General features: G+C 39.1%; 2 long non-coding RNA genes across 2 annotated transcripts; both read right to left on the minus strand.

The window, feature by feature from the left end:
- Positions 1 to 29,123: 29,123 nt before the first annotated feature.
- LOC148006771 (uncharacterized) lies at positions 29,124 to 41,495 on the minus strand. Its single transcript, XR_015672595.1, has 2 exons — positions 40,910 to 41,495; positions 29,124 to 30,128 (listed from the first exon to the last, which is right to left on the minus strand). It is a non-coding gene; the product is annotated as an uncharacterized LOC148006771 (long non-coding RNA).
- On the minus strand, positions 33,838 to 36,061 carry LOC147996585 (uncharacterized). The gene is made up of 2 exons (XR_015672594.1): positions 35,190 to 36,061; positions 33,838 to 34,844 (listed from the first exon to the last, which is right to left on the minus strand). It is a non-coding gene; the product is annotated as an uncharacterized LOC147996585 (long non-coding RNA).
- Positions 41,496 to 72,089: the final 30,594 nt, after the last annotated feature.

Below are 72,089 nucleotides of genomic sequence, written 5' to 3' on the forward strand. Positions count from 1 at the left end.
AGGAAATCCAGTACACAATGAGAAGACCAAACCTAGGGATAACAGGTATAGAAGTGAATGAAAACTCCCAACGTAAAAGGTCAGTAAATATTTTCAACGGATCGTAGAAGAAAACTTCCCAAGCGTAAAGAAAGAGATACCCATAAACATAAAAGAAACCTACAGAACTCCAAATAGATTGGACCAGAAAAGAAATTCCTCCCATCACATAATAGTCAAAACACCAAATGCACAAAACAAAGAAAGAATATTAAAAGCAGTAAGGGAAAAAGGTCAAGTAACATATTAAGGCAGACCTATCAGAATTACACCAGACTTGTCACCAGAGACTATGAAAGCCAGAAGATACTGGAGAGATGTCATCCAGACCCTAAGAGAACACAAAGGCCAGCCCAGGCTACTATACCTTGCAAAACTATCAATTAGCATTGAAGGAGAAACCAAGATATTCCATGACAAAACCAAATTTACACAATATCTTTCTACAAATCCATCCCTACAAAGGATAATAAATGGAAAAGCCCAACACAAGGAGGGAAACTACACCATAGAAAAAGCAAGAAAGTAATATCCTTACAACAAAACCAAAGAAGAGAAGCACACAAACATAATCCCACCTTTAAATATGAGAAGAAATGGGAAGCAAAAATCACTATTCCTTAATATCTCTCAACATCAATGTACTCAGTTCCCCAATAAAAGGCATAGATTAACAGACTGGATGTGTAAAGAGGACCTGGCATTTTGCTGCCTACAGGAAACACACTCAGAGACAAAGACAGACACTACCTCAGAGTCAAAGGCTGGAAAATAAGCAAGCTGGAGTAGCCATTCTAATATCAAATAAAATCGACTTTCAACCAAAAGTCATCAAAAAGATAAGGGAGGACACTTCATATTCATCAAAAGAAAATCCACCAAGATGAACTCACAATCTTAAATATCTATGCTCCAAATAAAGGGGCACCTACATTCATAAAAGACACCTTACTAAAGGTCAAAGCACACATTGCACCTCACACAAAAATAGTAGGAGATTTCAACACCCCACTCTCATCACTGGACAGATCATGGAAACAGAAATTAAACAGAGACATAGAGGGAACAACAGAAGTTATGAACCAAATGGACTTAACAGTTATTTTTAAAATATTCCATCCTAAAACAAAAGGATATACCTTCTTCTCGCCACCTCATGCTACCTTCTCCAAAATTGAGCACATAATCTGTCACAAAACAGGCCTCAACAGAAACAGAAAGATAAGAATAATCCCATGCATCCTATCAGTTCACCACCAACTAAGCCTGGACTTCAATAACAACAATAATGACGAAAAGGCCACATATACATGGAAGTTGAACAATGCTCTACTCAGTGATAAGTTGGTCAAGGAAGAAATAAAGAAAGAAATTAAAGACTTCTTAGAATTTAATGAAAATGAAGGTACAACATACCCAGACTTATGGGACACGATGAAAGCTGTGCTAAGAGGAAAACTCATAGCTCTGAGTGCCTGCAGAAACAAACAGGAGAGAACATACAACAGCTGCTTGACAGGACACCTAAAAGCTGTAGAACAAAAAGAAGCCGATAAGCCAAAGAGGAGTAAAAGGCAGGAAATAATCAAACTCAGAGCTGAAATTATCCAAGTAGAAACAAAAAGGACCATAGAAAGAATGAACAGAACCCAAAGCTGGTTCTTTGCGAAAATCAACAAGATAGATAAACCCCTTAGCCAGACTAATCAGGGCACACAAAGTGTATCCAAATTAACAAAATCAGAAATGAAAAGGGAAACATAACAACAGAGTCTGGGGAAATTAAAAAAAATCATCAGATCCTACTACAAAAACCCATATTCAAGAAAAATTGAAAATCTGGAGGAAGGAAATGGACAATTTTTGTAGACAAATATCAGGTAACAAAGCTAAATGAGGAACAGATAAACCATTTAAACAATCCCATAACTCCTAAAGAAATAGAAGCAGTCATTAAAAGTCTCCCAACCGAAAGGAGCTCAGGACCAGATGGGTTTAGTGCAGAATTCTATCAGACCTTCATAGAAGACCTCATACCAATACTATCCAAACTAATCCACAAAACTGAAACAGATGGAGCACCAACGAATTCCTTCTATGAAGCCACAATTACTCTTATTCTTAAACCACACAAAGACCCAACAAAGAAAGAGAAATTCAGACCATTTCCATTATGAATATTGATGCAAAAATACTCAATAAAATTCTTCCAAACAGAATGAAAGAACACATCAAAACAATCATCCATCATGATCAAGTAGGCTTCATCCCTGGTGTGCAGGGATTGTTCAATATATGGAAAACAATCAATGTAATCCACCATATAAACAAACTCAAAGATAAAAACCATATGATCATTTCATTAGATGTTGAGAAAGCATTTGACAAAATTCAACATCCCTTCATGATAAAAGTCCTGGAAAGAACAGGAATTCAAGGAACATACCTCAACATAGTAAAAGCCATATTCAGCAAACCAATAACTAATATCAAACTAAATGGAGAGAACCTGAAGCAATCCCACTAAAATCATGGACTAGACAAGGCTGACCACTCTCTCCCTACTTATTCAATATAGTTCTTGAATTCCTAGCCAGAGCAATCAAACAACAAGAGGAAGTGAAAGGGATACAAATTGAAATGGAAGAAGTTAGAATATCCCCCATTTACAGATGATATGATAGTGATAGTATACTTAAGTGACCACAAAAGTCCCATCAAAGAACTACTAAGCCTGGTAAACAACTTCAGCAAAGTGGCTGGGTATAAAATTAACTCAAACAAATCAGTAGACTTCCTCTACTGAAAGGATAAACAGGTTGAGAAAGAAATTAGGGAAATGACACCCTTCATAATAGTTCCAAATAATATAAAATATGCTGGTGTGACTTTAGCCAAGCAAGTGAAAGATCTGTATGATAAGAACTTACTCTCTGAAGAAAGAAATTGAAGAAGATCTCAGAAGATGGAAAGATCTCCCATGCTCATGGATTGGCAGAATTAATATAGTAAAAAATGGCCATTTTGCCGAAAACAATCTACAGATTCAATGCAATCCTCATCAAAATTCCAATTCAATTCTTCATATAGTTAGAAAGAACAACAAGAAATGCAAATTCATTTGGAATAACAAAAATACCGGGACAGCTATAACTATCCTCAACAATAAAAGGATTTCTGGGGGAATCACCATACCTGACCTCAAACAGTATTACAGAGCAATAGTGATAAAAACTGTATGCTATTGGTAGAGAGACAGGCAGATAGATCAAAGGAATAGAATTGAAGACACAGAAAGTAACCCACATACCTATGGCCACTTGATCTTTGACAAAGGAGCCATAACCATCCAATTGAAAAAAGATAGCATTTTCAACAAATGGTGATGGTTCAACTGGAGGTCAGCATGTAGAAGAATGCAGATCGATCCATGCTTATCACCCTGTACAAAGCTTAAGTCCAAGTGGATCAAGGACCTCCACATCAAAGCAGACACACTCAAACTAATAGAAGAAAAAGTGGGGAAGATTCTTGAACACATAGGCACTGGGGAAAATTTTCTGAACAGCATACCAATGGCTTATGCTCTAAAATCAAGAATCGACAAAACCTCATAAAACTACAAAGATTCTGTAAGACAAAGGACACTATCATTAGGATAAAATATCAACTCACCAATTGGAAAAAGATCTTTATCAACCCTACATCCAATAGATGGCTAATATCCTAAATATACAAAGAACTCACAAAGTTAGACTCCAGAGAGACAAATAACCCTGTCAAAAAATGGCGTTCAGAGCTAAACAAAGAATTCACAGCTGAGGAATATCGAATGGCTGAGAAGGACCTAATGAAATGTTCAACATCCTTAGTCATCAGGGAAATGCAAATCAAAACAACCCTGAGATTCCACCTCATACCAGTCAGAATGGCTAAGATCAAACTCAGGTGACAGCAGATGCTGGCAGGGATGTGGAGAAAGAGGAACACTCCTCCATTGTTGGTGGGATTGCAAACTGGTACAACCATTCTGGAAATCAGTCTGGAGGTTCTTCAGAAAATTGGACATTGTACTACCTGAGGACTCAGCTATACCTCTCCTGGGTATATACCCAAAAGATTATCCAACATACAACAAAGGCACATGCTCTACTATGTTCATAACAGCCTTATTTATAATATTCAGAAGCTGGAAAGAACCCAGTTTCCCTTCAACAGAGAAATTGATACAGAAAATGTAGTACATCTTCACAATGGAGTGCTACTCAGCTATCAAAAACAATGACTTCATGAAATTCATAGGCAAATTGATTGAATTAGAAAATAACATCCTGAAAGTGGTAACCCAATCACAGAAAAACACACATGGTATGCACTCATTGATAAGTGGATATAAGCCCAAATGCTTTAATTACCCAAGATGCAGTGTATGGACCACATGGAACTCAAGAAGGATGACCAAAGTGTGGTTGTTTCACTCCTTCTTTAAAATGGGAACAAAAATATCCATAGGAGGGGATAGGGAGACAAAGTTTAGGGTAGAGACTAAAGGAACGGCCATTCAGAGCCTGCCCCACATGTGGCCCATATATATATATATATATCCTCCAAAACTAGATAAGATGGATGAAGCGAAGAAGTACATGCTGGCAGGAACCTGATATAAATCTCTCTCAAACACAGAGGTGAATGCTAGCAGCAAACAATTGAATTGAGAATAGAACCCCTGTTGCAGGAATTAGAGAATGGTCTGAAAGAGCTGAAGGAGCTTGCAACTTCATAAGAACAACAATGCCAACCAACCAGAGCTTACAGGAACTAAAACACTACCCAACGACTATACTTGGACTGACTCTGGTATCCAACTGCATATGTAGCAGTGAATATCCTTGTTTGGGCACCAGTGGAAGGGGAAACCCTTGGTCCTGCCAAAGTTGAACCCCCAGTGTAGGGGATTGTTGGGAGGGGCGGTAATGAGTGGTGGATTGGGAGTGGAACACCCATATAGATGAGGAGGGGTTAGAGGGCTGATGGACAAGAAACCAGGAAAGGGAATAACATTTGAAATGTAAATAAGAAATACCCAATTTAATAAAAACAGAAAAATAAAATTAAAAAAAGGAAGAGAAAAAGGTATGGTGTGGCAGATGGTTTAATAGGCCGTGGATTAGAGTAGTTTAGAAAATGTTAAAAAACAACAGCAAAGACGTCAAATAGGTCTCATGGACTCTCTTCCTTCTTCCAATCAAACGGATCATTCTTTATCCTTTGCTACAATAATATATATATATTCATTTTTGTTTATATTAAATTTATGTTAATTAAAGTATAATCACATCATAAAATTTTTTCTAGAATTGATTTACCTCCATTACACACACACACACACACACACACACACACACACACACACACACGCACACAATGTTTACTTAAAATAAATATATAATTTCATCATAGTTATGTACTTAAGATTAAAAAATGGCAAAGAGCGAAGAACCAAACTGCAGAAGACTGCTTCAGGTTCTTCTCGTTCTATTTCCAAGGAGGTTGTTCTAAATTTCAGTGTGTGCTCCAATTTCATCCTCAATTCTCCTTAACTGTGGCACTCAAAATCACAGAAAAGCCACCCAACGATCAAGAACACAGAGGAAAAACTGCTAACATAGTGAGCATAGGAACACAAGCAATTATCCTGGACCATCCCACAGAGCAATCAATGAAATTATGCCTGAGATCAGAGATAATCTAAAGCAATTTAACAGGAGTGATAAACAGGTTTGATCTCTGAAAGTCTGATGGCAAATCATGTTTCTAAGGGAGCTTCTGTGCAAGGGGAAGGTTTGGTTTGATTCAGGTGACTATCCTTGTGCTATTAGAGGCGTGCTTGCTACATTCAGACAAAACCTGTAAAAGTTTAATTCTGAAACCCTTAAAACCTCCAAGCACATGGGTTTGTGAAGCTCAAGTCCTTAAAGATTTCCAAGATAAAGATCAATTTCACAGTGCAACAGGTACACAGTTCCAAGTACTCATTGTTTATAGTAAAGTGAATATTGTCATCAAGTTGCAAAGCAGGTCTAATAAGCTTCAGACAGGTTTTGAAACCAATCTGTGACTGCAAAACTTGCTACACGTTATTACCAAAATAAAATAGAATGTTCTTAGCATTATAATCTCTCTTGATAAATATAGTAATAAGTATGTTGATAATGAACCTTTACAACTCATCAAATTTAAACTGAATAAAAGAATGCTTAGCTTGAATACTGCAAAGAAGTCTATCTACTAGCACGCCAAACTGTGGGACACTGCTTCATGTGCATTTCATCAAGACCCGTGGTTGACTGAATTAGACAGTAATGAAGAAATAATTGGAAAGCACACCACAGAAAGTGACTTTTTTCCAATAAGGGATTCTACTAGATTAATTGATAGTCATTTATGCCATTGCTGCTATAATTTTCATATGGAATCATAATGAAATGCTTCATGTGTATATAATGGGTACATTAAAATGTAAATACATACATTTTCTCTTTAACTCATTTTATTTTGAAAATTTAATGGTCCAATGGAGAATTTTTTTCTTGAGATTTGTGTTTCCAGAAAAACATTTTAAGAATTTTTTTTTTTTTTAGGAAAACATGTTCTCTTTCCTTGTTTTGTTTTTACTTTAATAGATCTAAACCCTTTTCACAACAGTTCGCGTGAGTTATTTCCTTTAAAATTGTGTCATCTTCCACTTGTAGTTCTTTTTAAAAAATTAAAAAATAAGCAAATACTGCTAACGATTGCAATTTGTTCTTTAAAAGTTAATAGACAGAAATTCAAAATCCCACACTGAGGTAAATAAAAGTATTAATATGAGAAAGAAATCATATGAAGCTTTGTGTTGGACTTGCTTCACTGAGTAGTGCTGCTGATCTATGCCAATGCTCAGTTCTGCGCACAACATGCTCTCCTTTGGACGTTGGCTCCAGGGTCTCCTCTCTCCATCTTCTTGTATTTTAACTCAAACTCTCTTCCTTTCTTGGATCCAGGGTGCCAGGGATGACTTAATTAACAGAGATAGTAGCACGAACTCCTCTTATCTATGTCAATAACGAGTTCACCTTCAGCTCAACAATGAGGTCTAACTCTTTAAAAGTTAAAATAAATGACCTAAAAAGTCAACTTTATTTAACTTTATACTTGTCTACAAAACTCAACAATTACAGCCCAATTAAGTCTGTGACAACAGTGGTTTGCCAGTTCTATGGAGAACCATAGAAGTCAGAAATATTGTGAGGTGTATAGGTCATCTGTGGTAACTATCTGCTGTATTAATTTGTTGACCAAATAATAAAGTAACTATAAATTTATGTAAAAGGATTTTTGTAAAAAATGTATAGATCCTTAAGATACGTGTGTTGGTAAGTTTAATAATTACAAATAATTAAATAATAATCAAATAATTAAATTAATAACAATAACAATAAATAATTGATGTGTTTATTATTATTATTGTAGTCCTTGCGAGAGCTCATCATGAGCTAGCTTTAATACCCAAATCCATGGAAAATGTTTCTTTTCTTCCAAATCAAACATAAGTAAAAGCCAAGTTTATTTCTTGACTTCAGAGGGTTTAGAATAAAAAAATAAAGCATTCTTCATTAGGAAAATACCTCACTTATTCTTTTAAGCAATCAAGGTCAGTTCCATTTTAACACCGGGGTCCTTATGTAATAACTCTCAACAATCAACCACTGAGGTTAATGTTTCTAATCACTTAAGAATAATCAATCATGTATGATCACATACTAATCAGGGACTTTTTGTCCTTCATGCTTAGGGAGATATCTACAAACTAGTTTTGTCACCTTGTATCTTAGTACATACCAATCCAGGAAATGAGCAAGTGTTTTAGACACTGAAGATGTCTTCTCTCCCACCCCATGTTTGGCCAAGGAATTTAACTGGCATTTCTACAGCAATGATGGAAAGAGCTAAGGTTTTGCTTTGTAGAGCCTCTTGCTCCTTTGAACTAAGGTGTCTAGAGACACACTAAATGGGAGCATTGTAACTCAGACATTCTCACCCTAAGTACTAACTACAGGACAAATGAGAGGAGTGGGGAGTGCAACCAAGTAAGGCTCAGAGGAGGAAGAAGACAGCACTGTTAGCTACCATTCATAACATTTATACAGCTAAGTTCTATACACCCCAAACTCCATGCAAATAAACAGTGGGTTTTGTCTAGGAGGGGTTCAGGAAATGATAGCTAATTTACTTCGTGAACTCTTGCATTCTGTCCACCTAGAAATCAGTGTGGGCAAGATAGATAGATGCTTCATAATTACTTGATAAAAATGATTACCTCACAGGCGTTATGATAGACGCAACTTAAAGGTGGTATATTCCCTGCAAGAACTAGTGAGAGCATTTACTAAGGCATATTATGAATGATTCTTTCCAATGTTTGACTACAATCATTTTTCTATAAAATATTGAAAATCAGCCATCATTATCTCTAATTGTATATTTCACACATTGCTATAAAGCATGATTGAGGTCATTTTTGTTTTCTTATAGCTTTCTTATTGCAAGTCTAAGAATGCCTACACATCAAAAATAGAGATGATCTGAAAAAGGACGAGCCTGAAAATACACACTTAAAAGCCTGTAAAACAAAACCGAATAGTTATTTATAGAACTGACTCGGCATGTTGGATTCACCCACCTCCGTACGTTTTCATTTGGACCATCTGTAATTCTATTTCTAGAGGACTTAATTGAATTTTTATTCGCAAAACCTGGGGGAAATTATTCAGTTATAAAACCTGGGATTGTAATAATCCCTGAAGTACATGCTTGATTTATTTACTTTATAGTAAGGCCTATCTCCATGTTAAGACCACCTTTAATCCTGAAGACATTAACCTTTTCCTGTTATCATTTTGCATAACACCAAACTGCTGAGAATAGAGAAGAGAATTGATCAGCTGAGAATCTCAGTCAATCCTTCAGAATCTTTTTACCCAATGCCATTTATCTACTAGTGACATTTGATCGTTCCCAGGTACAATAGCATTGAACATTCTCACATCAGGCTCTCCCAGGTTAGAACTTCAATGTACTTGCATGCTTTCTTTGAACGTCAGGAACGTCAAATGACTAATTTCACCAAAAAAAAAAGGGGGGGGAATAAAAGTAAGGTAAGCTACCTTGGCCTTTGCATAAAATCTCACCTACAGAGCTTTCCATATGGTCCTAGGCCAGCTGACTGGGGTGAGGATCACAGTCCACAGCCCACAGAACCTACTAAAGATGTCATGTAACTTTCCACTGGATTCTCTGGTGTTTATGAGGACAGAAAGAAGATATTCATCCCAATCCTCCTGCTATGACATTGCCTGAGAAGCAACAAAGGCTTCCTTCTGTTGAGCCTTAGTGTTTGTAAACAGATTAATTTTCACAGCTTTCCAATGTGTAGCCCTAAATGAGGAGAATTTACCTTTGCTTTTAAGATGTTTGTGTTCCCTTAATTTTCTCTTAAAATGTTTATTTTTCATCAATTTCTATCAATTGCTTGAGGATTTATCATAAAACCATTAGGATGTATCTGGCTGAATTCCCCATGCAATGGGATAAATTACCAAAGACCCCATCTTGTTCATACTCTGATATGAATCATCTCATTCAGTCCAAAGGCATGACTCCCACAGCCGATTACAGACAGTGGGGATGGCTGATTTTCTAGGTCTCTAGCTTACAGATGGCAGCACATGGGAAGACTCAATCTTCATAATTATGTGAACTGATGCTACTTTGTATTATATTTCTACACTCATACAGAGAGAGAGAGAGAGAGAGAGAGAGAGAGAGAGAGAGCACTATTGGTCCAGAATAGGCTGGACTATGGAAACAGTTCTTTTCTATAGGCCAGATATTTTCTCCCTTACCAAACTACAATCACCACACAAGTGTGAATGCTGACTACAGTATGAATACAAGTATTGAGTTCCCGGGAGTCACAAATGATCGGCTCCAGCAGAGGTGCAACTGTCAGAGGCTTTGTGGGTTAATTATGATACTGGCTACAGAGTCAGAGCAGGAATCTTGCTACTCTTAACTCATGGACATATGCTATTGGCTAGAAGTGAACCAGAGCAGGGGCCTCTTACATCTAACTGGATGGGCACCAATAGAAACATTCAGGGTCAAATGGTCACAGGTCTAACCTGGACCATAATAAGCAGGAAACCATAGTCCTGCAGTAAAGTCCCAGTTTGAGCTGCCTGATGAGGACAAATTGTTTTGAATTTAGGAAGATTGAATGCACTATATATGATTTTGGATTCTCAGTCTTTTGAATCATTTGCTCCAACAAGGCCTCTGATGATTTTGCCCTTTTCCTAGAACCTCAGTACTAAGCAAAAGGAAATAACAAGAGTGGTGTTATTTAACTGCAGTTCCAAAATTAATTCAAGGCCAATATGTGAGATACATAATAAAATTTTATCTCAAAAATAAATGAAGAAACAAAATCCGAGCATTCCATAGAACACTGGAATGTGTTCTGAATTCACAAAAAGTTTTCACAAAGATCAAAATGTTGTTATGATATATTAATCAGTTTAGCAGCTTATGAACCTATGACAGTCAGGTAATGCAGTGTTAATTCAGGCCCAACTCACAGTGTGTTCTTGTATCCTAAACACATCCTTGGGTTATTTTATATCTCTAAAAACCAAAATAGGAACAAATATACTTATTATCTGGCAAAATCCTCATACTGGGGAAAATCATGGAGTCCAGGAAAGCTGTCACAACCCAGAGAAACTGTACACCAACATCAACAGCAAAGTCTCAGAATGCCAGTAATTAATGCTACCATCAAGAACATGAAAGGGAAGGGATGGGGTCTGGGGAAGCTCAGTCCTGTGTAGAACTACAGGCAACTAAAACCTGCTGAAAGCAGGAGAAATAGTCTTCTTGGAGAACTGCATTCCTACTTGTTGACACCTAATGGTCAGCACTTACATGTAAATATATGAAACATATATACATATGTATATATTTATATATATTATATATGTGTGTGTATATATATATATAGAGAGAGAGAGAGAAAACAATCACATCACACAGACTAAAGAACACATAGATGTATGTATGCAACAATTACTATAAAGGGGGCTGTGAATTTGAAAGAGAGCTAGAGGGGTATATGGAAGGATTTGGAAAGAGAAAGGTGAGAGAAAATCATTTTGCTATATTATCATCTCAAAAGTAGAAGAAATAAAGAAAAAAGAATGAATAAAATTCCAATTTAGAAAGGGAAATGAAATACTACAGGCCCCTGATTTCTCACAGCATCTCAATGCAATGTTCTGACTGAGCTAGTGTAGGCTAATTACATAGATCTCTTCTGGCCAAAAAGGTACTACTTGTTTTTTACTGAAAAAAAAAACTCATTCTAGATAATAAATTTTCGCACTACACCCTTTGTTTTTGCCAAAACTATCATCCATGGTGTAAATTATTTACCCGCCATAACCGTATCTTATGCACCATTATTCATACCAGAAAACCAGTAAATATATATCATAGTAAAAATGCAGCAGTGCACCTGGTCCACAGAATTCTGTCACTTCTATTGTCTCAATATCCTTGGCCCTCAAGCTTTTACGTTAAACCTAACTACAGACTGATGGTTTTAGGACTTAGAGACTTGTGGAGTGAAAGTAGAACCTTGACAAATGGACGTAGTGGCTACTTTAGTTATGTTACCTTTTTGTGGTAAAACATGATGTTTTCAGTGACAACCGTTAGGCATCAGATAAGGAAAGGGTTATTCCCCAAGGAATACTATTTCTTCTGCTCTCAGCATTCCTTAATGCTGAAAATCAAGAATAAAATATTTATTCTGGTTCATAGTTTGAGGTCACAGTCCAGCATGGCAGAGATTCCTAGAGATTGCAACTTGAATCTATGGATCACATTTCATCAGCCACCTGGAGGCAGAGAGAGATGACCCTTAGTCCTTCACTGGCTTTCCCCTTGCAAAATTCAAGACCCACACCTAGAGGATGCTGCCACCCATAGTTAAAGTGGGTCTTCCCAGTTCAATCAACTTAATCAAAATACTCATAGGTATGTTCGGATTGCTATCTACCTGAAAACATTCTCAAAGATGAACCTGGATGCTTTGCTCATAGCTGATTTCAGACACTGTTAAGAGCAACAACCAGCAAAACTTTACCCTTGTCAGCCTGGTGTGTAAGTGCACCAATTTGACCACCTAACCATTTATACCAATGCTTTCTCAGTCACTTTTTTCAAAGCAATTTTTGTACTCAATTGAATTCCATAAGTCTCCATAATCATACCAACTCCCACACTGTTTAAAAGTTTAAATTTCATCTGAAATTCAAGGGTATCCCTTGACTCTGAGCTATTAACAAATCAAGTTCCATATTTTCAACATATAATGGTATGGAATAAACATTCCTCTTACAAACATATACAATGGGTGCAACAAAAGATTGCTAAAAGCCAGCAGGGCCGCCATCAGATTCTGTATCTCCATGCATAGCATTTCAGACTCACAGTGGAATCACCTTTGCAACAAAAGAATTAAGTAGACTTGACCCTCCAGGTCTGTTGCCTGAAGTGCGCACATTGACTGTGTCATTACCACATTGTGCATGTCCTCTATGGCCATCCCATGGTTCTGGCACCTCCAGCATCCTGGCGTCCCCTTTGCCTCTGAGGCTTCATCTTCAGTTTCATGCAGTGGCCTTTTAGTGATCCCTGGCAGAGAATCCAACCCCCGCACCCCAGCCCCCCCCACACACACATAAGCACTATCCTCAGTGGTTCTCAGAATTCATAGTGAAGAAAACCCCATGGTCTCCCTCCATTTTACTATTAGGAAATCACACAGTGTGGATGATGCTGTCAACTGTGCTACCCACTGAGAATGAATCCTCTCTCCCTTAGAAGACAATTGCTTCAGTTTCTATGGGCTGACGCTGGGGAAGCACTTTTCTGGACATTTCTTTTGAAGGAACTGAAATCTCTTAAGCTTCGTTCTCAGTTCAGGCTCTCCTCTCTTCAGATGAGTTCCTATTTTCACAAACTGGAGGTTCCCGTAGGGTAGGTGAGGTCTTCTTGTCTTTGTAGCATATGTTCTGTTTTGCCTATGCAAAGCAGATTGTTTCTCATTACCAGTTACAGCCTCTTTTACAACATTCGCCTCTGTTATTGGGCCAGGTGTTACCAGGTACTTGGCTTCCTATTCAAAGAATGAAAATAAAGGCTTTAGGCAGGCAAGCATCAGAGATAGTTTGGCTTGGAACCTAATTTGGTTGGGGGTTATGCATAACCTTTTTGTAATAATGTACTTGAAAACCAACTTTCTTCAACCATACAAAATATAGACATATACTCCCCTCCAAAATATTCACCTAGCAATCTCAGAAATCCTTTGGCTTTCTACCCCACTAGACTACACATACTCCTATGACTAAGCACTGCACTCTGATAACAATTAAATTTAGTCAGTTTATATTCATTTCTGCTTTCCAAGTATCCTGGTATAAAGAGTAGAGGGAAGAGTGTTTGACCTGACCTAGGATTTAGTGCTTGGGCGTCAAGGCAAAATTCTGTTCTCTATTAACCTTTAAGTGCAAATCTCCTGATAACCATCTTAGACCTGTGTAAAATTGAGTGTGAATATAGTTAAAATCAGGTGCATTATAGAAAGAAAAATACACAGTGAGAAAAGAATTACATAGCCTAAGCTAATAATAAACATAGAGAACCACCCAAACTATGCCTCGCCTGTGGTAACCAGCAACTACTCTTCTTCCTTTAGACTTCATCAAAGGAAAGCTGTACTCTAGGACTCCAGGAATCTTGGACTCTCTCTCTCTCTCTCAATCTCTCTCTCTCTCTCTCTCTCTCTCTCTCTCTCTCTCTCTCTCTCTCTATCTCTCTCTCTCAATCTCTCTCTCTCTCTCTCTCTCTCTCTCTCTCTCTCTCTCTCTTTCTCTCTCCTGTCGATCTTATAAGTGTATTCCTGTAGAATCTGTACTATGTATAGCTTTGCTCCAAATATTATTTTCTTGTTTCTTTTGTGAGTAGGTATGAGTTTCATTTTCAAATCTTTAAATAAGAAGCTAAAAATCTGGCAACCTCAACTACCAGTAACAGGTTTTTATGTGTTGAGAAATAACAAAAGAACTTTATTTAAAGTTTATTTTAAAATATACTGTCAAGATTGACAGTGTACCAAGTGAACGAGAGCCCTCGAGCCTTCTGTTTTATTTTGAGCTTCGTGTCATGGAGTTCAAGAGAAAGATGTGTTTGGTTACTAAAGGTATAATTTGGGTGGATTCTATTTTGATTCACAGATTTCAAATTATGCAATCTTTTCTCTCCTTTGCATTTTACTTCAAGCAATGCATGTGATTTTTAACCATAAGCATGCCTAGTTATGGACAAGAATGAAATGATAAACAGGGGATATTTCTCTAAATGCTCACTTAAAAAAAAGATTTTTTACATATTGTACGTGCACCCAAAACCTGTCCAGACTAGATTGGCCCATTGTGCATAGTTCCCAAACGTGTTCCAGATTTGTCTGAAGAACACTGGGCATTGTAAAGGGATAGCTAAGAAGGGCAACTGATTTTTTCCTTTGAAAGAAGTTACTGATGGAGGTTCATGCAAGTAGGGGTCCTGGGTCACTTGGCACATTGTATGCAGAGGGATATGTGTGTAGTACTCACAAGGAGAAGTTTCTGGCTGCCATATGCCTTATTAGAAGATAGGTGCATAGTGTAAAGCAATGGGGGGGGGGCAGGTATCTCAAATTGTTAAGCTACTTCTTATGCTTATCTGCCTCAGTGTTACCATACCTTGTCATTATGGTCAGTGAGATTATCAGTGAAATGTTTCCAGTCCATTACAATGTCCTAAACAGTACATAAGAGCTTTCAAGACTGAGAACTTGTCACATCCATCAAGTCAGCAGGCAAAACTATATGATGTGATTTCAAAGGGGAAATTATATGTAGTTTGGCTCATGGAAGAAGCTTTTTATGAATATTGGTTATAGTCATGTGACTAGTTATAGAGATGACTATAAAGGATTGTAATGATAGTCAGTAGCTTTAGTTCTGAGATTATGTTCATTTCTTTAGGAAATCCTAACACAAGCTCTTGACATTTAAACTTATGATCAAGCCTCTTTTATCTCAATCATCAATAAAATGCACCATGCATTTTAAATGTTTGCTGTCCCCTGAATATGTTACAGATACAGAAAATTAGAATAAAGGTCATAAAATTTGCAAAACTAATCCTTGCTCTGAAGAAGTTCAAAGCTGTTCAAGACAGATGAAGAAATCAACAATAGAAACAGTTATAAAAGCTTCAAACTGATAAATTACCATATCACAAGGATATGGTAATTTAGAATAAAGTTCCACAGCTTTGGGAATAATATTATTTTTAAAATATTGCTTTGGTGGGTAAATTGTAAACAACTTCAGCAAACAGTAAGTGCACAGCTTTGTAAGTGTCAGTGAACCAAAGAAGGATGGAGAACAGGCCCATTATTTCTAGAGATGATAAAATTTTCTTACATATAGAAGAAAAGAAAATGGAGCAAGAAGAACGAGAGAAAAAGAAAGAAAGGATGGGGGAGAGAAGGAGGCTATAACAAGTGGAAACCTGGCACAACTATGAAAGAGAAATTAATTTGGACTATGCAGAAAGACCTAGGCTTAATCATAAAGGCTTTATTTACTCTGATGAACTATTCTATTTGAACTGTTAAGGAAGCAGAAGGGTATGGATGACTTTGAGGCCATAAAATAACAATATTATTTTTCATAAATTTCTCAGCTGATATAATCACAATGTTTAGGAGAGAGAGAGACAGACAGACACAGAGAGAGAGAGAGAGAGAGAGAGAGAGAGAGAGAGAGAGACTGAGAGGAGGGGCCAAGACCGTGGTCAGAAAAGGAAAATAAAGATATCAGACTATTAAAATATAGGATTTGTCTGGACTCATTGAGAAAAGATTGGACTAACCCTGCAGAGACTTGATGCACCAGGTGCAGAGATACCCAAAGTGCAACCACACTCTCAGAGGAGAAGGGGACAGGAATTGGAGAGGAACTCTGAGAGGGGGATTGGCAGGGACTCTGGGAGGGATAACTGAGATGTGGAAGTGATCACATATAAAATGAATAAATAATTTCATTAGTTTCATTAAATTTATTAAAAAGAAAGTAGTTAATGAAAAATATATGGGGTTCACTGGTGTTGATTGCTTATTGGAAAAATGTGAAGTTGATGGAGAAAAAGATGGTTTGGAATTTTAACATGGAGAAATGGATAACTTATGGGGTATCTAGTATAACATGTCAGAACACATGTCTCCATAATGAAATGATTTTTTTATGTCAGTTCCATTCAATTTCAGCATTATTTTTATCCATGCACATAAAATAGGCTATCTATTCCAACTGGATATCTCATAACCATTACTTTCTATGTTTTTGCCACTAGGAAAACAGAAGCCATGATTATTTCACAGTGTTGGTGTGTTAGTATAAGTAGGAAACCAGTGTTTGTATGAAGAATGTTAAAATCGCTAAAAGACACCTGAGCTCTCTGTTTTGATTGAACTTTCTCAATGTAAATTTGACACACAAGCTTGCTCAAACACACATTTTTCATCTATCCCAATATTTCCCACAGAAATTATTAAACATGCCTAAAATGCTATAAAAGTAGAATCAAATTGCATGATAATTTCTCACTAACTGCGTTTTTTTCTTTGACAGTTAAGCACTTTTTTTTCCCCTGGCAAAAGTGATTGAGGCAAATATCTCAATTGTGAAACCCAGAAAATCTACTGGCACATTCGATCTAGTCAATCTAATTCTCAACAGAGAGTAGTTCTTTCAAAGCCCCATGGAGGGAGTGAGGGAAAAGATAGTGGGAGGCATAAGATAGGGAGGGAAGAGAGAGAGAGAGAGAGAGAGAGAGAGAGAGAGAGACAGAGACAGAGACAGAGACACAGAGACACAGAGACAGAGAGACAGAGAGACAGAGGAGAGAGACAGAGACAGAGACAGAGGCAGTAATCAGAGAGATAGGGAGAGGGAGAGGGAGAGAGAGAGGCAGAGGGAGAGGGCCAGTGGGAAGCCAGAGGAGGAACAAGGAGAGAACTGGTGAGGACAAAGGAAGAGCATCAACTATGACTAAACCACAAAACACATTAAAATACAGTATAAAATATAGTGATATCTATTCCTAAGTACTTTAAGCGGAGGGACTAAAAACAACTGATATACTAGTTTTTATCACTAACCAAAAGTTTAGCATAAAACCCTCATAATTGTATAGAGCAATAAAATATCCTAAGAGTATTAAAAAAAAGACAACCCTCAAACTGTGCCATCTGCTGAGGGTGATTTAGCCTAAGGCAATCATTGCTTTGTGCTAATCTGAATGGATGCACAGCGACTTTTAAAAGCACTACGTACTTAGCACAGGTAAAATAGCACATTTCCCTCTAGAGAGTAGTTCTACACAGGCTGAGTGTGCTCATGGTAACTCAGAGTCTAAATGATGTCTCCTCAGTTGTTTTCACATTGCCCCTCTATGACTAACATGGGCTTCTCATAAGTCTGGGAAAAGCAGGGAGAGCTACTGAATCATATAGCCTTAATTATTGTATGTAAGGAGAAAAGAAAAATACGTTCAATGTATGTGAACATTCTACCATCATCAAAGCCTGTGCCTGAAAGAGGTAAGCAAACAAGATTTGAGATACCGGGATACATCATAAAGTAAAGGTTCCTGAGTGAATGCTACCTACTGAATTTGCAGTAACAGTGTTCCAGCACTGGGGAACAATTGGAAGTTACTGGGCTCTGCTCCAAAGAAACATGTTTGTCCTTCTAAGTACTTTGCCTTGGTTGAGAAGGATGTTTTCTAGTGGATATGTTTACTTTCACGGGGTGTTTTCAAATAAGAAACATTGATGTTGTGGAGTTGTTCACACACTCATACAAAGACAACACAGTTTGTGTCACAACAACACATTACCAGAAACTGCCCTTACGCATCCAACTTGGGACTGTATCCTTAATAAAAATTAGTACAATTTTTGTTTACTATTCCTTATCTGGAAGAACGAAGTAAAATGTGTGTACTTTTGAGAGTTTCGGTGACTAAGTACTTTTATTTCTCAATGGGACTTCAAAACCTCTATTCTCTTGGCATTTGGGACTTGCTTGCCACAGAGCCTGACTGGACACAATTGCAATCTCAAAGTTCCCTTATATCTCTGTGTCAAGGGAATAAATTGGAGAGTACTAGATCAAAGAACCCAATTCCCTTCTGAGGAATTTGGATGCATTCACTGTGACTGTGAGGATATACAACTGAGACCATATACAGATATTCTATGAGAACTGCTGGGTTCCTAGAATAGCTGCAAAAATGATTCATCATTATACAGTAATAATTTGCATTTATAAAATACTCAATACAACTCAACATTAAATCTATAAAATAATTTATATGCTATGTATTCTGGGTATGACATGGTACACATGGTACACATGTTGCACTCTTGAGTTTACAGCAGCTGTAATTACCCACCTCTGGTCTGGGCAGTATTGAGTCTGTCAATAGCCTCTACAGGAAATAGAGGAACTCATGCTCTCTGCCGGTGTTTATAAGCAGAGGATAGTTGATGGGAGAGGTAAAGACATCTTCTTTAGTGGTAAACAACTAAAAAGAAGTATATATTCCTTTAAGCAAACACCTCCATGCTCTAATAAAGAACCATGATGAAATTCTTTGGGACACACACACACATACACACACACACACACACACACACACACACACAAATCATGAAAGAAAAAAAACAAAATTTGCATTATCAGAAGAAGAAAGTGATGAAAGGAGTGGGTTAACAAAAGGAAAAGGGGTGAATATAATCTTAAATGAAATGTCCAACAGTGGGAAGAAGCAACTTGTAGAGCCTACCTCCACTAGGAAGACAGGGCATCAAGTGGAAGGATAGGGTTGCCTTCCCACACTCAAAAATTCTGACCCAGAAGTTTTTCCAGTCTAAAAGAACTGTAGGGACAAAAATGGAGATAAGACTGAGGGAAAGGAGGTCCAGTGACAGGCCCAAATCGGTATCCAGCTCAAGGGAAGGCTCCAATGCTTGACACCATTACTGATACTGTGGTGTGTTTACAGAGAGGAACCTAGCATGGCTGCCCTCTGAGAGGCCCAACAAGCGGCTGATCAAACCAGATATAAATACCCAACCAATGGACAGAAGCCAGGGACCCCTGTGGTTAAATTAGGAAAAGGCTGGACGAAGCTGAGGAGGAGGGTGACCCCAAAGAAAGAAGAGGAATCTAACTAACCTGAACCCCAAATTCTCTCAGGCATTGAGCCACCGGCCAGTCAGCATACATGAGCTGATATGAAGGCCCTGACACATAAATAGCAGAGCACTACCTGATCTGGCCTCAGTGAGAGAAGGAGCATCTAACTCTCCAGAGACTTGAGGCCACAGGAAGGGGAGATGGTATGGTGGGGTGAGACTGTGGGTGTGTATATCCTCTTGGAGATGGAGGAGGAGGAATGAGATGAGGAAATGTTAGAGGGTGGTCCAGAATGGGGATAATGACTAGACTGTAAAAAAAAAATTAAGTAATGATGATGATGATGATGATGATGATGATGATGATGATGATGATAGTGGTGGTGGTGGTGGTGATGATGATAGAAAGATCAAAAGGAAACTTATTTTGTTTATTTAAAATATAAAACATCTATTTTATGAAGTATCAAAAAGAGACAAAATTTAGCAGAAGAAATGAATGAATTAAATTGAAAACTGCAAACACTTCTGAAAAGAAAGCTCTAAATGAGTAGAAAATCACAACTGGTTCATACATTGGAACCCTAAAACCTGGTAAGATAGCAATGTATATAAATTGCTTTGTAGATGTAATGCAATTCTCTAAAATATCCACCTGGCCTCATTATGTAAATCAAAAACATACAGTTCACATGTAAGTTCATGAGCCAATCATGACCAAAAAAGAAAACTAAATAACTCAATATCTTGGACTTCAAACCTCACCTACAAGATTATAGTAGTGAAGACAGAATGGTTCAGGTACTGAGCAAACACTTACCTTAAATGAATAGGTTGCCAATCCCAAAAGGAGCCCTCATAATTTATGATTGTCTGACAAAGGCAACATTGCAAGAAAGAATGTATTATCTTCACAATAAATGATGAGGGTGTCACTGATTACTCAACACTAGAGGATAACTTTGTCTCTCTTAGCCTATAAATAAATATGAGTCAAACAGCAATAGATCCTAGTCCAAGAAAACATACAAGAGTAAGTTACAAATTTTGGGAAAGAAAATTACCCATCTCCATGTGTAAGTGCCAGTTTCTAATACCAAGAAACACATTCTAACTGGAACCCTCAGTAGCCATATCCCGCAGGATCCCAGAAGCATCCCCTACAAGGTAACTGACAGCTAACACACTCTCCTGAGAACCAAGAAGGGAACGAGAAACCAAGGAAAGGGACACTAACACAACAAAAAGAAGGCCAGATACCAACACCTAGAGTATATAGATGCCTAGATATCAGTATAGAAACAGAGTCAATAAGGACCAGGACAATGTGTCTCCACTAAAGTCCAACAACCCTACCACAGTAGGCTCTGAGAAATGCAATATAGTTGAAAACACTACTATTGCATTAGAGTTTCGATCTATGAACTAGAAATGGCTTTCCATTTATTTAGATACATTGATACACAGGAGAAGAACTTCAGCAGAATTATTATGAATATGTTAGAGGTGCTTAAAGAGGAAATGTTTAAATCTATTAAAGTAATCTATGAAGATACAAACAGTGAAATAGTGAAATGGAAAAAAATGTTCAATATTTGTAAGTAGAAACATAATCAATACAAAAAAAAAAAAAGAAACCCAAATGAAGATAAAGCTAGAAGTGAGAAATTTAGGAACTTGAATTGGAAATTCAGAAACAAACCTCACCAACAAAATACAAGAGGTGGAAGAAAGAATCTCAGGTGCTGAAGATAAGACAGAAGAATAGGTAACAATGAATAGCCTAGTAAGAGCACCAGTAGAAGGGGAAGCCCTTGGTCCTGCTAAGACTGAATCCCCAGTAAACATGATTGTTGGGGGGAGGGCGGTAATGGGGGGAGGATGGGGAGGGGAACACCCATATACAAGGGGAGAGGGAGGGGCTAGAGGGATGTTGGCCTGGAAACCCGGAAAGGGAATAACAATCGAAATGTAAATAAGAAATACTCAAGTTAATAATGAAAAAAAGAAAAAAGAAAAAAATAAAGAAAAGAAAAAGAAATTGATAATTGCCAATACAATGTTAAATCCAAATATTCTAGGTATCCAGGAAAACTGAGATATTATATAAAGATCCAATCTAAGAATGCACATGGAGGAAGGAAAAGACCCATAATAAACTTTGAACAAAATAAAAGAAAGTGTCTTTAACCTAGACGAGGAGATACTTACCAAGGTACAAAAAGTTAAAGAACATGAAGACCAGACTGGAAAGAAGTTACCCATGTCTCAAAATAATCAAAACACTAAATTTACAGGAAAAAAGAAGACTATAAAAAGCTGGATGGAATAAGGACCAAGTACTACATAAAGGCCTATTTATTAGAGTACTTTGTGACTTTTTAATTGATACTCTAAAGGACAGATGTGCTACAGATTCTAAGGGCTCACAGAAGCCAGCCAATACTATTATACCCAGCAAAACTTTCAATTATACAATACATGGAACAATAGGACACCTCATGATAAAACCAAATTTAAGCAGACTCTATCTACAAATTTAATACAGAAGTAATTATAAGAAAGGAAACTTCAATCCAAAGAGGCTAACCACACCCAAGAAAACAAAATGAATAAATGATATCAAAACAGAAAATCAAAAGACAAACACTTCTTGTTGATAACTCTCAACATCAATGGTTTAGAATAACTGATAAAAGGACACAGACTTATAGAATCAATTTGAAAACAGAACTGAGACATCCCGAGGCCACAGGACAAACTTCCACCTCTGCACACCTCGGCCCAAATCCCTGGTACAAGGGGAAACTTCAAAGTGCCTCTGGACAGAGACATATAGGAAAAGACAGCCAATAGAACGGTTCTGGTCTATGCCCAGGACCTAACTGATCCAGCCAAAATTTCCCTGCACCCAAATCACATGGGGGAGAGAGCTGGAACCTCAGAAGTATGGAGACTCATGAGAAGTCAGAGGAGAATAACCTCTGCCCACAGTTTGGACTCAAGAGGGAATTGCATAGTGCCAACTATGCCCACTGGGTGCAAGGACCTACACAAGCAGTCAAGGACAGGACACTTTCATTCCTGCCCACACCTAAAGCTGGAAGACAAGTCTTCAGGAATGCCTCCACAGCTGAGATCAGAGCACTCGTTCTCAGGAAAGGCTGAAAGAAAACAGGAAAAGAGTTCTACAGGAATGTTGACACCGAGACCTACAGCAGGGCCAAGTCACTCCCAGAAACAGCAAGACAAGCAAACACTAGAGACAACCTTATGGGTAGAGGCAAGCACAGGAACCTAATCAACAGAAACCAAGACTACTTGGCATCATCAGAACCCAGTACTCCTACAAAAGAAAATACTGGATATCCAAACACACAAGAAAAGCAAGCTTTGGATTTAAAAATCACATTTTTTGATAAGGATGGAGGACTTTAGTAAAGACATAAAGAACTCTCTTAGAGAAATACAGGAAAGCACAAGTAAACAAGTAGAAGCCCTTAGAGAGGAAACACAGAAATCACTGAAAGAATTACTGGAAAACACAACCAAACAGGTGAAGGAATTTAAAATGAAAATAGAAACAATAAAGAAAGCACAAGGGTAGACAAACCTGGATATAGAAAAACAAAGGAAGAGACAAGGAGCCATAGACACAAGCATCACCAACAGAATACAAGAGATAGAAGAGACAATCTCAGGGCAGAAGATACCATAGAAAACATCGACACAACTGTCAAAGATAATGTAAACACAAGAATCTCCTAGCCCAAAACATACAGTAAATCCAGGACACAATGAGAAGATCAAATCTAAGGATAATAGGTATAGAAGAAAGTGAAGACTCCCAACTTAAGGGGGCAGTAAATATATTCAACAAAATTATAGAAGAAAACTTCCCTAAACTAAAGAAAGAGATGACCATAAACATACAAGAAGCCTACAGAACTCCAAATAGATTGGACCAGAAAAGAGACTCCTCCTGTCACATATTAGTCAAAACACCAAATGCACAAAACAAAGAAAGAATATTAAAAGCAGTAAGGGAAAAGAAGTCAAGTGCCATATAAAGGCAGACCTATAAGAATTATACCAGACTTCTCACCAGATACTATAAAAGCCAGAAGATTCTGGACAGATGTCATACAGACCTAAAGAGAACACAAATGCCAGCCCAAGTTACTGTATCCTGCAAAATTCTCAATTAACATAGATGGAGAAACCAAGAAATTCCATGACAAAACCAAATTTACGCAATATTTTTCTATAAATCCACCCCTACAAAGGATAATAGATTGAAAACTCCAACACAAGGAGAGAAACAACACCGTACAGAGAGCAAAAATATAATTTCCCTGCAATGAAACCAAAAGAGAGACAAACAAACATAATTCTACCTCTAACAATGAAAATAACAGGAAGTGACAATCATTATTCCTTAATATGTCTCAACATCAACGGACTCGATTCCCCAATAAAAAGATATAGAATAATAGACTGGATACATAAGGAGGGCTCAGCATTTTGCTGCAAGCAGGAAACACACCTCGGAGACAAAGACAGACACTAACTCAGAGTAAATTGCTGGAAAAAATTTTCCAAGCAAATGGCCTAAAGAAACAAGCTGGAGTTGCCATTCTAATATCAAATAGAAGGACGCTTAATATTCATCAATGGAAAAATTCACCAAGATGAACTCTCAATCATAAATAACTATGGTCCAAATGCAAAGACACCTATATTCATAAAAGATAACTTACTAAAGCTCAAAGCACACACTGCACCTCACATGATAATAGTAGGAGATTTCAACACCCCACTGTCATCACGGGACAGATCATGGAAGCAGAAATTAAACAGAGACGTAGAGAAACTAACAGAAGTTATGAACCAATTGGATTTAAGAAATATTTATAGAACATTCCATCCAAAAACAAAAGGATATAGCTTCTTCTCAGCACCTCATGGAAACTTCTCCAAAATTGACAATAAAACAAAACAGTCCTCAACAGATACAGGAACATAGAAATAATCCCATGCATCCTATCAGATCACCACACACTAAGACTGGTCTTCAATAACAATAATGACAGAAAAGCCACATATAACGGAAGTTGAACAAGGCTCTACTCAATGACAACTTGGTCAGGGAAAAAAATAAAGAAAGAAATTAAAGAATTCTTAGAATTTAATGAAAATGAAGATAGAACATTCCCAAACTTATGGGATACAATGAAAGCTGTGCTAAGAGGAAAACTCATAGCTCTGAGTGCCTGCAGAAAGAAACAGGAGAAAGCACATGTCAGCAGCTTGACAGCACACCTTAAAGCTGTAGAACAAAAAGAAATAAATAAACCCAAAAGGAGTAGAAGACAGGAAATAATCAAACTCAGACCTGAAATCAACCAAGTAGAAATGAAAAGTACTATACAAAGAATCAAAAGCAGGATCTGGTTCATTGAGAAAATCAACAAGATAGATAAGCCCTTAGCCAGAATAACCAGAGGTCACAGAGAGCTTATCCAAATTAAGAAAATCAGAAATGAAAAGGGAGACATAATGACAGATTCTGAAGATATTTTAAAAAGATCATCAGATCCTACTGAAAAATCCTATATTCAACAAAAGTGGAAAATTTGGAGGAAATGGACAATTTTCTAGACAGATGCCAGGTACCTAGTTAAATCAGGAACAAATAAATCATCTAAACAACCCCATAAGTCCGAAAGAAATAGAAGCAGTTATTAAAAGACTCCCAACCAAAGAGCCAAGTTCCAGATGGGTTCAGTGCAGAATTCTATCAGACCTTTATAGAAGACCTCATGCCAACACTGTCCAAACTATTCCACAATTTTGAAACAGACAGAGCACTACAAAAGTCCTTATATGAAGCCACAAGTATACGACTCTTATACAAAAACCACACAAAGACCCAACAAATAAGGAGAACTTCAGAATAATTTCCCTTAGGAATATTGACGCAAAAGTACTCAATAAAATTCTTGCAAATCGAATCCAAGAACATATCAAAATGATCATCAATCATGATCAAGTAAGCTTCATCCCAGGTATGCAGGGATGTTTTAATATATGAAAATCCATCAATGTAATCCATTATATAAACAAAGTCAAAGATAAGAACCACATGGTCATTTCATTAGATGCTGAGAAAGCATTTGACAAAATTCAACACCCCTTCATTATAAAAGTCCTGGAAACATCAGGAATTCAAGGCCCATATCTAAACATAGTAAAAGCAATATACAGCAAACCAGTAGCTAACATTGATCTAAATGGAGAGAAACTTGAAGCAATCCCACTAAAATCAGGGACTATACAAGGCTGCCCACTCTCCCTACTTACTCGAAGTCCTAGCAAGAACAATCAGACAGGGAAAAGAGGTCAAAGGGATACAAATTGGAAGGGAAGAAATCAAAATATGACTATTTGCAGGTGATATGATAGTGTACTTAAGCGATCCTTAAAGTTCCACCAGAGAACTACTTAACCTGATAAACAACTGCAGCAAAGTGACTGGGTATAAAACTAACTCAAACAAATTAGTGTCCTTCTTCTACTCAAAGGATAAACAGGCTGAGAAAGAAATTAAGGAAATGACACCCTTCACAATAACCCAAATAACATGGTGTGATTTTAACCAAGCAAGGGAAAGATCTGTATGACAAGAACTTCAAATCTCTAAATAAAGAAATTGAGGAAGTTCTCAGAAGATTGAAAGATCTTTCATTTTCATAGATTGACATTATTAATATAGTAAAGATGGCCATTTTGCCAAAAGCAATGCAATCCCCATCAAAATTCCTACTCAATTCTTTATAGAGATAGAAAGCAATTTGCACATTCATTTGGAATAACAAAAAACCCAGGAGAGTGAAAACTATACTCAACAATATAAGAACTTCCGGGGGAATCACTATCCCTGACTTCAAGCAGTATTACAGAGCAATAGTCATAAAAACTGTATGTCATTGGTACAGAGACAGGCAGGTAGATCAGTGGAACAGAATTGAAGACCCAGAAATCAACCCACACACCTATAGCCACTTGATCTTTGACAAAGGAGCCAAAACCATCCAAAGGAAGAAAGATAGCATTTTCAACAAATGGTGCTGGTTCAACTGGAGGTCAGCATGTAGAAGAATGTAAATTGATCCACTCTTATCACCATGTACAAATCTTAAGTCCAAGTGGATCAAAGACTTCCACATCAAACCAGATACACTCAAACTAATAGAAGAAATAGTGGGGTCTTGAACACTTGGGCACTGGCAAAATATCCTGAAAAAAAAAACCACCAATGGCTTATGCTCTAAGATCAAGAATCGACAAATGGGATCTCATAAAACTGCAAAGCTTCTGTAAGGCAAAGGACACTGTGGTTAGGACAAAACGGCAACCAACAGATTGGGAAAAGATCTTTACCAATCCTACATCTGATAGAGGGCTAATATCCAAAATAGACAAAGAACTCAAGAAATTAGACTCCAGAGAGCCAAATCACTCTATTAAAATATGGGGTACAGTGCTAAACAAAACATTCTCAGCTGAGGATTATCGAATGGCCAAAAAGCACCTAAAGATGTTCAACATCCTTAGTCATCAGGGAAATGCAAATCAAAACAACTCTGAGATTCCACCTCACACCAGTCAGAATGGCTAAGATAAAAAACTCAGGTGACAGCAGATGCTAGCAAGGATGTGGAGAAAGAGGACCACTCCTCCATTCTAGGTGGGATTGCAAACTGGTACAACCGCTCTGGAAATCAGTCTGGAGGTTCCTCAGAAAATTGGACATTACACTACCTGAAGACCCAGCAATAGCTTTCCTGGGCCTATACCCAAATGATGCTCCAACATACAACAAAGGCACATGCTCCACTATGTTCAGAGCAGCCTTATTTATAATAGCCAGAAACTGGAAAGAACCCAGATGCCCTTCAACAGAGGAATGGATTACAAAATGTGGTACATCTACACGAATGGAGTACTGCTCAGTTATCAAAAATGACTTCGTGAAATTCATAGGCAAATGGAATGAACTAGAAAATATCATCCTGAGTGAGGTAAACCAACCACAGAAAAACACACATCATTGATAAGTGGATATTAGCTCAAATGCTCGAATTACCCTAGATGCACAGAACACATGAAACTCAAGACGGATGATCAAAATGTGAATGCTTCACTCCTGCTTTAAAAGGGGAACAAGAATAGCCTTGGCACAGAATAGGGAGGCAACATTTAAAACAGAGGCAGAAGGAACACCAATTCAGAGCCTGCCCCACATTTGGCCCATACATATACAGCCACCAAACTAGATAAGATGGATGAAGCAAAGAAGTGCAGGCTGTCAGGAACCGGATGTAGATCTCTCCTGAGAGACACAGCCAGAATACACCAAACACATAGGCGAATGCCATCATTAAACCACTGATCTGAGAACGGGACCCCCGTTGAAGGAATCAGAGAAAGGACTGAAAGAGCTTGAAGGATCTTGAGACAACCCACCAGAGCTTCCAGGGACTAAGCCACTACCCCAAGACTATACATGATGGACTGACCCTGGGCTCCAAGCTCATAGGTAGTAATGAATAACCTAGTAAGAGCACCAGTGGAAGGGGAAGTCCTTAGTCCTCCCAAGACTGAACCCCCAGTAAAAGTGATTGTTGGACAGAGGGCAGTAATGGGGGAAAGATGGGGGAGGAACACCCATAGAGAAGGGGAAGGCGAAGGGTTAGGGGGATGTTAGCCCGGAAACCGGGAAAGGGAATAGCAATCGAAATGTAAATAAGGAATACCCAAGTTAATAAAGATGAAAAAATAAAAAGAAAATGGACTTAAAAAGCAATCTAGTGTATCCCTTTTAATATTGATAAAATAGGCTTAAATCCAAAACTAATCAGAAGAAGTAGGGAAAGTTACTACATATTTATCAAAGGAAAAATCTACTATGAATATAATTTTTTCTTTTTATTTATTACAATGTATCCTGATTATAGTTTCACCTCCCTCTACTTCTAGTTCTTCCTCCACCTTCCCTCCCCTTCAGACCTGCTTTTTTTGGTCTCTTATTAGAAAAGAATAGACTTCTAAGTGATAACAACCAAATATAACAAACAGAACAGAACAAATTATGCTAAGATAAAACAAAAACACTCACATCAATGTTGGACAAGGCAAATCAGCAGAAAGAAAAGATCACCAACAACAAGCATAACAATTAGAGATCCACTAATTCATTCACTCAGGTAGCTCATAAAAACACTGAACTGAAATCTGTAATACATAACAGAGGACTTGGCACAGGCATGTATTAGCCTATGTTTACTGCTTTAGTCTTTGTGAGTTTATATGAATGACTTTTCCTCAATTGTTTTAGAAGGCCTTGTTTTCCTAGCTCTTCCAATTTTTCTATCTCCTCTTCTGCAGGGTTTCTGGAGTTCTGAGGGAAGGAATTTGATGAAGACATCCAGCTTAGAATTCTGCGTCCCAAGGTCTCATCTACTCTCTGTGCAATGTCTGGCTCCGGGTATTTGTATTTGTTCTCATTTGCTGCAAGAAGAAGTGAAAGACCCCCGAAGGGAGCCCCCCACTCAAGTCTCGGGAAAGACGCGCACCCAGTAGGACACAGACACCGACCTGCTGTAATCACACGAGGAAGATTTATTGTGAGCGAGATGAAACGAGAGCTCAGGCCAGCATGCTGGGGTCGAGACTCATACACCACACAGGGAGTAGAGGAGTTCGACCCCGACCTGAATTTTCACAGAGCTTATAAAGGAAAAAACCACAAACCAGGGGGATCAAGAGGGAGGGAGGAGGGGAATTCCAAAACCATAAACTGCCCATACATCTAGGCCATATGCTAGCCACGTGCAACACTAGGCAACACACCCAGGACTTTGCGACATTTTACAGGGCCATTGGACCATTGTGGCCGGAGGCTATGGGTCATTGTGGCTGTTCCAGGAAACCTTTCATGCAAGAATGTTCCGGGAACCATTGCACAGCAAGGGAGGGGCGAAAAGTTCATGTTCTCACAGACCCTACCTCTTCTTTTTGGGTAGCTAGGCGGCTTATTATTAATTTTTAATCCTTCATTCCCCACTTCTTCTTTTTTTGTTAATAGTTCTAATCCTAGAACTTCATGGAGAACTCAGCTTCATCTAGCATAACAGCTTGGTATTGTAGTCTTAACATGAGGATTCTAACCTGGACACTATCCAAGCCTATCCACCAAGGTCATGACTAGCTTTTAGAACTTCTAAGCTTATACGGACTGTGATCCCTGAGGCACAGTCCCAAGAAGTGTTAAGAGTACTAACATATGCAATGTTACATCATTTGTAATGGAAATCAAGCCTATCCCACACCTATCTTGATAGAACCCAGGACAAACATGACTAAATTTCCCTCTAGGTCCCAGCTCTCAGCCCCAACAGCTAGTACACGGCTGGTGAGGGCTGAGAATTGACAGCTGTCAGGGTGGTCAGCAGCACCAGGTACGGTCCTTTCCAGCGAGGCTCGAGTGTCTGGACTCAGTGTAGCTGCAACCTGGAACTGATGGGATGTCTCAGGGGTCTCCGGGGCATAGGCTGCTGTCAGCTGTGAGCAGATTTCTTTCTGTATCACCTGTAGGTCTTTTAGCCTGGCACACAAATCATTATTACTATGGCACTATGACATGTTGGTTCAGTAACATCATCTAATACAGTCAGGGGGGCTGAGGCCCCATATAAGATCTCAAAGGGGGTAAGGCTGAATCTGGAAGGGGTATTTCTTGCTCTGAAGAGAGCAAGAGGGAAGGAGTGTCACCCAGTCTGTGCCAGTCTCCATGGTTAATTTGGTCAGGGTCTCTTTTAGAGTTCTATTTATTTACCCTACCTGTCCTGAACTTTGAGGTCTGTAAATACAATGTAATTTCCAATCGACCTCTAAATACTTGGCCACACCCCGGCTTACCTTGGCAAGGAAAGTAGGGCCGTTGTCTGACCAGATTACCTTGGGCATTCCAAATCGGAGGAAGATTTCTTCCAGTATCTTCTTGATGATTGCAGAGGCCGTCTCTTGTTTGGTGAGGAAAGCTTCTATCTATTCCTGAAAAAGTATCTACAAGCACTAGGAGATACTTGTGATTATATTTTTCTGGTTTTATCTCAGTGAAGTTCACTTCAACTTTTCACCAAACTCTCTAGGTCTCTTTGCCCTGTTTGCTTGCTAAGCATTCACTTATTGACATACCTTATACTTTCTACTGCCTCTCTGGCTAAAATCTTAAAGTCTATTACATACACTTAACTACTTGGACAAACTTTTTATCTCCTAATTGAGTCCATTTCTGTATTTGGCAAAGTGAGTCTTTTCTTTGTTCTCTGGGAAGTATAGCTTTCCCCTCAATGTACCATTGTCCTTTATCTTTTAAGCAATTTGGGCCTTTTCTTCTGTTTTACATTCTAAGTGAGGCCATCCCTTAGTCCGATCCTAGTTCTCAGTGGCTGTCTCTTGCAGGCCTGCAACCAGGATAGGCTCCTGCATAGTCATTTTTCTAGCCGCTTGATCTGCTTCGTTATTGCCCCATGCCACTGAATCTCTTCCCTCCTGATATCCTGAGCAATGAATAGTACTCACAGTTGTTGGCTTCACCAGGGCATCCAAGAGATGGCAACAGCATCTGAAGTGCTGATGTGCTGGGGGGGGGGGAGGTAGAGGTTCAGCCATCCCAGATGACATTGTGTTGTCCACCATGGCAGCACCCACCTATCTCTGACCTTCATGAAGAGAACTGTTCCCGTCTGTGGACAAGGTAGCCTCGGCTTTCAGCAGGGGTCAATCAGCCAGTCACAGAGGTCTTTCCTCCACCCATGGGCTTCTGCCAGTACTTGACACTCGTGCTGTGGTGGCTCCAGGTCCGGATTGGGCAGCAAGGTGACCAGATTGTCCCCAACCGGTGGAGAATCTAGTCCATGGCAGCTAACCAGTGGTCCCATCTTTTGGGACACTCTATTCAAAGGCAGAACATCAGCCACTCTATCACAGTTTAAGTCCTGGATTGGGTGATAATTGTTAGTGCCCGGCTGGCAGGAGTGATATGTTCCAAGTAGAACAGCGCTAAGCCATTCATCTCCCAGCATCAGGTACTGGTGCACTGAGACAGGTCTTAAGCTCCGCATACACAGTCTGTAGATATGCATACACATGGCCTCACCCAGCCATTTCAGCCCACGCAAGCCATTTTGGAGAGCAATTTTCTCATGAGCAAGGGATAGGGGCAGTCAGGGATGACTATGAACTAGTGGGTTACCCGGCCCACGCCAAGGTCCACTGTTCTTCGGGCAGTCCATAAGTATTGTTTGTTGCCAGTAGGCCCCTGTACCCAAGGTCTTTGGATATTGGCCCACTGGAGGGGGGCATAGGAGCACAGAGCATTGGGTCCCTGCATCCACACTTCCCTTCTATCTCTGTACATAGCCAGCACTCTAGGACCAAGAGGCTCTACAGTGTCCCCTCTTGTTCTTTCTGGGGCAGTCCCTGACCCAGTGTCTTTTTTTTTCTTTGCATTAGGCACACTGATCTTTAGCCAGGAATTCTCTTCTGTTGCCAGGTACTGTCTTCCTAGGTTCCCTAACTACTGTGGCCAGTATATGTTCCTCTCTTGTCTTTTATCTCTCTTTAGCTCTCTAGCTTCCTCTTCTTTTAGTCTCTTTTCTTCCCTAGCTTCCTGCACTCTTTACCTCTTTCTTTCTTTCTTTTTTTTCTGTCTCTCTGCATCTTCTTCTACAGCTATTAGGTGCTGTCCACTTTTCTGCACAGACCCTGAACCATGCATCAACTTACAATAACTCTCTCAGCGACTTAGCTTAACCCTTCAAGTTTCTGTAACTTTCTCTTCATATCTTTTCCTTATCTTAGCCAGATTGGTGGGGCATTTTCCAGCCCCTAGGAGACCGACCCTTGGAGCCTGGGGGCAGACCTGGCACTCCCTACCTTCAGGCGTCTGAAGAGAGCAGGCAGAAGTGAGGGCCTTCTATCCGTGTCTGGAACATTTTTTTCTGGTCTCCAGTAGGATTCCGTCTTTCATCGGTGGTAAAGAAGACCTGTAACAGTTACTAACAAGCATATCAAATGGGATGGTGAGAAAACAAGAGAATCTTGAGAATAGAGTCTACCGAAGAGGGCAAACAGCATTTAGTCACACAGCTAAACCAGGAGGCCTTTCTTGGAACAAAAAGGCCATTGTCAGTGTCAGCTCCATGGCTTTGCCTCTCAAGAGAACCAGCCTCCAAATGACACTAGGCTTCTAGTAACAACTAATAACAAAAGGATGGAGAGATGGTTAGAACCTGGGTGCTAGATGCCAGGGGGCTGATAAAAGAATTGTAACCAGTTCACCTGGGGCTATCAGGACCTCAGTAGTAGCCCTTTACCAAACTGTCTCACTGGGTTTAAAGGCCCATGGAAAAGAAAACATTAATCCTGACCTTGGCTACCTCCAAGTAATTTAGTGCTGGAGACTGACTCCTCCCTTGGAATAAAGACAGCAGATAAGGCAGGCTTCCTTAAAGAACTTCTCTAAATGAGCACTCTCCTTCTGTGAGCAAATGTCAGAAATTCCTTTCCTGTTCTTGTTTTCCTTATAGCCCCACCTAGCTCTCAGCCTTTTTAGATTATTATTCATGTAGCATTTTTAACACAGCCTGTCCCTTTTTTATAGCCTGTTGACAGCATTTCTGATCTTTTAGGCAGCTAAGCACTAAGTGTCATACCGGCTGAAACTCCGCCTTTAAGATTCTTTGCTCCCAAGCAAAATTTAAATCCTTTTCCAGCTTATCTCAGCTGTCCACCATGAGATTCCCAGAGATCGCGAACCAAGGTGTAGTAATTCACTAAGAAATCTCTCTAAAGTGTTTCTTTTTACCTTAAGCCTTTTCCTTTTAAACAGCTCCTGAAGAGCCAGAAAAATTGGGTGAGACTTGAGAAGTCCCCATGCTCGCTGCAGCAGCTCCGCAGCTAATTTCGCTCCCCTCTACTGTGTGCTGCGAGCACAAGCACAGATAAAACACTATTTTAAAAATTAACTTTGGCTATCAACCAACACACCGCCACTAGAGCGGGGTCCACAAAATTAAGTTCCTTACTCACTAAGCATTAAGGGGACCAAGTAAAACTCTTCAACGAACAAAGCAAACAGTTTCATGATTTCAAACACAGTCGTCGGTCCAAGATTTTAAACACGGTCGTCAGTCCAAATTCAAACACGAAACAAAAGTCAAAAAAACACTGTGAAAAGCTCTCAGGGAGAACTTTCCCTCAGGATGGAGACCCTCCAACTCCAAAGACCAGACCGAGACACCACAGGATGCAATCAGCAAGAGGATTTGGTTTATTGTCGGGATACACAGGCACAGACACCTGCGGGCGCTTCAGTCACTCGGGGGACTGGCGCGCCCCACGGAACCAAGGATGGGCTTTTATAGGATTTTGGGGAGCAGAAGCAAGCATACAGAAGCAGATGCATGGTTACAGGGATATAATTGGTGGATTCTAATATGGCAAGGTTTAGCCCGGGGGCAAGTTTCCTAGCTACCTTCCTGAAACATAACGACTGACTCGGCCCCCCCAAGGGTTCAGCCCGGGGGCAAGTTTCTTAGCTACCTTCTTGGAACATAACGACTGACTCGGCCCCCCACCAGGGTGTGGGACCTCTCCCGGGGCTTTTTTTCATTGTCAGGTGCTCAACTGCAGTCGTCCTGTTGCCAGGCCTTCAACCAAACACATCTTGCTTGGCAGCCGCTGTGTACTCAGTGTTCTAACCTTTCTCTGAACCAGTCATCTTAAGTACAGCCTTGTAAAATGGCGTTACTGCTGCTAAGCTGGGGTCTTTCATTCCCCCATTTTTTTTTTGTTAACTTTGAGTGAAATCTTTCACTCGACTTGGTCAAGAAATTTCTGTCTGGTGGGGGCTTATTCCCCCACTGACTCTAAGCCACAAAAGGGCTAGGAGGAGCCACGTAGGAGTTTTAACTTTAAGGGGTTTGGAGTGTGCTGAACTCTCTATGTCTGGGGTGTAGTGTTGTGATTAGTCAATTCCTCAGACCGGACTGTCTTGACGTGTGGTGTGTGGATCTAAGCCGAGACTCCGTCTACCTTTAGGGCGGTCGGGGTAGTCAGGAGGACGGTGTAGGGTCCTTTTCACCGTGGCTCGAGATTCTTGGTCTGGTGTCTGTGCACCCACACGGTGTCTCCAATCTGGAACGGGTGTGGCACCACCGGATGCTCAAGCTTGTCCTGGTAAGCAGTGGCCAAAGGTCTCCAGACGTCTCTCTGCACAATCTGTAGGGCCTGTAAATGGGCCCTCAGAGAAGGGCTGTCAGCAAAATCAGCAATGTTTGAATCAAAGAAATGGACAAATGGGGGTGGTGTTCCATATATTATTTCAAAAGGAGTTAGACCATGGGGGCCCGGGGTATTCCGGGCCCGATATAGAACTAGGGGAAGGAGGGCCACCCAATCCTTTGAGCCAGTTGCAAGCGTAAGTTTGGATAAAGTCTCCTTAATTGTTTTATTCATGTGTTCTACCTGACCTGAACTCTGGGGTCTATAGGCACAATGTAATTTCCAATCAATCCCCAGCAATTTGGCCACCAACTGACTTACTTGGGAGACGAAAGCGGGCCCGTTGTCCGACCCCAACGCTTGAGGCATGTCATACCTGGGAAAGATTTCCTCGAGGAGCTTCTTGGTGACCATTTTTGTAGTCTCGTGCTTTGTGGGGAAGGCTTCGACCCATCCTGAGAAGGTGTCTATAAACACTAGGAGATACTTGTATCCATATATACCTGGTTTAATTTCAGTAAAATCAATTTCTCAATGGATGTCGGGACGGTGTCCCCTAGGACGAACTCCTTGTCCAATCATGGTCCTTCCCAGGTTAACCTGAGCGCACGCTTTGTAACTCTCAGTCACCTTTTGTATCGCTTTGTCCCAATTAAAAAAAAACACAGATTTATCTCTTCCCAATCTAGTAAGGTTTTTATCTTCTTATGTAAAAAGGAGATCAATTCAAAAGTCCTTTGTAGACCCACTGTTTTAGTTGAGGGTGGTAGATGGCCCCCATTTTTTTAGGAGCTCTATGTCCTCATGGGCATAAACCCAACTAGTTTGTCCCACTGGTGGGGGCGTGGGTTGGTCTGGGCTATTTAAGGGCAAGATTTGTTTGTTCATGGCCGCTTCTCGCGCCGTGGCATCGGCCAGCCGGTTTCTTCGTGCCTCTGGGTTGTGCCCTTTTTGGTGTCCTGGACAATGTATAATACTCAGTCTTTTGGGCAAGAATAGGGCTTCTAAGAGGGCCAGAATTTTAGCCTTATTTTTAATATCTTTATCTTTAGATGTGAGCAGCCCCCGCCTCCGGTAGATCTCCCTGTGGATGTGTGCCGTGGCAAAGGCATAACGGCTGTCTGTATATATATTTAGCCTCTTACCTTTTGTCATCTTGAGCGCCTGAGTCAAGGCGATGAGTTCAGCCCGTTGTGCGGAGGTACCAGCAGGCAGGGCTTTCGCCCAAATCACTTTGTCCTCCGTAGTGACTGCAGCTCCAGCCTTTCGCTCTCCCTCTGCCAAGAAGCTGTTGCCATCCGTGTACCATGTGTGGTCAGCATTCTGAAGAGGCTGGTCCGATAGGTCCAGCCTGGTTCCATGTACTTCTGCGAGGATTTGTAGTCAGTCATGCTGTTCTGCCTCCTCTGGTAGAGGAAGCAAGGTGGCAGGATTGAGGGCGACTACGGGCCCAAACTGAACCCGTTCTGCATCCAGTAACAAGGCTTGGTGCGAGAATTAGAGAGCAGCGGTCTGGGGGCTGCTTTACCAAGGCCTCCACTGCGTGGGGTGCTAGGATGGTGAGTGGCTGTCCCAAAGTCAATTTTCCAGCGTCCTTGATCAGGACAGCAATAGCAGCCACCATCTTTAGGCACGGTGGCCAGCCGGAGGCCACAGGGTCCAATTTCTTAGACAGGTAGGCCACAGGGCGTTTTCAGAGTCCCAACCTTTGTGTTAGGACCCCTTTAGCATACCCCTGTTTCTCATCGATGAACAGTTACTGAGCAAATTGTAAGGGTTTGGAACAGTCGGATGAATATCTTCTATCCTCTTGTTGACCTTTCTCAAGTCTTGTACTGGCCTATAATCTCCAGTGCCGGGTTTCTTAACAGGCAGAAGAGGCGTATTCCAAGGCGACCGGCAGGGGACTAGGATGCCTTGATCCAGAAGCCTCATAATGTGAGGCCTTATACCTTGATAAGCTTCATGTGACAGGGGGTATTGTTTTATGGAGACTGGAGTTGTAATTAAGGGGGGCTGTTGGAGCGCCAACCCCATCCCACCAGTCTCTGCCCAAGCCAGTGTCCTGTCCCGGTTCATAGGGTTAGAACTTGAAGGGGAGTTCCGTGGGGGCCAGTTATTTGGGCCCCTCTTTCTTCAAAATGAATTTGTGCTTTTAGTTTGGTGAGCAGGTCACGGCCCAGCAGAGGGTACGGGCAGTCCAGAACATGTAAGAAGGAATGGGTCACCTTACCGGTAGCCAGCTGAACCCGGCGGTCCGTAGTCCATCGGTATTGTTTCTCACCAGTAGCTCTTTGTACCCAGGCCATCCGGTCGCTGAGTTGTCCTGAAGCTTGGGTGAGGACTGAATGCTGGGCTCCTGTGTCTACCAGGAAAGTAACCAGCTGCCCCCCAACTTTAAGCGTTACCCTGGGCTCGGGGGGGGGCTCCTGGCCATGACCTCCCTAATCTTTATCTAGAGCCAAGAGGGAGGTTCGTGGTCGAGGCTTTCGGGGTCCGCCAGGCTTCTTGGGGCACTCTCTGGCCCAGTGCCCTTTCTCTTTGTAATAGGCACATTGATCTTTATCCAGCTTCAGCCCCTTTCGAGCTCCCCCGCTATCTCCCTTCCTTTTTTGGCCCTGAACTATGGCGGCCAAGATTCGACTCAATTTTTAGTTTCTTTTTTTATCTCTCTCTTATTAAAAATCTTTTCAGCTTTTTTAAGTAAATCCTGTAATGTATAGCCCTGCAAATTTTCTAACCTCTGTAACTTAGTCCTGATATCTGGAGCAGCCTGCCAGATGAAGGACATAGAGACACTCGTCATTTGTCCTGGGTCATCTGGGTCATAGGGAGTGTACATACGGTAGGCCTCCTTAAGTCTCTCTAGAAAGGTGGAGGGAGTTTTCCCCTGCTTCCTGTAATACCTGTTTTACCTGAGCCAAATTAGTAGGGCGTCGTATAGCCCCTCGGAGACCCGCTAGAAGCAACTGGCGATAAAGGCGTAGGTGTCCCTTACCTTCAGCTGTATTAAAATCCCAGTTTGGTCCTCAGGTAGCTGGGTGGGACGCCCATCATCTCCCAGAACATGCTTTCTGGCCTCTAGGAACACTCTTTGTTTTTTTGTTTTTTTGTTTTTTTTTTCCTGAGGTTAAGAGGGCCTGTAAGAGCTGTTGGCAGTCATCCCAAGTAGGCTGGTGGGTAAGTAAAACAGATTCTATTAGGTCGGTGAGTGCCACCGGATCTTTGGAGAAAGAAGGGTTGTGTTGTTTCCAATTGTAAATGTCAGCTGCTGAAAACGGCCAGTATTGGGTCTGGCCACCGGTTCCCTGTCTAAGTGGGAAAGCCTGGGAGGTTGAATCTGGCATCACCTCGCGCTTATTGTGCAATCTCCCTGCGACAGGGGAGAAACCTTTATCAGACTGTGGCCCGGCAACTGATCTGGCCGGCGGCTCTGCCTCCTCCGTTTCAGCCGGGCCTGTCAGAGAGAAGATCTATGAGAGGGGAGTTTGGGTCTGCCGGGAGGACAGGTTTCTTAAGACGTGGCCGGCAGACCGGGCGGGGCCAAGGGGACAGGCTGGGGGTTGAGGGGAGGCCAATTCGGGTCCACGAAGGGTTCCGCCCGGGGGGGGGGGGTTTAAGGCGAGACTCTCTCAAGTGATAATATAAGAAACCTGGTCAGGATGTCCGTGGACGACCCGATCTTTAACCTGTAAAATAATGATCTTATTAAATGTGCCATTCACTGGCCATCCCGCTCCGAAAGTGGGCCACTCGGATGTGCAGAGAGTCTGCCATTTTCCTTTTTTTTTAACCTCGACGGACTGGTTGTGTGTCCGGTCGTGGACGTCTTTCTAATGATCAAGAGTGAGACTTAGGGGCATTGTTAGGGACTGTCCCATGTTAGTTCTAAGGAAGATTAGAACACAGAGAAAACAAACAACACCAACAGTCAAACAAACAACAGACAGGCGTGCTGCACGGCTTTGGTACCAAACTGAAAGCAAAAAGTCAGATGGAGGTGGCAAAGGTCCGGGGCCCTCTGAAAGCCAAAAATACAGACAGAGGTGCCGTTAGTCCGGATCTTTCTCCTCTCCCAGATTGGGCCCCGAAAAGTCGGGCCCCTAACACCCTTGGAACGTCTTCCAGGGCTGCGGGGCGAGAAGTCCGAGCTCGTCAGCTCCTTCTTCGTCCCGCCCAAATTCCAAACAACCTGGCTGAGCGCTCACAGAACAGACCTGGCTGAGCGCTCACAGAACAGACCTGGCTGAGCGCTCACAGAACCTGGCTGAGCGCTCACAGAACAGACCTGGCTGAGCGCTCACAGAACAGACCTGGCTGAGCGCTCACAGAACAGACAGAATAAGGCAGAACGAGACAAAATCAGACAGACAGACAGACGCCGGCCGGCTTACCTCCCAGTGGGTGGTCGGTGGTCCCTGGGTGGAGGATCTCCTTTCCCGGCCAATGCACCAAATGAAAAGCTCTCAGGGAGAACTTTCCCTCAGGATGGAGACCCTCCAACTCCAAAGACCAGACCGAGACACCACAGGATGCAATCAGCAAGAGGATTTGGTTTATTGTCGGGATATACAGGCACAGACACCTGCGGGCGCTTCAGTCACTAGGGGGACTGGCGCGCCCCACGGAACCAAGGATGGGCTTTTATAGGATTTTGGGGAGCAGAAGCAAGCATACAGAAGCAGATGCATGGTTACAGGGATATAATTGGTGGATTCTAATATGGCAAGGGTTTAGCCCGGGGGCAAGTTTCCTAGCTACCTTCCTGAAACATAACGACTGACTCGGCCCCCCCAAGGGTTCAGCCCGGGGGCAAGTTTCTTAGCTACCTTCTTGGAACATAACGACTGACTCGGCCCCCCACCAGGGTGTGGGACCTCTCCCGGGGCTTTTTTTCATTGTCAGGTGCTCAACTGCAGTCGTCCTGTTGCCAGGCCTTCAACCAAACACATCTTGCTTGGCAGCCGCTGTGTACTCAGTGTTCTAACCTTTCTCTGAACCAGTCATCTTAAGTACAGCCTTGTAAAATGGCGTTACTGCTGCTAAGCTGGGGTCTTTCAACTGGACAATACCACAGAAAACAATCCAGACAAACAAGACCAAGACAAAGCATCCTATAACCAATTTCCACAGATGCCTGGTACCTTCAGTACCTGGCCCAAACTGCAGCTTAACCTTAGCTGCTTCTGGGATACCAAACACAGAAACAGAATACAGACAACAGACACTAACACATCTAAGCACACTTGTCCGTGCCTATACTTAAATAGGCAGCCGAACTCGACCTCCAAAGTCACAGTCAGATCTTTTTGACTGTCCGTTGCCGGGTCCTCCCGACAAAATTCGGCTCGTGGAACGTTTCTCACGCGTCCCAGAGCCAGGACCCAACAAAGGCTGACTCGTGGAACGTCTCTCACGAGTCCCAGAGCCTGCGCGATTGGGGCGTCCCCCGGTGCGCTTTCTAAAAAGGAAAAAAAGAAAGAAAAAGACTATTCGGAGTAGGAATCCTTCATCTACTCACAGGCGCCATTTCGGGGTGGGGAACCTTCTTCCACCCGTGCACAGGGCAGGAAACCTTCTTCTGCCCAGACAGTGCACTAAGACTCTCGTGCACAGGGCAGGAATCCTTCATCTGCCCAGACAGTGCACTAAGACCTTAAACCGGTACCGAAAAACACAGACTACAGGACTTAATTCACACACACTCACACACACGAGCACAAACAAAAGAGAAAAAAAAAAAAAAAAAAAAAAACAAAACCGACGTCGACTACGTGTCGACCAGAGGCACTGAAACTGATCGGCAGGTCGCAGACCTTGCCTAACAAACCGGTCGTCAAGGAGTAAAGTCTCCTCTGGACCTATCAGATGGGGTTCACCAGGCGTCCCTGGTCCCCCCTTGTCCTCCTGGGACGTCTCCCAGGGCGAACGGACGGTGGGTACCTGGACACGTCTATCCCTATCCACCCCGCTCTCCTTCCTGGAGCGCGGTCTCACTGAGCGTCCGCAAAACCGAAACAGCGATCGCACCAGATTCCCAGACAGAACATAGACACAGACCCAGACACAGCGCTGAGATAAAACAGAGAATCTTACCTCCAAGTGGGTCTAGGACCCCTGGGTGGTCGCGCAGATCCCGGACGAGCCCCCAAATGAAAGACCCCCGAAGGGAGCCCCCCACTCAAGTCTCGGGAAAGACGCGCACCCAGTAGGACACAGACACCGACCTGCTGTAATCACACGAGGAAGATTTATTGTGAGCGAGATGAAACGAGAGCTCAGGCCAGCATGCTGGGGTCGAGACTCATACACCACACAGGGAGTAGAGGAGTTCGACCCCGACCTGAATTTTCACAGAGCTTATAAAGGAAAAAACCACAAACCAGGGGGATCAAGAGGGAGGGAGGAGGGGAATTCCAAAACCATAAACTGCCCATACATCTAGGCCATATGCTAGCCACGTGCAACACTAGGCAACACACCCAGGACTTTGCGACATTTTACAGGGCCATTGGACCATTGTGGCCGGAGGCTATGGGTCATTGTGGCTGTTCCAGGAAACCTTTCATGCAAGAATGTTCCGGGAACCATTGCACAGCAAGGGAGGGGCGAAAAGTTCATGTTCTCACAGACCCTACCTCTTCTTTTTGGGTAGCTAGGCGGCTTATTATTAATTTTTAATCCTTCAGAAGCTTCTATAAGGTTGGCTAGTAAGGCACTGACCTATGAGCACAGCAGAATGTCATAAGGAATAATTTTACTGTTATTTTTTACTTTTTAGATCAGTAGTTTTTGGTTTTACCCTAGACTACAGAGCTTTCTAGTCTCACTCTCTGGTTCTTAGTTACCCAAGCAGTACCAGTTGTGGATTCCATTTTGTGGGAGTGGGCCTTAAGTAAAATCAGACATTGGTTATTTATCCCTATAAGCTTTGTGCCACCTTGCCTCAGAATATGTTTCAGGCATAACAGCACTGTAGATGATTCTCTCCTTTTTAAAAAGAACCTAACTGCAATTTTCCCTTTCTCCTCTTCTGCCAGTTACACACCTCCAAATCCCCTCTACCCTCACAATCTACTCTTTCTACTTCCCTTCAGAAAAAGGTGTCCCTCCCATGAATATCAACCAAACATGGTATATCAAGTTGCAGTAGACTAGGTACCTTCTCTCTTATTAATGCTAGACAAGGAAACACAGTGTCAGCTACAGAAGTTCCTTGGTAGAATACTTAAGGTCATATGGTCATATGTGCCTTATGAACACACCTTGATTTTCCCTTGGTATTTGTATCCACTTATTCCCCATTCAGTTGCCTCATCAATCTAGCTAAGACAGTAAGTACTATATTGGATACATGTAGAAAGAGTGAGTAACCTTGTCTTGATCCTGATTTTCATGGAGTTAGTTTGAGTTTCTCTTCATGTAAGTTACTGTTGGCTACAGACTGTGACAAGCTGCCTTTATTATATTGAGATATGTTCCTTGTATCCCTAATATATAAAAGACTTTATCATGAAAGGATTTTGGGTTTTGTCAAATACCTCTCTGTATCTAGTGAAAGGAGACTGTGTTTTCTTTCACTTTGTTTATACAGTGGATTACATGTATCTATTAATGTATGTTGCATCATCATGTCCGCATTTTGGGGATGATCTGCATGGTGGATGATCATTTTGATGTGTTATTGGATTCTGTAGGTATTCTGGGGAGGACTTTTATATCTATATCTTTTATATCTATATTGAGTAACTTGACCTGCAATTCTGTTTGTGGAGTTTTCATCTGCTTTAGGTACCAAGTAACTGTGAACTTGTGAAAAAGAATTTGGCCTTGTCCCGTTCATTCTATTTTGTGAAATAATTGTAAGAGTGTTGAGGTGATCCCTTCTTTAAAAGCCTGGTAGAATTCTGCACCAAAACTATCTGTATCTGTGCTTTTGTTTTTGGTAGGCTTTTAATTACCGCTTTTATTTTACCAAGGTATATGTGTTTGGTTATATGATCTTGATTTAATTTTGGTAGATCAAAAATATCAAGAAAATTATGTTTCTTTTAGATTTTTTTCAACTCCATGGAGTATAGTTCTTTAAAATATATCCTTGTGATAGTCTGGATTTCCATAGTGTTTGAAATTCTGTTTATTTGTACCTTAGGTATACATGTTTTAGTTAATTTGGCTAAATGTTGTTCAATCTTATAGATTTTGTCAAAGAACCACTTTTGTTTTCATTGATTCTTGTATTGCTGGGTTTAGTTTATTTTATTGAATTCAACCGTGAGTTTGATTATATCTTAAAGACCCAGATATAAGTCCAAATACCTAAGAAAAGATGATTATGATATTAAAAAAGCCAGAACTGTACAGTAGCAAAAATTACAGCATCAACAACAAATGGTGCTGTTAAACTTAATTGGCAAAGCTTAAGTCCAAGTGGATCAAGGACCTCCACATCAAACCAGATACACTCAAACTAATAGAAGAAAAACTAGGGCAGCATCTAGAACACATGGACACTGGAAAAAATTTCCTGAACAAAACACCAATGGCTTATGCTCTAAGATCAAGAATCGACAAATGGGATCTCATAAAACTGCAAAGCTTCTGTAAGGCAAAAGACACTGTGGCTAGGACAAAACGGCAACCAACAGATTGGGAAAAGATCTTTACCAATCCTACAACAGATAGAGGGCTTATATCCAAAATATACAAAGAACTCAAGAAGTTAGACCGCAGGGAGACAAATAACCCTATTAAAAAATGGGGTTCAGAACTAAACAAAGAATTCACAGCTGAGGAATGCCAAATGGCTGAGAAACACCTAAAGAAATGTTCAACATCTTTAGACATAAGGGAAATGCAAATCAAAACAACCCTGAGATTTCACCTCACACCAGTGAGAATGGCTAAGATCAAAAACTCAGGTGACAACAAATGCTGGTGAGGATGTGGAGAAAGAGGAACACTCCTCCATTGTTGGTGGGATTGCAGACTGGTAAAATCATTCTGGAAATCAGTCTGGAGGTTCCTCAGAAAATTGGACATTGAACTACCTGAGGATCCAGCTACACCTCTCTTGGGCATATACCCACAAGATGCCCCAACATAAAAAAGACACGTGCTCCACTATGTTCATAGCAGCCTTATTTATAATAGCCAGAAGCTGGAAAGAACCCAGATGCCCTTCAACAGAGGAATGGATACAGAAAATGTGGTACATCTACACAGTGGAATATTACTCAGCTATCAAAAACAATGCCTTTATGAAATTCATAGACAAATGGTTGGAACTGGAAAATATCCTGAGTGAGGTAACCCAATCACAGAAAAACACACATGGTATGCACTCATTGATAAGTGGCTATTAGCCCAAATTACCCTAGATGCATAGAACACATGAAACTCAAGACGGATGATCAAAATGTGAATGCTTCACTCCTTCATTAAAAAGGGGAACAAGAATACCCTTGGCAGGGAATAGAGAGGCAAAGATTAAAACAGAGACAGAAGAAACACCCATTCAGAGCCTGCCCCACATGTGGCCCATACATATACAGCCACCCAATTAGACAAGATGGATGAAGCAAAGAAGGGCAGGCCGATAGGAGCCGGATGTAGATCTCTCCTGAGAGACACAGCCAGAATACAGCAAATACAGAGGTGAATGCCAGCAGCAAACCACTGAACTGAGAATAGGTCACCCGTTGAAGGAATCAGAGAAAGAACTGGAAGAGCTTGAAGGGGCTCGAGACCCCATATGAACAACAATGCCAAGAAACTAGAGCTTCCAGGGACTAAGCCACTACCTAAAGACTATACATGGACTGACCCTGGACTCTGACCTCATAGGTAGCATTGAATAGCCTAGTAAGAGCACCAGTGGAAGGGGAAGCCCTTGGTCCTGCTAAGACTAAACCCCCAGTGATCGTGATTGTTGGGGGGAGGGCGGCAATGGGGGGAGGATGGGGAGGGGAACACTGATAGAGAAGGGGAGGGGGAGGGATTAGGGGGATGTTTGCCCGGAAACCGGGAAAGGGAATAACATTCAAAATGTAAATAAGAAATATTCAAGTTAATAAAAAAAATTAAAAAAAAAACCTCAATTGGCAGATGCATGTAGAAGAATCCGAAGAGATCAGTAATTATCACAGTGCTCAAATCTCAACTCCAAATGGATCAAGGACCTCAACCAAAAACAAGATATAGTGAATCTTATAGAAAAGAAATAGAGAATACGGAATTGACTTTCAGAAAAGAATCCAAATGGCACAGGTACTAGAAACAACAACTAACAGATAAGGCCTCAGGAAAGGGACACATTTTAGCAAAGAGCACAAGAAAGGCAGAGGACACCATGATTTGGACCAATTGCAAGCTAAAGAATGGCAAAACATTTCTTACCAATTATATATCCAATAAAGGTCAACATACAAACCATACTTATAAACTCATAAAATTAGGCCCAGAAAAAAATAACCCAATTTAAAAAATTGGATAGAGAGCTAAGCAGGGGATTTGCCAAAGAGAAAAAGCAAATGGTTGAAAAGTACTTGAATAAATGTTCAATATTCTTAGTCATCAGATAAATGCAAACCCAAGGTACAAAGAGATTTCGTCTTATACCAATCAGAATGTCCAAGATTAATCAAACATATAAAGGTTTAGGTTGGTGAGGATATGTAGCAAAGGGAACACTCATGAATTGTGGGTGGGAGTAGCAATTTGTACAGCCACTATGAAAATCCATGTGGTCGTTTCCCAGAAAAATGCTAATTGTTCTACCTCAAGTTCCAGCTGTATGCTCCTGGCATACACCCAACGAACACTTCTTTTTCGTATAAATACCATTATCTAACCATGTTCTTTCATTCTGTTCTATTCATAATAACAATTGGAAACAACATAGATCTCTGTCAATGGTTGAATGAATAAAGAAAATAAGGTACATTTACACAATGGAATGTTACTCAACCTTTAGAGAATGAAATTAGCAGGCAAATGGATGGAACTAAAAGGAAAATCATCCTCTGTGAGACAACTCAGACCAAGAAAGGCAAATGTTAAATCAGTGATAGACATGCTACAATTCATGTAATGATAACAGTTAAAAAGTAAGGGACTAAGGGAGATAGATAGTTCTTCATACAAAGAGGAAATAGGATAAATAATCATGAATGGTCAGTGGTTGTAAGGGAGAATTTGACAGGCAGAGGAGGTAACTTGTGGCCAACAGAAGGAATGTGGAGGTCAACTAAAATTAAGGATCATTTGAGAGGCTATGTGGAAACCTAACACAGAAGTTTCCAATAATATATGAAGATGATCTAAATGAAATGATCAAATAACAGGGAAGACATCCCCATTTGGACATCTATAATCACCAATTTAAATTTTCAAGACTGTGCAATGGTTACATCTAATTTAATTATTGTCCAGAGGGAAGCTGTGGGGACCACTAAACAACCTAGGCTACTGCTAGGCTAATCACCATTCACTGGTTAAAAAGAAAGAGGCTATCATAGAAGATAACAGCTACACAACTCATTGCACATGAAGAAGTTGAGCTAGGACCTACCAAAAGTTTTCACCCCTATTGAATAGAGTACTCTGCATATTCCTGAAGGAAAAAGGTAAAAACACCAACCCAGCTACAAGCACTTCATCTATAAGTATAACTTCCCTTCAAGATTTCATAGTGCATAGTGGCACAAAGCATGTCTGAGTAGCCAATCAATATTTGATTAGATTTAAGGTCAACACCATGAAATGCAATGTATACTGAACTGTACTCAGGTAGTCAAGAAAATGAGGCTGGATAGGGCTTGGAACTAGGAGAATATCAGATACTACTTACTGCTCTGCAAATGTAACATAGTAATAGAAGGACTCCTAAAGACATTCTGCTATACTCACAGATCAGGTCTTGCTTAGCCATCATCAGAGAGGTGTCTACATCTAATAGACGGAAACAAATACAGAGACCCACAACTAGACAATATGCAGATCATGGTGTGACTCTGTGTACACACGGACATTTGAATATGGGTGCTCTAAAATGAAATTCAAGACAGAGTGTCGGACATTAATTAGTCTGAGAAGTCATAGCACCGCAGGATAAAAAGTTAACTGGTACAGAACACAGAAGAGTCAGGGCCACACTATCTGCGTCAAAGGACCTTGACTCAAGGTCAGTAAACAAAATGAATGGCATTATAGTTTGCTCATATTGTCTTGTCCAGATGTGCCACAGTGTTCCAGATCAACACCCGCAACTTTGGGTTGCATTATGAAGAATATGTTGCAATCCCAAGTTTATAAAACTTGAAGCATTCTTCAGAAAAATCGTAAAATAATTTAAAGCAATTCTTTGGTAAATTTCAGTCTGGTAAAATTCCTTTGGTAAATTTCATAGAATTTATCATTTATTAAAGACAAAAGCAGTTTCCCCTGACTAGTTGGAAGTGCCGACTTACTTTACTTAAAGAATTAAATCTTGAGTGACTATTCAATGTTGCAGAGTGTAGAGCAGTGTTATTTATAGTTGACCAATACTTTGATTTTATATTAATCAATGCTAAGAACTCTGCTTCCTATAATACATTGTGCACAATGGCAGAGAATATTTGGGCCCATTTCATAAATTGTTGAGAACACTGCCACAATCCCAAAATAAAATATATTGAATAATAATTTTAGAATTCAAACCAACACTTCCAAAGAACAATATTCACATTTTAGCAAAATACATTTTAATACCCCACTAATTTGATGCATACATGTGAGAGACCCACAGAAGAAAGCAATTACAAGATTTTTAATCACACCTGCAATGCAGGATACAGAATGTTGTGATGGAGGACTACAGTAAATCTGAGGTTAGCCTGGACGGCAGAGACCTTCTCTCAGAAAACGTATACAAATCAGTAAAAACATAGAGGAGTCTACTCAGGCAGACTAATAGATAAACATAGACAGACAGACAGACAGACAGACAGACAGAAAGGTTGCTATTGTTGTTGTTTTGAGACATCTGGCCTCCTTGGTTCTTTGATGCATGTCAGTCATCAACTGAATCTTTCCAAATTCCCAAAGCCCTTTACTATCTAAACATATTTGAATTATGGTCTGAAACAGAGGACAATCTGTGCTTGATTCACACCCCATCCTAAAATATGAAAAACTTATAATCATCCTCCAGTAGATAGTAAGTCATGATTTCTCCGTAGGAAGAAAGAATTGAAACCTGGTTCAAGAGATAAACTAGAAGGAAAATACTTAATATTATATTTACCATAAAATGATATTTTACACAGATGAATAGACATTGTGTAGTACTGTAGGAGTCCAAAGGTGGATATGTAGAGTGTTAAACCAATAGCCTGCTGTGCTTGACAGTGCTGTGTTGCTAATACATGACATGCTGTGTTCACTGAGCACCCTCGGGAAGCTGATTGACACTGGCTTTCAGAATGCACTATATACACCATATAGCTAACTGCTTGCCCTAAGCAGTCACACTTCTCCTAGCTTTAAAACATGAATCAGTTTCTGCTACCCCTAACCCCAACATTATCTTCAAGTTCAAACTTTTTTTTCTTTTTGGAGCTGAGGACTGAACTCAGGGCCTTGCGCTTGCTAGGCAAGTGCTCTACCACTGAGCTAAATTCCCAACCCCTAGTTCAAACATCTTATTAATCCTTGTAGCTTTTGCTTATGTCAAGAGCATACTGCTAAAGTACAAATTGTCATAGTATCATAATCTCACCACTCATATAGAAAATATATATGCAATCCCAAGTTTAAGTTAAATATGTTGCAATATTTTTCTTTTATTTCATATCCTGGCTGGGAACCTAGTCACCATTCAAACTAGCCAATTAAAATATAAAGTCATAAATTAATCAATTAAAATTGCTTTGCCCATTGTCTTTGAATGTGCCAAATATGACCTATCCTTGCTCAGCCTGGCAGCTAGTTGCTTTGCCAAGAGAAAAGAAATGGTAATATAGGAAGCAAAGTATTACAGGAATCACTGGTTATAAATTATAACTGGTTATAAATTATAAATGTTATAAATTTCAACATTTCTTCATTTCAACTTGTAGAATATTTGTAGGCTAATCGACCTTGTCTTCAATAACCATGCCTGGTTTTTCCTTATGTATGAAAAACAGGCTTAGGACCTTTCATTAGAGGCCTGCTTCTAGTTAATGCAATTATGGTACACTAAAAAGATGTTTCCAAAGACTGACTTTATGATTGGGTTAAATGTCCATCCAACCACCTCTACCTTGGGAAAGGGCTTGGTTTTATTTCTGTTTGTTTGTTTGTTTGTTTGTTTGTTCATTTGTTTCTGTCTTAGGCTGGCCTTGAACTTTCTATAGCTCTACTACTTCATCCTCCCTAGTGCTATCATTACAGCCAGGTGTCACAATGTCTGGTCAAATGAATTTGATTTTGAGTGAGTGATTTTATTTTATTTTTATTACAAGAGTTTTATTTTGCATACAACAAGAATGATTTGCATACAAAAAATGAAAATATATGGATATGATCAGGGCAATGAAAGAACCAAGGAGAGACCAACTCTCATTCATCTTTGAATTGATCCCTGGTGTAACTACTGGACATCATTTGGATCTTCTTTACACAGATAACAGAGGAAACATTCTTCACTTTTGTGATTCAAAGAGTTAATGATATTCTTTTTATTTCCAGTTAAACATTTATTTTCTATGTCACCATTCCTCATATGTTGAATATGATCTCTCCTTGAATGTATGTTAGAATTGAGGTACAATGGCAACTCCAGGCAGAGGTCAATCCTCCAGTGGTAATCATTAGACACTTCAGCTATTTTTTAACATATAGATGTAAATAAACAAACCTGTACTCCCTATGGTCCCTTTAACGTAGGAATTTAAAGGCAATTTCAGTTCTACCAATCAGAATCAGACTCATCAATGGAGATTCTCCTTACATTACATAGGTTGCCTACAGGAGTTTGAGGTTCATCAGTCATGGTTAACTGGTGCAATGAGTAGCTCTGAGTCTCTCTAAGACCTGCTACATCTCTAATAATCCCAGTGGAGGCTGCCTCTCCTGAAGGTTCGGAGCAGGGGGTATCTCTATAGGAACATGTTTCCAAAGTTGATCATGGAGTCAACCATTCTGCACTTCTGGGTTCTTTCCTGTTATTACGTAAATTCACAGAACCATCTGAGATAAATAAAAAGTGCTTTACCTGGCATGAATTAGTAATGTATATAAATTTAAGAATAATAAAATAATAGCACATCCAGGCAAAAAGACATGCATCAAAGTAAAAGGTTTTCATAGATAAAGAGGAAAATCAGCAAAATCAAAAGGTAAAATATGTATAAAATAGGAGAACGTATTTGCAAACTGCATTTGATAAGAGGTTAATATCCAAAACATATTTTAAAATCTCAAAAAGTTCAGTATAAAACAACCAACAATCCAATTAGAAAACAATGTGTCTTAATACCTTATCAAAACAACTTACAAATAGCTAAGAGACATATAAAATGAGCTGAACTTTACTAAATATCCAGACAAGGAAATTAATGGATAATTAGATAGCTATTCCTTAGATCTGTTAAAAAATAATATCTTCAGTGGACATTATGTATGCTATTCCTACCCACAAGATCTCAACAACAAACCAGTGACCGATTTCACCAACATTCAGCAGGTGAAACATTATTATAGGCTTCCTCCCTTCCTTCCTTCTTCCCTTCCTTCCTTCCTTCCTTCTTTCCTTCCTTCCTTCCTCCCTTCCTCCCTTCCTCCCTTCCTTCCTTCCTTCCTTCCTTCCTGCCTGCCTGCCTGCCTGCCTACCTTCCTGCCTGCCTTCCTTCCTTTCTTGCTTTCTTCATTTTACAGCCTGATTGCTGACCCTCCTCCCAATCCTCCACTCACACAGTCCATAGATTCCTCCCATAGATTCCTCCCCTTCTCCTCTGAGAGGACAGTATCCCATAGATTCCTCCCCTTCTCCTCTGAGAGGACAGTGTCTTGCACTGTCCAGGACAGAGGATCCCACACTCTGGCACATCAAATCTCTGAAAGACTAAGTGCATCCTCTCCTACTATGACCATACAAGACAACCCCAGTTAGGAGAACTGGATGCACAGGTTTGAGAACAACACTGACTCCAGTTGTTGGGAATTCACATGAAGACCAAGCTGCATACCTGCTACATATTTGTGGTGGCAGATGAGGGGTAGATGGCCGGTCCAGTCTGTGTTTGCTTTTTGATTGGTGGTTCAGTCTCTGTGAACCCCCAAGGATCCAGGTTAGTTGACTCTGCTGGTATTTTTATGGGGTTCATATTTCCTCCATGGCTCATCCTTCCCCCTATTCTTCCATAAGATCACCAAGCTCCATCCAATGTTTGCCTGTGGGCATCTGCATCAATTTTAGTCAGCTGTTGGGAAAAGCTTTTCAGAGAAGAGTTATGTTAGGGTCTTGTCTTCAAGCATAACAGAGTATCATTAATAATGTCTTTGATTGGTGTTTGCATTTAGAATGGGTCACAAGTTGACCCAGTTATTGTTTGGTCATTTCCTCAGTCTCTGCTCTATCTTTACACCTACAAATTGTGGATGGACTGTATTGTGGGTGGGTTGGTATCCTTATCCCTTCATTGGAGTTCCTAATCTCCACTGCTATATTCTCATCTAATTTACCTCCATAGACTCCAGGGAGCCTTCCCCATCCCAGGTCTCTGACCTGTGTCTTCCCTCCCCCCACTGCCAGCTGCAGATTTCCATTCATTTACCTGGCCCTCTAACCCTCTCTCCTGGCTTTCCTCATTCCCTCCCCATTCCCTCTCTAATCCAGTTCCCTCCTCCTATCTGCTTCCTGTGACCATTTTATTCCACATTCTAAGTGAGATTCAATCATCTGCCCTTGGGCCTTCCTTCTTATGCAGCGTTTTGAGTTTGTGAAGTGTAGCATGGCTATCTGGTACTTTACGGCTAATATCCACTAATAAGTGAGTACATACCATGCATGTCCTTTTGGGTCTGAGTTACCTCACTCAGGATGATATTTTCTAGTTCCAATCATTTGCCTGAAAAATTCATGATGTCCTTGATCCTAACAGCTGAGTAGTACTTCATTGTGTAAATGAACCATACTTTCTGTATCCATTATTCAGTTGAGAGGCATCCAGGCTGTTTCCAGTTTCTGGCTATTACAAAAGCAGCCAGGCTGGAGAGTTTGCAACCCCGAAGTCTTACCTTGTAGATGCGGCCCCTGCCTGTGGATCTCTGCCAACCTACACAGTCTAGTAACTTCTTCTGATCCAGAGACCACCTCTGGTAGAACTGAACACAAATGGCTATAAGAAGTGTCTGAACTCTCAGATGAGAGTCACATGACTCTTCTCATCCTGACTTTTCAGGAGGGAAGGTCAGCAGTCCACAGGAACAATTACAATGGACTCTCTCACAATTAGAGCTGACCTCGTGAAAATGACACATATTTGGCTCTGAGGATGCTGTTTTATGACCTCCGAATAGAATGGATTTTTACCAAAAAATGCAAAATAACAGCAAGCACGGGTGAACTGGAGAATATGATACCATTGTCGATGCTGAGGAAATGAAAATGGTTGCATTCACTATGAAAACAGCATGGAAATCAAAATGTAAAGGTAAATCTCACATATAATTCAGACATTGCATTGCTTTGAATATATCTAAAGCAACGGGAATCAACACCTCAAAGAGATGTCTGAATTTCCACATTCATTGCCAAGGTAGGAAAACGACCAGTGTCAATCTGAGGATGGATAGAAAAAAGGAAGTGTGATGAGCATGCAGAAAATACCAGTCAGTATTAATCAAGAAGGAAATCCCACACTGATGAAAACACATATGCACCTATGGACACTGTGCTGAATGAAATGTCACACAAGAAGACAAACACAATACAGTCCTATTTATTTGTGCTCTGAATAACAGTCAAAGCCACAGAAACAGATTTGAAGGATTATTCCCAGAGTTGGAAAGTGGTAAGGCTGGTTAAAGGACATAATAAATAGCATGGTTGCCAATAATAATAATGATGATAATAATAACAGTAACTTATACATTTAAATTTTTCTTCAAGAGAAAGTATTTTCAGCACACACAAAAAAGTAACTGTATAAGGTTAGGAATGTACTCTATATTTTTCATATTATATGTGGGAATATACTCTTTAATTTGGTGGGGTAATAATGTCACAATTTAAGCATATACAATTTAAGCATCACATTGAATACCATGAATAGTAAGTCTGTAATAAAACACAAATGCTAAATACATTGCAAAACAGACGTGAGGGAAGATGGATGTGAACATGGATTAGGGCGTTTTCATTATCAAATCTAAAATTTTGCAAGAAAGAATTTTAAAATGAAACAAAACGTTCCTGATAGTTCAATCTATAAAGTTACTGTGTCTACATAAAATTTATCCCTTCTTATTTTAATATAGTTTCACCTGTTTTTTGTTTGTCTTTTTTTTTCTGGAGCTGGGGACTGAACCCAGGGCCTTGTGCTTGCAAGGCAAGCGCTCTACCACTGAGCTAAATCCCCAACCCCAGTTTCACCTGTTTTAATACCATCAATTGTTTTGATTTTTAAGATTAGGTCTCACTGAAGAGCATAGGCAAGCCATGAGGAATGTATGATTCTGTCTCTCAAGTGTGGGATTAAAGGTGTGTGACAACAATGCCTTGCTTTATGTTTGTAAAGTCCAACAAGAACCTGTGTGATGTAACTTCATCCGGATCTGTATTAATCCACTTCTTATCTGAAACACTCAAGTGGGAAATTCATGAGTTCATCACTTTGATGCCCTAAGGAAACTGAGGTTTAAAATAGTTCACTAGATTTTTTTAAATGTTAAATTGCTTTATACATCCATAATCCCTTATTTGAAAAAGTGTGGTTTGCATAAATGGTTATGGCAAATAATAATGATTTCTGATAAACCATGGCAAAGAAAAATAAACACTGTGGCCATAACCTTGCACAGAGTTGTCTCTCCGATTGTTTTCCTTCCTGTTTCAGTGGCTGTGTCCCGGGCATTATTGTTTACATGACTGTTTAATTAAACCAATTATCACAAAGTGATCCCAATTTCTTCATTAAAACCCCTTCCTTTACTTAGTAGTGCTCAGAATTTACATCCGCTCGACAATTAGAGCTTCAAAACAGTTACTAAAGCCTTTTATATCTGGGTTTCATTAGTTCATATTAAACGATTCATTGGCTTGGTTTTCACTTCACTGAACCCTCTCATAAAATCTGCTTCGACATCTTGGCGATATGGCATGTGAAAGGAAATGAATTAATACATCAGCAAAAACACTGCCAAGATTACTATCTTAACACATTTTATTATCCTATGGATGAACTTGTCATTCATGAGAGACCTAGACCATGATGAAAGAGTGAGAAGTCTCGGCAGCTCTAAAGTTGAAGTGATGAAATGAACGCGGCTCTGCTTCCGTTGATGGAAGCAGGTGTGTAGTCAGCAAGTCTCTCCAGAGAGGCATTATTCAGCGAGCAGTTACCCAGGATTATACAAGTTCTCATTAATGCCTCTGCAATTAAGGGTTTTATGGCATTTTACTATTTGAAGTCATAATTTTAGACTGGTACATGGATTGCATGCATCTGTGAAAGACAGAAAGACTGAAAGAGATTTGACTTCTGCAAAACATGAAGAGCAAATTCAGCTTTCTTGTGGAATAGGACGAAGGCACACACTGCATTCACATAAATGTACATGGGTGTATTTTGATATCTGAAAGCACAAACATGAACAGCTAAAGTACTTAGTAACTTGGGCATACATTTTCATATGGTTTATTCATGATAATTTAAATAATGTACCAAAAAGTTAGTGAAGAGATATGCAGATATGTTTATATGAAAGAACATCACCTATAAATGAGAGGGAAATTGTGTGTGTGTGTGCATGTGTGTGTGTGTGTACATATATATATAATTTTATATATTTTATATTTTTAAATTTTATAATTTATATATAATTTTATATATAATTTATATTATATTTTAAATTATATATTTAATATTATTTATATATTTTATATATAAAATACATTTATATAATTTTAAAGATAATTTAAATGGTTTTATTAACTGTTGACCATAGCAACAGTACACTGAGAGGTATAGACGGAGAGAAATGGACCTCAAACTCACAACTCTAAAAGCCAACTATACTCATATCCCTCTACATTTACAAAAATAAGCTAAAATTCTGCTTTGGGATAACTATGTCTCAAACTTATCAAAAATTATATAGCTAGGTAAATTTACATGCCCTAAGAGATAAATATTTCTCTTTACAAACTCTAAAATGCTAGGAACATTTATAAAAGTACAGATAGGATGCTAGGGGCTACACCAACTCCCCAAAAGGAAATTGCTTTTACATTTTCTGATCAAGAGCAAAGAGTAGCTTTTCTGTCTGTAAATTGAATTTGGCACAAGAACAAAACTAAAAGATAAAATTTCCTTCTATAGTGATATGAAGTCACATTTCCCTCCCAGCAACAAAGAAGAAAAGGTATGCTCTGGTGTACATTGGAATTGAGGCATCCCTTTTGTTCAGAAGTGGAAAATCTTTTAGCCTGACTAATATTTTGAAATTATAAGATTTTTAATGGGAAAGATGCTTGTCTGTTTACAAATTCTTTACTCCTAAGTGTCGACACTCCATAACATGCTCAGTCTGTGTTTGGATGTCTCCCTTTGCAGGCCTACTCTTTATGCTTGCATCAGAAATGTGCAGGGCTGGCCTTTGACTTTTCTAGGTGTTCTCTCTCTAGTCTTTTCTTTTTTATTTCTCTTTCTCTTTTCTTAATGGATTTTTTTTTATTTATTTACATTTCAAATGTTATCCCCTTTCCAGGTTTCCCACCCAAACACCCCATCCCATCCTCCTCCCCCTGCTTCTATGAGGGTGTTCCCCCACCCATCCACCCACCCCTTCCTTCCATCCCATCCTGACAGGGTTGAGCCTTGGCAGAACCAAGGGCTTCTCCTTCCATTTATTCACAACAAGGCCATTCTCTGCTACATATGCAGCTGGAGTCCTTCAAGAAGAGTCCATTGACTCCAATTCTGCCTCAAACTTCCCTGTAGATTTGGGTCTCAATGAAATATCTCCAGTCTTAGCCACTCTCAGAAGTTCCCTATTTAGGGACTCACCAACCAAATGCTTTAATTTTGTGTTTATAACCCTTTAAAATTTTTATGAGTACTTAAAGAGTCCTAAATATAAGATAATTTTCTTTAGATATGCATTCATTTTTTAAAATGTGGGTTACTTGTTTATTTGATTGGTTGATTTTTTTATTTTATTTTTAGTTTTTAAATCCCTATGTTTTTGAGTTCTTCATATATTTTTATATTAGCTTTTATTGGGTACTAAGATTGGTAAAAAAAAATTCCTATTCTGTAGCCTACCAATTTGTCCAAATGATGGTGTGCTTGACCATACAGAATTTACCAGTTTCATGGGGTAGCATTTATTAGTTCTTGATCTTAATGCTTGTGTTCTCTTAAGAAAATCTTTCCCAATGCACATCAGTTCAATATTTTATTCCCCACTTTTCCTTATACCAGGCTCAATGTGTCTGGTTATATGTTGACATCTTTGATCATTTTGAGTTTCGTTCAGGATGATAACTATGTATTTGTCTATATGCAGCCATCCAGTTTGCCCAGCGCCATTTGCTGAAGATGCTGTCTTTATTCCAGTCTTATTTCCCTCTTCTTGATTAAAAATTAGGTTTCTGAAGGCTTGTAGACTTATTTCTGATTCTCCAATTATATTCCATCAATCAGTATGTCTGTATCTTATCCCAATACCACGCTATTTTGTGACTAGAGCTCTGCAGTACAATTTGAGATAGAGAATGGTGATACCACCAGAAGCTCATTTATCATTCGGAAGTGGTTTTGGCTACCCTGGGACTACATTCTTTCCCCTGAAGCTGAAAATCTTCATTTTGAGTTCTATGAAAAATTGTGTTGGAATTATCATAGGACTTGCATTAAATCTAAAAATTGCTTTTGATATTCTACCCATTTTCATTACATTAATCCACAGACCTATGAGAAGGGAAGATCTTTCCATCTTCTGATACCTTTTTCAATAATTTCTTCACTGTCAGTTTTTTTTAATCAGAAGTCTTTGATATGCCTGATTAGAATATTTTATATTTTGTGACTATATTAAGAGATGTTGTTTCTCTGATTTATTTTCTAGGTATATATTTCATTTGTTTATAGAAATGTTAATGATTTTTATGTGTTTCTTTTGTATCCTGCTATGCTGCCAAACGTATTTATTAGCTTAAGGAGTTTCCTGGTGGAATTTTAAGATCACTTATGTAAACTGTCACATCATCCAGCAGTAAAGATACCTTGACTCTTTCCCTTTTTATTTGTATCTCCCTGATCTCCATCAGCTCTCCTAGCTAAGACTTAAAGTACTACACCAATTGGGTAGAGAGAGAGTAGAGAGCCTTGTCTTATTTCTGATTTCTGTGAAAGTATCTGCCGGATAATTTCATGTCAACTTGACACGGGTAACGTCATCTGAGAGGAAAGAATCCCAATTATTGAAATGCTTCTATAAGATCAGGCCATAGGCAAGCTTCTGGGGCATTTTCTTAATTAGCAGTTGATGGAGAGGGTTCAGTTCATTGCATATGGTATCATCCCTGACTTGTGGTCCTGGAGGACTAGAAGAAAGTAGGTCGAGCAAGCTTTGACTGCTAAGACAGTAAGAAGAACTCTTCTGTGGCCTCTGCATTAGCTCCTGCATCCAGGTTCCTGCTCTGCTTGACTTTCTATCCCGTCTTCCCTTAATGATGGACACTGATACGGAAGCATGAGCCAAACAAGCTCTTTCCTACCCAGATTGCCCTGCTTGTGGTGTTTCATCATTATAATAAACCCAAGACAAAATACTTTGGGTTTCTATCCATTTAAGTTGACTTAGACTCTGGACTTGCTGTTATCTTTATTATGTTGAGGTACAATCCTTTTATCCTTAATGTCTCTAGGAACTTTATCAGGAAGGAGTATTGGATTTGTCCCAAGATGTTTCTGCATCTAATGAACATGTGGTTTTTGTTTTCCAGTATGTTTATTATGGTGGATTACATTTATTGATATATGTGAAGGTGGGAACTATCCCTGTACCTCTGGAATGAACTTATGTGGTATCGCTTTGCTGTGTTCTTGGATTCAGCTTGTGAGCATTTTATCAAAAATTTTTGCAAATATTTATTAAGGGAAATTGGTCTATAATTCTTTCTCTGTTGAGTCTTTATGTGGCTTAAGTAACATAGCAACCATGATCTTGTTAATTTGACAATGTTACCTCTGTTTGTATTCTGTAGAATTATTTGATCACCTTTGGAATTAGGTCTTTTCTGAAGGTCTGTTAAAATTCTAAGCTAAAACAATCTGGCACTGGACTCTTTTTTGTTGGTGGTAGACTTTTGATTAGTGTTTTTGGTATTTATACAAGCATTCTTATTCTATTCAATGGAAAAGTATCAATATGGGATAGGGCAGATTAGAGAAGCAAAGCTATTAACGCTAGTGGGAATGAAATTTGAGGATTATACAGGATTGCAATTTTGAAAAATGTGAAAGAAACATGAAAGAAAGTGTGGTAGGAAGCAAGTCATTCTCCAACAGAGTTTCGCATTCACTCCAACCAAGGCAATGTGAAATTCTTTCCAAGCCTTCTTAGGAAATTTGCCTACCTCACATGAGTAGATCAGAATTGGAACTCCTATTGATTTAATTAGGGTGCATAGTCTCATCAAGTCTTACTTTGTTATTCTAACTCATAAGATGATGATCTTGGGAGGTAGAGCCTCTGGGAAATGGTTAAGTAGCCCTGTCTTCATAAGTGGCATCAATAGTTAAGCTATACCCATGCTCTTTCTCCATTCTACCATGTGTCAACATAGGTAAAAGACATGACCAACAGCCTAGAATGTGTGGCTTTGTCTCTAGCTGACAACATATCTGTTGCCACACTAAAGTTAGATATATCTCACAAAAGTTGTGAGAATGAATGTTTGCTACTGAAAAATGCCAGATCATTATGATGTCATATCATAGCACTGTACGTGAACTAGGATGCCAGGTGGTCCATTGGAATTTTACAGGCAATGGGGAAAATAACTTTAACTCAAAAGCAATGAATGATAGGGAAAGTAAGTTCAGTCATACATCCTTTCCTTAGAAGGAAACCTGGAGAGTGCATTTTCAGAGCCACGGGATTGAGCAATTTCCATGATATGTCCACTCTTTTCTCTACTCAGCCTACACAGTTCCTTTTCTTGAAGCATCCAAGGCTCCTATCTCTTTTACCCTATAATTAGTTGGATAATTAGCTCAGCTACGTAGCAGTCTACTAAGAGACCAAATCTCTTTTAGGATATAAGTTAATATTTTTGTGTTTCTCTTCTTTTAATTTTTAATCCATGCTATCTGTTCTGTGGTGCTATTGTGCTCATATGGGTCCTTGGAATGAAAATTAGATCTTCAAGGTTGGTGGCATTTCTTTATCCGTGAAACAATTTCATAACCCACTCCCATTTTTGTTCTCTTCTCGTGAGTGTGTTGCACTTTGAAATGTACCTCTGAGCTAACCAAGCATGAAGAAATATTTCTGAGCAATGGAAACATGGCTTGTTTATCTATTAATAGATAACATTGTAGTATAAAATTTGGAGGGTTAAAAATCATAGAAACTGACTATGATTCTCTAGGCTGGTAGTTTAATAGCATAACTTCCTTTTAACTTCCCTTCATCATGTGAGTAAGAACACCCCCAAGTAGACAGCTTAAAGTATTTCATTTACTTTGTTGATCACTGAGTGTCTGAAAAAAATTAGTTCTCCTTTCCAATGACCTTTCCAAATGTTTGCTTAGCCTACCTTTAAATTATGGTATCTGTGAACTAAGCATAGATTAATGTCTGATAGTGATATGTTATTTGTCAAAGCTGAAGCATGGGTATGCCTATAGCTGATGTAGGTGTGAGTACATGTATGATGGCCAGACCTTGATAAAGTGTGTGTCAGAGCAATGGGGATAGCACCAAGTTCTGTCTCCAGCACACTGGACTGCCGCTCACTAGAGTTAGTATCCTATAATGCTATAGAGAAGTGAGAATGAAGTGAAAAGATTTTAAAATTATTTTTAACATTCACTTTCCATTACATATCTTCTTTCCAGCACTTCTCAGATACCTTTCCTCAAATCCTTCCCATGTCTCCTATCCTTAAATTGATAGCCTCTTTAACATTGATTATATTTATTCTGTACATGTGTGTGTGTGAAGAAATATATTTAACTGCAACTTGATAACTCTGTTTTCTGTTTGTGTGTGTATGGGTTCTTTAATTATTCTAATTCTTTGTTTATTTGTTTGGATATATTTATTTATTTTCATTTAAGGCTGTTCACTCCATATTAGACGATCAATAATGATAAGATTTTGGGAAAAACTTTTTAGAAGATATGTCCTTGAAAACTGATGTTTTAAATTATATTGCCATGTTTTATAATATAATTTTACAGTACATTGTTTGAACTATGAGTTAAGAAGATTTAATCAAATAATACTGACAAATTGTCTAAGCTAAACATATGCTGTGTTAAATACACACATGCACATAATAATACTGACTTAAATTGTCTAGGCTAAACATACACTGTATTAAATATACACATGCACATATATTTTGCCATATAATTATTGTTCTAGGGAATCTTATACATTTACAACTTTAATTTAGATAGATATTGTTGAATCTTGTTATAACAAGAAATTAAATTTTAAAAATCAAGATATAATTAAAAGAAAGAATAGGGCTATAAAAGGCAGGAGGAATGGCTCATCAGTTAAAATACTGCCTTTTCACAGTCATAAGTTCATTCCCCAGTACTTATGTCAGGAAACTTGCAAATATTTGTAGCTCCAATTCCAGGCATCTGATTTCTCTGTCTTTCATAGTCACCAGAGACTGGAAGCATACATGCATGAAAATACATATTCTTAACAGTAATCAAAATAATTGTTTCTTTTTTTAAGAAGAGAAAATATAAGAAAGATACTAAGAGGGACATTTTAAAACTTGTGGGTAAATTCTCATTTCCTCCTCAGGAGCACTCAGTCATATACAAACAGCACCTCACAGTCAACCAAAGTATGGAATACATTGTGACAAAATTTTGACAAATCATAGAAGTAGTCAAAAATCTGCAGTGTTAGGTACAGGGAAGTTGAGCTAGAGGGATTCTTTGTACCCTTAGGTGTTCAGACTTAATGATAAAGGGCCCTTAGGCTGTCTTCTGTATTTAGACTCCTATGCTAAAGACAAAGAAATAGTTGATTTACGTTTCTCTTGAGTCACACCTAGCCAGTTTAATAGCCATGGTTCTCTGGGACGTCTTTGCCTTTTATCACTAATAAATGAAAAACACTTTTAGTTCTAGAAGATTTAGCTCGGCATCTAGATTGATGTTTGATTTATAGAATGTAGCAGTAACATTAGTTTGCTAAACAGATGACTTTAAACTGATATTGTGATATAGTAGAGACAACATCTCTAAACACAAGATTCATGAGGGGAAAACCAGACAAGTCATATCTATATTATCAATAAGATAAGGACTCAGGTCTCTTAGATATGGAAATATTGAACCCAATGTCAGTTGAAATGTTCGTAAGCATGGGTAAAAGTATGAGTGAATCTTAATTTTTCAGCAGTTCTAAAAGATAATGTTTTCCTCAAATTCAGAAACCAGTCTTAAAATCTATGGATGGAGAATTGATTAAAACTACTAATTTGGGAAGCATTATAGCCCAAGGGTTGTAATTATAATGCTGACAATAAACTTTGTATGTGATGAATTAGTTCAGAAAATGAAGCAGAGAACTTCACACATTATAACTTTCACACTAGCTATGGATTGGGTTTATATATAACCCCCATTGTAACTATGGAAACTAAATTGTATTATTTCTTCTCTGTACATAATAACTAGGTGGACAAAATATATTTTGCATAGAATATACATATTTCTCCTTCTAAAATATTACTTAATATAATATGTCTTATATTTACAGTATCTATTTCTAGGTCATTCACAATGCATTGGGAGCAATATCTCAGAGCATCACTGTGATATAGCCATATAATGTTCTCCTTTTGTATAGCTCTAAGAATACCTTGAAGAATTTTCTGCAAGTCCTTCATCATTGAGTAGGGTACAGAGCTTAATGGGCTACACGTGTATACCAATGTTTCCAGCCTCACACCTGTAATATGTTTATTGATTTTCATCAATTTTAAAACATGCATAATTTCAAATCATATGCAGCAAGAGTAGCACTTCACATATCAGTAATAAGAATTAAAATATTTTTCTTAGGTTTTTATATAAACAAAATTTAAACAAAACAGTTCTTCTGATACCTAATTGGATTCTAAAATTGCTTAATTAAATATTTTGATATTTATCCTGTATTGATACCAAATAATATAATAGAATTCTCTATAACATAGCAATATAAAACAATTAATTTTAACACTACAACTATGCATATTATTAAGATATAACTGCTGGTATATGAAATATATTTCGAGACTACATAATTATGTATCTATCTATTGTTAACACACAAAACAAAGCATAACATTTCTTATATAAGACCATGATCAATTATTTCAGGGTACACAAAAAGTCATCCAATATCTTTAAAAGGCCTTTAATAACTTCACATAAATCGGTATTAGAGTGTTTGTAAGATTAAGCTAAAACTCTCCAATAAACCAATCAGTTCACTCAGTGTGCAACTTCAGCTCCAATAGAACATATTTAAACATAATTAGATCCTCTTAACAGCATAATCCTCAAATAATCCTACAGTGCCATTCTTTTCAAATTGTTAAAGCATTTGAGAGATTAATATTGTAATGGATTACTTTCAAGTTTTGAATCTCAATTTTGGTATTAAGACTTTATATATTATTGGCAAGCAAAACAAATGAAAATAAGCCATTCTCCATCAGAGAAGAACAGTTATCAAGTAGGTAACTGGAGTTCTACTGTAAAGATAATTGTTTATCCTGTAATGTTATACACAAATGTGTACTGAATGAAGATACAATATTTAATATTTGTGAATACTAATATAATATAATATTATATAATATTATATTAGTAATATAATATAACTCAACTATAATTTTTTCCAGTTGAGTTTCCTGTCAGTCATAATATCATGAAGGTGAAGCTGCTTAAGAAGTCAGTTTGAGATATAATTAAATAATCTGTCTTTATCTTAGTTCTTTTCCTATGGCCAAGTAAAAATTGTGGACATGCACAGAAGAAAATATCTGAAGACTATAATAATCAGAAGGAAGACTTGCATTTGATGGCGAGCATAACTATTAGTCGGTGGTACCGAGATTTTCTTTCTGCTTCTCATACACTGTGGAATAGGTTCTGGAGAAGCTAGACACTGAAATATCTGAGGTGTAGGCAGAACAGACTTGAATAAAGACCTCCTTCTATCTCATAACTAGGACAAGATTGTCCTATAAGAATAAAAAGTTTCCTCACTCTCACTATTCCTTCCGCTCTTCCTCTCTCTCTCTCTCTCTCTCTCTCTCTCTCTATCTCTCTCTCTCTCTCTCTCTCTCTCTCTCTCTCTCTCTCCCTCCCTCCCTCCCTCCCTCTCTTCCTCTCCTGGCTTGACACGATAAAAAAAAAGAATAAAAAGTTTCCTTTTCTACACCCTCCTATAAAATGGTTTAAGCATTGCACCACTACTAGTTCCTCTCCTCCAAATGCAGAAGGGATTAGGAGAGATGAGATGGAGTGCCTGTCTTCCATTACCAACGTAAGAAATGGGAGGCGAGGGAGCATTCTGTTTTCCCAGGAGACTTGGTAAACCATCTTACCTTACAGCCTTACTCAGCCTCTGCAGGTTGCATTCAATAACCCCAGCCATGCTAGTGCTGCTGAGGGGACACTGGGGAAACAGAATGTTTCTCTGTGCAAGGACAGGAAATCTTAGAGATTCTAGTCCGTCTATGTGGAATTACAAGAAACAGCTTGAGAAAGGAGCCTCTGAAGGTCATTCTTCAAACCTCTGTGTGCCTGGTCACCTGAGCATCCCACAGGACAAACAGGTAACAGGATTGAGAGCTGAACTACAGTGTAGAAAAACCATGAGGTGCCTCAGGCTACAGCACAAGGAAAGACTAGCAGAACCGTAGCATGAAGACTGAGAGGTACATTATCAATAGAGTCATAGGAGTCCAGAACATATAAGCTAATCCTGAGCAGCAATAAAATCTATGGCATAAAGGGGATACATATTCTCATAATATAATTTCAAAAAGTGCTTGGGATACATTAAAAACTGCTTCCATGTCAACAAGTAGGACAAGTGCTCTAATAAGAAAATATGATTACTAGACAACAAACCCATAGAGAATTACCTGATGAGGACTTTCACAGATCCATCTAAAAAGGTTGCAATGTGAAATTATTACTGCTCCTGAAACGAGGAAAAATATCAAATTCAATAAAACAGAAAGAAAGGACAAGAAAAAAAGAATCAAATGAAATAGAAAAGCAATCCTAAATAAATATCTCAATGTCTATGCACAATGGCAGGACAAAGATCAAAAACAATCAATGAGTACAAAGACCATTCAACAAAACCACCAATGATAAAAGAGAAAAAAATAAATTAATAGCAACAGATCTTCAGGACAAATACAGTTAGTATCATCTGCACGAGGAAGAATCAGGAACAATATATCAACATGAAAAATGTACTTGATGAAGCAATGGCTCCATTTGGCAAGAAAAATAAATTTACATATTGAAGAAAATTCATAAATCCCAAACAATAAATTTATAGGAATCCTGCCCCAGTCACACCACAATCAAACTTTGAGAAGAAGCAGAGTATCTTGAAATATTTAAAGTAATCTGCTACCTCATGGTGCAGCTTAGCATGCACCCTCACATTCTGCAAGCACCATAGATGGAGATAGCCCCCAAACACACAAACCTGACTAAATCAATAAAATTAAGCCTTATAAAATCTTACCCCTTCACATTTTAGCTCACAAGACTATTTGCTATGTGACCAAATATTTGAAATGGGCCAGATTGAGTGCACGTGTATCTTAAGTAAAAGTAAAAGCACTTCTCATTAAAGAGTGAAGATAACTGTACTCTTATATAGTTGTTATACTTATTTTATATTGTTAATTCCATGTTGAGATGATAAAACCTTAAATACATATCAAGTATGATCTTTGAAAGCTACTTCCCATATTTCTTTTACCTCTACATAATTCGTCTGCTAATGTATTTTAATTAACATTTGTGGTCTTGCATGATTTGTTGGATGGGAAGAAATGACCAAGAAGATTTTTAACACTCATGTATTTAAAAAAAATGGAAAACTACTAGAAAATGCCTTTGTTGATAAAAATTAAATCTAGTAATATCAATTACATGTCAGTCTATTCTTAAAATCTTTCTCACATTTAAACTACTATAAAAATTCAGGAATGTATTTCCAGAGTGGTATAGTAGACTAGTCCTGAAGCATGTGAAGTAGCCTATTTTACATGTCTAATTCAGATCAATGTGTGTGCTAAATACAAATATTGGTTCTTTGCTTCTTTATTTGCCATTTTCACTAGGGAAACTTATAACAATAGAACATGATTAAGTAAATGATACTCTATATATATAATGTTATAATATGTAGCTATTTAAATGTTTTCAGAAATTATGAACATAAAGTTCTTAAAAGAAAACAATTGAATAAAATTATGCATGATCAAATAACAAAATATAAAGAAAATTATGCTATTACATATAAATATTTGTAACTTTTATAAAGCAGTTTATTAAAACACTGAAATTAAATTTTACTTTAGTGTTACTAAGGACCAAGAAAACAGATGCTGTGCCCCAAAATAAAGGGCAAGACCATCATGTAGAGTTCAGAGAAGGAAATTATGACAAATACGTGTTTTCATCACTTTTACCCACATTGCAAGAGGACATAAAGGAACAGAGCTTCTTGTATGGAGTCATTCGTATGTGCTTGTGTGCAGTAGAAGAATAGATAAACATTGCAATCTTTCACCAGGAGATCCAGGACAAAGCCATGACCCAGAGATCCTCATATGTTTCGCTGGAAGATGGTGCAGCAGTGGACATGTATCAAAATACATTTGACTGCTTGGGGATGAGCGACTCTGAGACACACTACTAAACTTCTGTGGCGTCTTTCTGTCCCAAGATCATCAGGACAGAGATGGTGGAAATATGTGCACATTAATAAACAGAGCGATGGTATGGTATGTTTATATTGAATCTTTACTGCCACAGAGGGAAAAGACTTATTAATAGTGAATGCGGGATCGTATGGGGAATAGAACAGAGAGAAATAGAAAGCAAGAGGATGAGGTCATTACCTGACCAAGGTAACTGCAGGGGGAGAATTCCCTCAGGAAGAGGGACAATGCAAAACAATATGCAAGGGTGCATGGGGGTGTCCCAAGAAGAAAGGTTAGTCTAAGAATGAATTTTGGCTGCTTTGACCGTGCTCATCTCCCACCTCCCGGCAAATCTCTCATGTCACGTCTATTTATTTTACTCTGTGAGGCACTAAAATTAACCGAGACCTCTCTTAGTTTTGTTATTAATTTTTATCATTTATTCTTCTCTCATATAATACATTCAAACCTCAGTTTCCCCCTCTACCACTCCTTACAGTAGCCCCTCCCACTTCCTCACTTCCCTTAGAAAAGACAAGGCCTTTCAAGGACAGAAACACAAGGTTACGGTGCATCAGGATACAATAAGACCAGGCACAAACCCTCATATTAAGACTGTGGAATGGAGCCCAATAGGAAGAAAGGAGTCCCAAGAATAGGCTATAGGGGTACCTCAAAAATGCTAAGCAACAACCATATCATATATGCAGAGGACCTAGCTTTCAACCCTAGAGGCCAAGAGATTGCCACTTCCGTCTCTGTGAGGTCCCATGAGTCCTACTTTGTTGATTCTCAACTCTGTATGGCATGAGTCACGTGTCTATTGCCTTTTATCCCAGCCACCACCACCACCACTCTATTTAGTGATCAGAATTGTTGATAGAAATGATGACTCAGGAACAACATACAAGTTGGAGAAAAGGCAGAAAGAAACCCTGTCTCAAACTGCTCCCGGGTAGTTTAGTCAACAGCCTGGAGAATGGAGAACAACTAAGGGCTTTGAATGCAGTTAAAATGTTGAATATTACAGTAGAATGAAAATATTAATGACTGACTGGAGATTTCCTCATCCAAAGTTAGTTAGGTAACCTGGGGACTTGCCCTAAATTTCTTCCTTACAAAGAAAGAACTAGGGCTAAAAATTAGTCAATAGAATAAATGCAAAGAGAAAGGAAGAAACAAGAATAAATCTGCTTTGTGATTATGTCCCACAAGACAAGCTCCAGCTACATGGCAACTGCATTTGGAAGAGTCAAGACACTAACACTGTCCTCATGCAACATAACATTTGAAGAGAAATGACAAGATTGCTAGCATCTTTCACTTCCCTTTTCCCTCATTTTGACTTTTGTCTAAGCTCTCTGAGATGTGCTTTAGTTATTAATCAAAATAGGATTTGCAGATTCTAAGATTTCTCAGGGACCAAGTTCATAATGCAAATATATATTCTTAGTTAAATAAACAGATGACTTTCAGTAACTTCTCTTTAAAAAGTGTTTTCACTAGTAGAAAAACAGTGGCATGCATATGAAAATAGTTCATTGTCAAACTTCCCAACACAAAACCTTAAGAATCATTTGATATAAAGTTTCTGAAGACATTTCAGTTTCGATAAACCAAGAATGAGTTATTCTGCATATGTGCTAAGGGGGCCTATACCTGAGTCACCAGGGAAAAGAACCAGTACATACCCGAACTACTCTCTCATACCTCCTAGCTTCTCTTGATGACTTCGCACACAAATGCTCACATATACCATATTCTACACCTCTTTCATCCATAACATCCTCACATATTTATTGACATTTTCATCTAGGTCTAATCTATAATTCATTTATTTTATCATCCACAAAACTTTTTACAATCGAATTTCCTGTAAGAAATCTTTTTCATTCCTTTTATATATTTGAGGATATTTCATCCTGGACAATCAGAGTGACTTGTTCAAAACCTTACTTCTAATTTTCCTCTTTTGCAGAAATGCTCGGGGAGAATGTGGACACGTAATTAATCACTTGACTCCTTGAGAACACAAAGTGCTCTATCAGACTGAAGAGAAGTTTTTCCATTACGATTTCTTCTTTCTCCAAAGTACAGAACTGGGTATACATTTTAGATAAATGGAAAATGTCTTAAACTGTACATCAGTATTAAAAATAGATCAGCTGAGATCGTGATGCCAATCATTCTGCGGGGAAAGATGGCTGCAGACCCAGACACCGTGTAGGAGTGGAAGCACAGACAGATTATTGCCTTCAGGCTGCTTCCATGAATCAGATGGCATCTGTTACTTTAAGTAAAGAAATCACTACAATAGGCAAAATAATTAAAGAAGTCAGTTATCATGTAAACTGATTTTACATTGAAAAAAACCAAATATGCGTATGCACATGACATGTGCCTGCGTGACTCGGGACAGAGCCTGGAGTGTAGTAGATTCTTTTGTATTATTTTCTTTTGTTCGTTTTAGATATTTTGAAACAGGGTTTCTCTGTGTAGCAGAGGCCCCTGGCTGTCCTGGGGTCCATTTGTAGACCAGGCTGATTTCAAACTCATAGAGACCCACCTCCTTCTCTCTCCTAAGTTCTGGGACTAAAGGTGTGCAATACCTTGCCTGGCTGAGTGTAGCTTAACCCAAGTGCACTCCCCTTTATGTGTGTCCCTCTTAAGTGAGCACAGACCATGTGGATATGGAAGGACAGTCATCTCTACATTAAGTTACATGGCATCAGACAGTGACATGGTAGGCTGTAATGGCTGATTAGCTTGATGACCATAAAGATGTATGTTGCTTTGTCGTATCGAGGTGCCTAGGAGAGAGCACAATGTCTAAGAACTGATGGTGAGACTGAAGCTGTGCTGGCTTCTTGCTGGCTCACTCGATATCCATTTGCGCTCTTCTCAGCTCCAGAAGCCAGACCTTGCCGTATTGTCAGAGCTAGTGAGCAAGGATCTTTTAAAAGAAACCACTCACTTCCTCCATATTGGAAGCCCTTGTCACCAGAACATCTCACTATTTGATGGTCAGATGGATTGCAATTTAATAGCACCTTCTATTTTAATTTACCTTTACCATGTAATATAATACTTTTGAACATTCTGGAGAATAGGGTGTAGGAGTCCTTATGGAAGAAATTTTCTACCAAACACCTAAAAAAAAGTAGACATGAGCACAATAAAAGCATGACAAAACAGGTATTTCATTTTCATGGGTTAATTCTAAAATATGAATTACACTGCCAGAATTATCCAATCTATTAAACTATAAAACCAACTTTGTTTATGTCATTTTTTCTATATTTATATTTTTTCTAAATAATTTAAGACAATATTATGAATAAAAAGTATCTATACACTTTAGTAAAGACACTAAATGTACTTAAGACCCAGCAAGCATTCATTTGATATATTTATTCTCTTCCAGTTGATTATGAACCTTATTAATAGGACAAAGGCTTGTTTAATAGCCTAGACAGTCATGTAACTTGACAGGCCCATGTTTTCATAAGGATTTCGTTTTCTCATTAAAAATTAGTTAGTGATAGAATTATGTAAAATGATTATCACTCAAGCTGTCTGAATGGAAAGTCAAAATTTAATGTGATCTTTGAGACAAAATATTTAAAGGAAAAGAGAAGGGAGAGCCTGTAGGATCTATCTTTATTCTCCTAAGCATACCCTATAGATAAAAAAATGCAAGTCAATTCTTCATAAGATTACCACTGATAACAACTATTATTGCTAAACCATAAATCAATTGTTTCCAGAATTTGAAAAACAATCCCTATTGTTCTTCTATTATTAAATACATATTCATGATCCCTTAGAACAATTGTTTTCTCTGACTTTCTCTGTTCATAAATTAATTCTCATAGACAAGTTCTTCTTTAATTCAAAGAATATTCCAACATGACTATAAAATAAGTGAAAATAAATTGTACTATAGGACATTTTGTTATAGTGGGAAAAGTAAGTACTATGTCAGGAAACAGATATTCAGGTAATGATGTTGTAATATATCTTTACATCCCACATCTTACACAATGGAATAAATTTAGACTTTAAGCAGATACTTTCATATTTATAGCATCAGTGAACCTAGACTACATTTTATTAAGTTAAGTAAGTCAGATACCGGAGCAACAAAATTTTGCATTATATCACTCATATGCAAAACCTAAACTGTCCTAGAAATATAAAGTACAAAAGAGAATAATTGCAAGCAAAAATAATGAGAAGATGTCAGGCATGATGGGATAGACCTTTACTCCTAGCACTTGTGAGGCAGCGGTAGGAAGATCTCTAAGTTTGAGGTCAGCCTGGTCTACAGAGAGTAAGTTCCAGGAGAGCCAGGGGTGCACAGAGAAACCCTGTCTTAGAGAGAGAGAGAGAGAGAGAGAGAGAGAGAGAGAGAGAGAGAGAGAGAGAGAGAGAGAGAGAGAGATTTTTGTCTTAGGGTTTTACTGTTGTGAAGAGACACCATGACCAAGTCAACTCTTACAAAAGTAATCATTTAATTGGGACTAGCTTGGAGTTTCAGAAGTTCATTCCATGGCAGAACCAAATGGCAGGAAGCAAGGCATGGTGCAGACAGGCATGGTGCTAGAAGAGCCAAGACTTCTATATCTTGATCCACACTGAGCAGAGCCTGAGCATAGGAGAAGAACTCAAAGCCCAAACCCACAGTGACACACTTCCTCCAACAAAACCACACCCATTCCAACAAGGCCACACTTCCTAATAGCGCCATTCTCTGTGGACAAAGTATTAAAACACATGAATCTTGGTAGTGGTGGGGGGATCTATTCAAACCACCACAAACTTAGTGCTTTATGTTAGTAGCTTGCCAAAAATATAATGTACGGAGCAATAATGAACATGTAATTTTCATGGTGGTATTAATCACGTCAACACATAAATAGAAGCAATAAAAATAAATTATGGAATTTAGTAAAACTCTCTTGAATATATTAAGTAGAATTGTCCCTTGTGGTCCATTGGAGCACTGGCACAAGCATTGTGAATAACAAGAGCCACAGATAGTTATGCCACTCCCTAAAGTGGTATAGGATTGAAATATAACCTGTACACATCTTACAGTGTCCTTAAAATCAGCTTTTACCTAATACAATGTAAAAGCTTTAAGAATGGTAAAATTCTTAAGGAATAAGGAAGTGATAAAAATATGCTAAGCACTATGCTTATTACAGATATGACAATTATAGACTTAGCTCATAGTAAGAGAAAGTTGCACAGCTAAGTTTGAGGTCAGGAAGTCTCTGAATGGGGGAGAAAATTGTATATAATCTACAAGTAAAATAGAACTGACAAACACTGTCTAGTAGAACTTTCCAGCGCTCCTAATAAAGCAGATTGTCTTGAAACCCCAAAGCTTACCTTATTTCTTTGTAAGCACCAAATATATATATAACAGTCAACCAATAATGAGAAAAGTTTTTATGACTTAAAGTTCTCGAGAAATTCCTGGGACAAAACAGAAGTCACATTCAATTTTGTATCTTACTCGTTGTTTTCTAATGAATGAAAATAGGAAGGAATGAAAGAGTCAGAGGGCATCGAGGACACCAAGCAAACAAGGCCCTCTAAATCAATATGAGCAGAAAGACTTTGCATGCACTGGTCTTGCACGAGTCTGCACCAGGCTCTCTCTCATATGTTATGTCTTCCATTTAGTATTTTTAATGGGATCCCTAGGTGTGGGAACAAACCAATCTCTGCTTTTGCCTTCACTTTCTTCTGGTTTTCTTTTCCAACTGTGACTTGATATATTTGTTTATTGTATTCTATTTTGTTTTATTATATTTGTTATCATCTCTTAGAAGCCTCTCCATTTTAAGTGAGTTCCTG

The sequence above is a fragment of the Rattus norvegicus genome, chromosome 2, assembly GCF_021556685.1.
Source record: "Rattus norvegicus strain SHRSP/BbbUtx chromosome 2, alternate assembly SHRSP_T2T, whole genome shotgun sequence".
NCBI lineage: Eukaryota > Metazoa > Chordata > Mammalia > Rodentia > Muridae > Rattus > Rattus norvegicus.